The sequence below is a fragment of the Rhinopithecus roxellana genome, chromosome 13 (genome assembly GCF_007565055.1).
Source record: "Rhinopithecus roxellana isolate Shanxi Qingling chromosome 13, ASM756505v1, whole genome shotgun sequence".
Lineage (NCBI taxonomy): Eukaryota > Metazoa > Chordata > Mammalia > Primates > Cercopithecidae > Rhinopithecus > Rhinopithecus roxellana.
Window position 1 is genome coordinate 32,861,189 of NC_044561.1, and position 72,089 is coordinate 32,933,277.

At 36.4% G+C, this 72,089-nt stretch overlaps 1 long non-coding RNA gene across 1 annotated transcript; it reads right to left on the reverse strand.

Moving 5' to 3' along the window:
• Nucleotides 1-19,480: 19,480 nt before the first annotated feature.
• LOC104669099 lies at nucleotides 19,481-50,145 on the reverse strand. Its single transcript, XR_748932.2, has 4 exons — nucleotides 50,111-50,145; nucleotides 27,711-27,822; nucleotides 24,730-24,944; nucleotides 19,481-19,645 (listed from the first exon to the last, which is right to left on the reverse strand). It is a non-coding gene; the product is annotated as an uncharacterized LOC104669099 (long non-coding RNA).
• Nucleotides 50,146-72,089: the final 21,944 nt, after the last annotated feature.

A 72,089-nucleotide genomic window follows, 5' to 3' on the forward strand; every position in this document is an offset into this window, starting at 1 on the left:
GGCCGTGTCCAGTGTTAATGAAATACCTCAGCTGTTGATTGTCTGAGAATATCTTTATTTATCCTTTATGTTTAAAGGGTATTTTCACTGGTTGTACTATTCAAAGATAAAAGTTTTTCCCTTCAGCACTTTAAATATATCAAGCCATAAGTTTCCACTGAAAAGCCTGCTGCCAAGTGGACTTTGGACCACCATTGTATGTTATTTGTTTCTTTTCTCTTGCTGCTTTTATGGTCTTTTCTTTATCTTTGAGGTTTGGGAGTCTGATTATTAAATGCCTTGAAGTAGTCTTCTTTGGGTTAAATCTGCTTGGTATCTTATACATCAACATTGATATCTTTCTCTAGGTTTGGGAAGTTAATCTGATATTATCCCTTTTAATAAGCTTTCTACCTGCATCTCTTTTTCTACCTCCTCTTTAAGACCAGTCATTCTTAGGTTTGCCCTTTTAAGGCTATTTTTTAGATATTGTATGTGTACTTTATGGTTTTTCATTTTTTTCTTTTGTCTTTTCTCACTGTATTTTCAAATAGCCTGTTTTCAAGATCACTAATTCTTTCTTCAGCTTCATCAGTTCTGCTATTACGTGACTCTGATGCATTCTTCATTATGTACCTCCAGAGCCCCAGAGCTCACTAGCCAATCAATGATGGTGAGGCTTGCTGGAACTCAAATTCTGACCTCTGAGATCGGCACCTACCCTCTGCCCAGAGCTATTCCAAATGTTTCCCCTGTGTGTGCATGTCAGCTTAGTACAGCCCGGTTCTGCTTTCTGCTATGACAGGGTAGCACTGAGTTCGATGCAAAGCCTCACAATCACTGCATTCTCTCTGTCCCAAGTGCACAGATTGTCTGTGCTCCGATGCTGCTGAGAATCTGGGGATGGAGTGGCATGGCACTGGCACTTCAAGACTATCTTTCCTGCCCTCCTCATGTCTCTTTCAGTGAAGTTAAAACCAGGTCCTGTGATTGCTCACCTGATTTTTGGTTCTTGTGACGGTGCTTTTGTGCAGTTAGTTGTAACAATTTGATATTCTTGTAGGGGTGACAATGATAATAAGCTTCTATTCAGCCATCTTGCGCCACCCTCCCTAGTTTGTCATGAGTGAAAGCAGCCTGAGTCTCTCAACAGATAGATTACCAATGTTTCAGCCAGCAGAATTATGAGCCATGTTCTCTGAAGGACTTATTTTAACATTTCTTGAAATATAAATTACCCAGTTTCAGATATTTCCTTAGAGCAACACTATACATAGTACATATAGATACAATATATACATATATACACACACACTATACACAGAATATATATGCACTATATCTAGATACTATGCATATACATACTATCCCCAAAACTTAGCTCTTCATAGCCTACAACGCATATATATACTATAGTGTGTATACATATGTGCGTGTATATATATTTTATATTATATATATGTGTGTATATATATACACACACATATGTACACACACTATGAGAATCTTATGAGGGAATTCCAGCTGATCACTCTCTCTCTCCAGTGAAGTAAGAAGTAAAAATGAACATCAGAATCACAGGGCCCAGTACCTCAAGAATAGTAGTAGATTACATACCTAGTATGTATGGACATTAGTGAATGATTATATTTCAGATTATTATAACATGTATATTATCTTGTAATTATTATATAATCCACTAATGTCCTCTATCATTACCTCTTCTTTCTCCTTTTGTATCAATCTGGTTTTGCTTTATAATTAGGTTAAAAATGCTACTCAAATTTCGCGTCAGGTGACAGCTTTCGAAACAGAATTTGAACCCTGCCACTTGATAATTTGGTTTCAAAGCATATGGCTCTGATCTCAACTAATGACAAAGAATTAAGCAATGGCGTAGAATGACACAAACACTTGTCATTAAATAAAACCTTGAACTGTTTGTTTTAAAATTTTAAGAAAGAAAGTAAAATTCTTCACTGATTTGAATGCAAACATTTTTACCCTTGTATTAAAATAACTAAACATTGCTATCACTTTAATCTTGCCTCCCTGTAACTGGCTTTACTAAGTTACATGCACATATTATGTTCTGTTGTATTGCAATCTGTCCTTTTTAGTATTTTTAATAACTAAAAAAAATAGCAAAATCGACTGATATAGAATTCTGTCAGAAAAGATAAAAGACTTTTTTTTAAGGAAGATGCTATTTCACAGAAACAATTTTAGAGGAAACACAGGAGCTAAAAGCATTTTAAAAGATGAGATAGTGCCTCCTTAAACACAGAGTCAAGGAAATACTAAAGGTACATGAGGAAAGCGGTAAAATATCCTTGAAATTTGAAACAATGAAGAACAGGCTAGCTATAATGAACAGTATGTGAATCATTTAGATTGTAGGATAGAGCATATTAATGAGTAACAGGGGAAGAATAACCATCTAGCTACAGAAACTGGCAAGCATAAAGACCCCCACCCCTATAAAACAGGGGGAATAGAAGAATTGCTTTTTTTCTGGAGAAGAAATAAAATATTGCCTAATATTTGTTGTTCATTAAATTGTTGCTTCTTTAGCCCACACATTCTCAAATCTATATTGAAAATCTATTTTTTATCCCTGTCTGTAAAGAAGTTGAGATTTCTTCTACATCAAAAAACAATAAAACAAGTAAATTATTTTTAAAAAACAGAATTATTTTTCCCTAGCTATGTTTTCTTATAGAATATATCATATTAGTGGTGTATTTCTACTAGTCATTTTGCCAACATCTATTTCCTCTTTAATGCCTTGAAATCTGGTTGCCACTCAAAACATTCAGTGGAAATCACACTAACAAAATTCAACGTGGTTCTTCTCAAATCCTATGGTCTTAAACCTGCTTCAAACTCAGTAGACACAGTTACGGAATTTATCTTTTGTGAGCCCCTTTGGCTCTATGAAATCACACTGTGCTTATCCAACTTCTATAAGCTCACAATTCTGCTGCTTCCAGAGGTTTGCCTAGTCCTTCACTGGTTTACTTTCTATCCCCTAATGAGCTGCACGGCAAAACTACATCTGTTTTCAAGATTTTAAAGGTATATCTCTACTTCCAAACTCACTGAAGCTGCAGCTTTGTAATTGCACTTACCTATGGAATATTCCACTAAAATGTTTCTTTATTAGCATGAGCTCACCAAATCTAAGTTTAATAAATTATATTTATCTTCCAAATGGTTTACCATGTCAAATTTTACCATTTCTGATGATATCACCACTATTCTTCCAGTATTTTCTTTGGTTATGTTATCTCTCTATCATATAATGTCATATATTACAAATGGAAAGGGTATATGGTCTTTATGCCATAATGAATCTGGAAAATATTTACAAATAACCATTCAACTATGTATTTAGCATTAATATTTTACTTTATTTTTATTTATTTGACACAGCCTAACAATTATCTGCTTGCTACAGAGAAGTCAAGATGACATTCAGTTGCAATTTTGAGGTTCTTTTCTGATCTAACATTCCTATGTTTCAGGCCAAGCTCACTATGTGTTGGGACCAATCCAAAATTCTTGGATCATTTCAGCCTCTCATTATACATAAAATTATGGCATTTTGGGGAGTGTGTGGCAACCAGGAGGGAGTTCTTGCTGAGCAAATATTCCCAAGCAATGTCTTAAATGACACAGATTAATTTCCCAATTTAGGAGATGAAAGTTGCCAAGTCAACCTATGGAGCACTCCAAGTTCAGTCTCTGACCCAGTTAACTTGTAAAGGTGTTGCCATTTTTAATTTAACGATTTAGTAGTGAGTATCTTTTACATATTACAGTTTTTGCAATGTGGCAATAATAAAACCAGAATGGATTTTAGATTTCAGGACCTTTTTAACAGAAAAACATAAATAAGAATTTTCTGTCTCTACCACTACAATTGTATCTCTGCTCTCACTGTGGTAAAAAAAAAAAAAAAAAAAAAAAAAAAAAAAAAAAAAAAAATCAGTTCTCTCTTCTGAATATTAATACTATGATTTTTAAAGGGAAATATTTGCTTTGGAGTATTAGATCTGATACTTTTATTATCAAGCTGTTTGGATAACATTTTTTATCAATGTCAATTTGTATTGATTTATTAATAGTATTTATGACTTTGCAATTTAAATTTACCATTTCTTTTTAAATCTTCCTAAACTTTTTCTTCATTAAGCATGTTAAACTTCTCCATAGAAGAAAATGTGATAGGCCAATCTGGTCTAATTTCCTTCATGAGAAGTGATGCCACTATAGTAACTTCCAGCTCAAAGAAAGAGGAGGGTGTCATAGGTAACTTGACCTTTCCACAGAATTAATTTTAGCCTGAATAAAATTATAAATAATGTTCAAGTTTTGTTCTAATTTAGGCAAGGAAATGAGTCAGATGACTAGATAAAGATGGGTTCAAGAAAATTCAGGAAGTGAGAAGCAAATCAATTTCCATTCTTATTGTTACATGAAACAATAAGTTCCTTCCTACCTCGTACTTGTATTATTCTAAAAAAAAAAAACACACACACACACAAAGCTCTTTCATTCTGGAGCTTTTAAGACAAAAACATGGCCTATTTGAAGATTTTCATGAATATGTGTTCTCTTCCATCCCCGAAAACTGGCCCTTTGGAAATAAAAGAGACAAGAATTCATAATTCCAACATTTCCATGGACATTCGGTGTGGCCTTATTTTTACCATCAGTCCTAAAACTGCTTACCTATATCAGATTTGATTTACTTGTGTTTGAATACTGCTTGAGGGTATAAAACTCTAATCACTCAGATTATTATTTTCTAATTGATAAGCCTTCACTTTCTTTTTAATTTCCTTCTGTCAATAAGCATGCTCACACAATGTGGGTTCTAGATGTTTTAAATGTTTTTTATTAATATACAGATGAGAATATTTCTTCAACACCATTTTATCATATGCTGAAATTTTTTCAGAATAATTTAATTTAATATGAGCTCATTCTTCTCTACAATTACAGTTTGTCCCTTACAATAACAATGGTGTCATAGAGATACTTTCATAGGAGAAAACTCCAAAGGAATTTCTTCTTTTGCCCTTCCTTTTGAACCTTGTGCTGTCCTGAGTGGTTCCTGTAGGAAATTATAAAAATAACGCAGATCCTAATGAGAAAATAAATCTCCAAAGCAGGATTCAAAGATTGTCATCCCGTGGGTCAGATTTTTAAGTGACAGAGTTCTATTGTCTCATGTCATTATACATTATCTCAAACTGTCTGTTCTAATTTCCAAGAAATGCTAAGCAAAAGGAGAGCTTGACACTCAGGAAGAAGCTTTTTCTCTTTCAATGAAGATGGAATTGTAGCTGGAAACATGGTCAATTAGGTAAATACTTGTTTACTTGTGAATATCTACAAATGCTACTGGGCATCCTCTCTTACAAAGATGAGAAGGTAAAATTGGGGCAAAGGTTATCCCAAGGAATTCTCCTAAGACCATGAAGCTGATTAGAAAACAGTGTTTTCCTGTTGGTTTCATGTTCGATCTGGTGATTTTAACGTTCTCTTTGCAAAGGAAATATATAAATCTTGGGAAGTGTTGTAGCATTGTATTTTACAATATGCTAAACTGAGACTGAATAAAGATTAAAAAGTTGTGTTGCTATATAAAAATGAAATTATATCTGTATTTTTGATACAGAAATTAAAGAGCATTATAGATTATAAGAATATTACTATTTATAATGTCAATTATTACCAAAAGATTATTTGTGTAATTTCTGCAGATATTAATATCAGACTGTAAAACATTAGAAGTGTGCTTATCAGCATCTTGCTTTTTGGAGGAATTTTAAAGGATAAAAATGCATTTCAGTGATTCCCTCTTCAATTTTATAGCATGTATACAATTTTTCTATTGGTATTTCTAGTTATTGTGGGCTGGCTTATTAATGCAGAAATTGGTTTTATTTACATGCATAGCTTTGAAGGAAAAGGTAAGAAAAGTATCATATTGTTTAGTCATAACAATATGCAAAGCCTTCTGGTGCTGTCTTTTTGCCTATCCTCAACTCTAGCTTGCCAAATTATTTAATGGTCTCCAACATTTAAAGTACTTGATGGAAAGGCGATATAGGTAAACACCATCCTCCCATGTCTACAGGTCTACACCCACCATGAAATGTGCTTTTGCCAATATTGGAGAGGCCCAAATTTATGTTCAAGAGTACTGTAAGACTAGGGCAATTTAGTACCAATAATTGAAACCCAGCTGTTTCAGTAAAAATTTTATCTATATCAACTCTGTGTTCTACACTTCTGGCCACAAAATTCAAAGAAAAGAAAAAGAGAGAGAGAAAAAAAAGTCCATTGCTTTGTATAGGTGTAGTGTAATTATAACTTTTATTTCACTATAAGAAATCAAAAGAAACTTTGTGTTAACTGGAAATTTAGCTTTTCTTCCTGTGCATGAAATGGAAAGTTCTCAGGCTGCCTGAAACTCACCCAGTCCGACTTTTCACTCCCAAGAACCTTTCCCAATTTTGTACCTGGCCTCACAGTCTTGTCTTTGTACTCTCCTTCTACTTTTTCTCAACCTTAAGAAAGTTCCACCAAAGCCAAGTTAAAGTGTCACTTCCTCTGTGTAGCCTTTTCTGGCTCCCAAGGTACTTCCTTCTTTTGTTTTCCATCAACCTTTGCCCCACATTTTATTTTAAGTCTACAGCAATGCATTATGCATATCTCTTTACACATTTGTCTTGCCAACTATTCTGTGGCCTAGTCAAGAGCAGACTATGGCTTATTATTTTTTTTTTTACAACTCCATATAGAAACTATGACAATGCCTAAGGCATAAAGAAGTCATTATAAATGTTTGTGGATTAATATATGAATTAAAGAATTATGAAGTCTTTGCCCATGCCTATGTCCTGAATGGTATTGCCCAGGTTTTCTTCTAGGGTTTTTATGGTTTTAGGTCTTACATTTAAGTCTTTAATCCATCTTGAATTAATTTTTGTATAAGGTGTGAGGAAGGGGTCCAGTTTCAGATTTCTGCATATGGCTAGCCAGTTTTTCCAACACCATTTATTAAATAGGGAATCCTTTCCCCATTGCTTGTTTTGGTCAGGTTAGTCAAAGATCAAATGGTTGCAGATGTGTAGTGTTATTTCTGAGGCCTCTGTTCTGTTCCATTGGTCTGTATATCTGTTTTGGTACCAGTACCATGCTGTTTTGGTTACTGTAACCTTGTAGTACAGTTTGAAGTCAGGTAGCGTGATGCCTCCAGCTTTGTTCCTTTTGTTTAGTATTGTCTTGGCTATACAGACTCTTTTTCGGTTCCATATGAAATTTAAAGTAGTTTTTTCTAATTCTGTGAAGAAAGTCAATGGTAGCTTGATAGGGATAACATTGAATCTATAAATTACTTTGGGCAGTATGGCCATTTTCACGATATTGATTCTTCCTATCCATGAGCATGGAATGTTTTTCTGTTTGTTTGTGTCCTCTCTTATTTCCTTAGGCAGTGGTTTGTAGTTCTCCTTGAAGAGGTCGTCCACATCCCTCATAAGCTGTATTCTCTTTGTAGCAATTGTGAATGGGAGTTCACTCATGATTTGGCTCTCTATTTTTGGTGTATAGGAATGCTTGTAATTTTTGCACATTGATTTTGTATTCTGAGACTTTGCTGAAGTTGCATGACTAAAACACCAAAGCAATGGCAACAGAAGCCAAAATTGACAAATGGGATCTAATTAAACTAAAGAGCTTCTGCATAGCAAAAGAAACTATCATCAGAATGAACAGGCAACCTATAGAATGAGAGAAAATTATTGAAATATATCCATATGTCAAAGGGCTAATGTCCAGAATCTGCGAAGAACTTAAACAGATTTACAGGGAAAAAACCAAACAACCCCATCAGAAAGTAGCCAAAGGATATGAACAGACACTTCTCAAAAGAAGACATTTATGTGGCCAAAAAACATATGGAAAAAGTTCATCATCACTAGTCATTAGAGAAATTGAAACCAAAACCACAATGAGATACCATCTCACTCCAGTTAGAATGGTGATCATTAAAAAGTCAGGAAGCAACAGATGCTAGAGAGGATGTGGAGAAATAGGAATGCTTTTACACTATTGGTGGGACTGTAAATTAGTTCAATCATTTTGGAATACAGACTGGTGATTCCTCTAGGATGTAGGACCAGAAATACCATTTGACCCAGCAATCCCATTACTGGTTATATACCCAAAGGACTATAAAATTATTCTACTATAAAGACACGTGCACACGTATGTTTATTGCAGCTCTGTCACAATAGCAAAGACTTGGAACTAACCCAAATGCCTATCAGTGATCGACTGGATGAAGAAAATGTGGCACATATATACCATGGAATACCATGAAGCCGTAAAAAGATGAGTTCATGTCCTTTGCAGGAACATGGATGATGCTGGGAACCGTCATTCTCAGCAAACTAACACAGGAACAGAAAACCAAACACCGCGTGTTCTCACTCATAAGTGAGAGGTGAACAACGAGAACACATGAACACAGGGAGGGGAATACACACTAGGGCCTGTCTGGGGGTAGGGGCCTAGGGGATGGATAGCATTTATAGAAATACCTAATGTAGATGATAAGTTGATGGGTGCAGCAAACCACCATTGCACGTGTATACCTATGTAACAGTTCTGCACGTTCTACACATGTATCCCAGAACTTAAAATATAATAAATAAATTTTTAAAAAGAAGTATTAATATAATCTTCTCATCTCTAACAAAATACATGGCTTCTACCTAGGGGGATGTTTACATTTTCTACTAGGTATTGTACCAATAATACATGAGAAAAGCATTCTTAGTAATTAATAATGTTAACAAAGTTTATGTGGGCTGCAATTAATTGAAGTAACTGGAAGATCTTTTAAAATACTGCATAGACAGACCTAGTCATGAACATCTTCAATAGTAGCCTGGTGCTGCGATAACTCATTGCTACTTAAATCGACATAAACAGATGTCGGGTTCTTGAGGTGGTTAATGTTACATGTCAGCTAGAGAACTGGTAAAGTATTGTTTCTGTGAGGGTGTTCCTAGGAGACTGGCATGTGAGGGAGTGGACTGAGTGGGAAAGACCTACCCTCAATGTGGACAGCAACATCCAAAATGTTGAGGGCCTACAAAAAAGGAAGAAGGATGATTGTTTTTCTCCTGGAGCTGGGAGACTTCTTCTCCTGCCTGTACATCAGAACTCCAGCTCCTGTAGCCTTTGGGCCTTAGGAGTTACTCCAGTGGCCCCCTGAATTCTTAGGCCTTCAACCTCTAATGGGGAATTATACCACCAGCTCCTCTGGATCTGAGGCTTTCAGACATGAACTGAGTCATACTACTAGCATCCCAAAACCTTCAGCTTGCAAATGTCCTGTCATGGGACTTCTCAGCCTCCATAATCATGTAAGCAAATTCCTCTCAAAATGCATTTTTTGGGTGCAACTATCTATATCTATATCTGTATCTATATCTATATCTATATCTATCTGTATCTATATATATCTCTCTCTATCATCTGCTAATTTTACTTGTCCTGCCTTTGTGGAGAACCTTGATGAATAGAGCACTCAAATATTTGAAATAATGAATTGTTGCAATAGTGGTGAACATGGAGTTTACTTTGTTAATCTTAATGATAGTAGAGCAATTCTGGATTGTATATCATTTACGAATAATGGTTCTAGAAGTTCATTCGAGACACTATCCTGCTACCTCCATTTCTACCACTGACTTGGTGACTCATGATTCATCAGCTTCTATTGAGTCCAGGAACAATCAAATTTAGTAAAACTGATGCTAGATTATCATGTGCAATACAACGGATCTTCTGCATCATGGCAAAGTTCCCTTCTCTTGGCAAGGGGCATCTACTGATTACCCTTGTGAAAACTTGCTAGATTTTTTTCATCCGTTTCAGAAACTGATTCTGTTTTACTCCTAGGCCTTTGCTGCAGCTCTTTTGCCTTCTGTGTAGACTCCATGGCTCCAGTAGTTGTTGAATTGACATTATACTTCCCTTTCTCAATGATAATTGTCTCATTAACTATCCTTCTTGTAAATACTTTGCTCACTAAAATTATAATTTCCAAATTATTTCATAATAGAGAAGACATTCTCTCTCAATTTCTAATGTTAAAATGTAAAGCTCTCCTAACTTGTCCTGTCCATTTTCACAGTTTCACATGCACTACTATATATTTTTGTTTCTAATATTTGTCTGCATATAAAAAACTAACAGGAACCCCAAAATGATCTAGAATTCTTTATCCTCCCATATCCTGTGGACTTAGTAGTCTTTTTAATTTCAGTAACACCAGCTATTAGCACTCTGTCTGGCATATATCCATTGTTATAGGTTTAATGTTTTTGTCCCTCCCCTGCAAATTCATATGTTTAGATCATAACCTCAATGTGATGCTATTACGATGTGAGGCTTTGAGGAGGTCATCAGGTCATAAGAGTGGAGCCTTCATTAATGGTATCAATGCCTTTATAAAAGTGATCCCAGAGACCTTTCTTCTTCTCTTTTTCTGCCATGCGAAGATACATTTGAAGATGGCAATCTGCAGCCTAGAAGAGACTCTTAACCACGGAAGAGAACATGGCCATGCTGGCAACCTGATCTTGGACTTCCATGCTCCAGACCTATGAGAAATAAAAGTCTACTGTTTATAGGCCTCACCCAGTCTATGGCTTCTGTTATAGAGGCCTGAACTGACTAAGATATTCAGTGCTCAATAGGAGACTCCAAAGCAAGTATTTACTCTGCAGTATCAGTCTGATTTCGTTTGAGCTCCCTAGTTCTTTTTGACCATTTTTATCTCTAATACCTATGTGATTCCACTCAGTCTTCTACTTTCCTCCACTCCAATCAAGGCCTGACATTTTCTCCCTTTACCACATAACGTCAGTGTCCTTGACCAGGTGGACCAAGGAATAACAAAGCTTTGAGAGTGGCACCTGCTTTGTGGAAATGATACGTACAATTTTAATTTTCTTTATCTCACTGTTTTAGTATTTCCTAACCAGTTTATAGAAGCTGACATTAAATAAAGTTAAAATGAAGAGCTGGCCTATCAGTCACTGTGTGTGTATGTGTGTGTGTGTTGTGTTGCACATACCAGATGTATATACAAAGGAGTGTTTAAATTTTTTAAATCTTGGGTTTTATATTGAAGGTTGTAATGACCCGGATTATCCAAATGTTTACATTTAGAAATGTGGCCAGGAGACTTTAAGCAATGACAGTACCTAATGCAAATGTGCAATGAAAACAAAATCATGACATTGTTGTCTTAGCGATTCAACAAAGCACAACCATTGTCTCATTGATAGATGATGTACATTGGATCAATGCTAGCGCCTTGACTTTCACCTCACATATTTATCCATCATAAAACATGAAGGGAGTTAAGCTTTCACTGCTTGATGTAGAGATAGTCCAGGAACAACCTGGGATTAAGCTAGCGGATGAAGACACCTAAGATGTGGTAATTTGGAATGCATAAATTTTCATCTTGACTGGATGATCTGAAACCAGTCACCCATCTCCTAAGGTCCCAGTACTTTTATTGCTAAAATGTGAAGTTTGGATTGAAACATCTATAAAGCCACATACCTATCACTAAATTTGTGTTTTAAAAAATCTTTAAATTGTAGTTAAAAACACATAATATTTTATTCATTTTAATCATTTTAAGTGTGCAATTCAGTAATTTTAAGTACATTCAGATTGTTGTAATACATATATCTAGAACTTTTTCACCTCAGTCCCCAGTAATCACCATTTTACATAAGTTGAATAATATAGTATTTATCTTACTGTGACTGACTTATTTATTTAGCGTATCATTCAGGCTTATCCCTGCTGTAGCATGTCACAAGATTTCCTTTTTAGGGGTGAATAATATTCCATTGTATGTATATACTACATTTTCTTCATTCATTTGTCAATGGACATTTGGGCTGCTTCTATTTGTTGGTGTTTAAAATAGTGCTTTTATAAACATGAGTGCGCAAATATCTCTTTGAGACTCTTCTTTCAATACTTTTGATTAAATACCCAGATGTGGAATTGCTGGGTAATATGGTAGTTCTATTTTTAAATTTGATAGTTTTCCATAGTGGTTGTGCCATTTTATAATCCCATGAACAGTGTGCTAGGGTTCCAATTTCTCTGCATTCTCACTAATATTTGTTATTTTCTGTTTCGTTTCATTTTTTTGATAGCGGTCATACTAGTGAGTGTGAGATGATATCTTGTGATTTTAACTTGCATATCCCTAATTATTTATGATGTCAAATATTTGTTCTATATGACTGTGGGCCATTTGTATATTATTTTTGCAGAAATATCTATTCAAGTCCTTAACCCATTTAAAAAAATAAGTTATTTGATTTTTGTTATTGAGTTATAGAAGTTCTTTTAATTTTCTGTATATCAATTTACTATCATTATATATATATATATATATATATGTATGTATATATACGATTTGCAAAAATTTTCTCCTACTCCATAGGTTGCCTTTTCAGTCTGTTAGGTGTGTTCTTCAATGCACAAAAGTTTTGGAGTTTGATATAGTCCTTTTTCTATTTTTGCTTTCTTTCCCTGTGCTTTGGTGTCATATGTAAGAACACATTGTCATGTCCTAAGTCATGAAGCTTTTCTTCTATGCTTTTTGTTCCAGGAGTTTTAAGTTTTTGATTTTTTAAACTCTGTTTTAAAAAAATCAGAATTTCTTACTTAGTGTGAGTCATGAAACTAAATCATTATGTTACTTGACAATATTTAAATTGCTTTGCATGTGTGCCTCAGTAAACACAGCTGCAACAAATTAATTCATTCATTTTGTTGTGCAAATGATTGATTTAAATAGGTTTGCATAATTATAAACCTATTATAGGAAGTGTTAATAATAATTTGTTTCAGAAGTAGAAAATGCTTCCGCTAAATTTTATATTCCAAGTTGTAATCACATAAGACTATTTGTTATTTTTATAACTCTTGTGTATTTCTACCTGTGTACTTTTCTTAAGCCTTCTCATAGCCCTCTCTGCTTAAGTGTTTTTTTAAAGACCCAGATAACCCTATCTTGCCTCCCCCACACACTCACACGAAGCCTTCTCTGTTTTGCCATTCCATGTGCATTCCTTTTCTAAGTCAATGCATATGATTAATTGTATTCTTTAATTCTCTGTATACTATTATTATTAGAGTTTTGTTTGTAAATGAAGATAATTCAATATAGTGGAAGTTTTTTCTGTGTGGTTGAAGGGGATCAACTCTTATCTTAGTCCATTTGCATAGCTGTAAAGGAATACTATGAGGCTGGGGAATTTATAAAGAAAAGAGGTTTATTTGGCTTACACTTCTGCAGGCTGTGCAAGCATGGTGCCAGCATCTGCTTCTGATGAGGCCTTCAGAAAGTTTTCACTCGTGGCAGAAGGGAAAGCAGAGAAAGCATCACATGGTGAGAGAGAAGGAAAAAGTGAGTAAAGGGAGACTCCAGACTCTTTTCAACAACCAGATCTTGCAGGAACTAGGAGTGCCGCAAGACGCAAACGCCTTTCACTAAGCCCCACCTCCAACACTGGGGATCAAATTTCAAGACGAGATTTGAAGGGAACAGATATCCAAACAATATCAACTTTATTTCTTCCCTGAAATTTCTGGATTCATTATTAAATATAAGAATCAAATACCAAACTATTTATAATATCTTAAGATTTCATTACCATGTAGTGACAACATCATTGATAGAAGAAGGTCATAATTTTAGGGAAGTTACAACTATAGCTTGACATATCAGCTGGGATATCCTTTAGGGCACACTAAAATAGTAACCATGGATGAAGAGGAGCATCTTTTGTGATAGGGATAGGAAAAGAAACAAATCCAAGACTAATGTAATTTTACAAAGACAAAGAGAAAATGAGCCAAAATGTTAGCATAATTTTCACTAAATTATATGTTTATCCATGACTTTAAATTTTTCATATGGATCTTTATTTTTTAAGCATTCTACTAAGCCTATATTATTTTAATGGACAGGGAAAATTTTATTACAAAGGGGGAAGTGAGTGAAGGAATTATAATAGCTAACAGATTTTATAAAAGAGAACTTAGAATCATTTTATTTTGCTACGCTGCAGGAAATAAATTTTTTGTTGAAAAGCAGCATGGAAATGTGTGTGTGCATGCTGGAGAATGAGGAATGGAATGTTGGGACTAGAGATCACTAAAACGAAAACTAGAAACTTCATTAATTAGAGGTCATTACAATAATATGTATGTATGAGGAAATAAAGCCATGTTCTTATGATAGTAGCAGAAGTGGAATGGAAAAGCAAACTATAGAGACTGTTATTAATGTAGACATTATAAAGCTAAAACTTCAATATTTAAATGCAGGATATTTATGGACTTCAGTTTGGACTAGATTACCTCTATGATCCACCAACTTTATAAAATTCTATGGCGATCAAAGATGAGGGAGAATTTAAGCACCTAAAATTTCAAATGTTGAGAAAAAAATATGCAGCTGGAGGAAGAAAAGGAGTAGAAACGTAGAGGACAGTTTTGAATGTGAGTCTATTTTCTAACTTATGTTGGACATGCAAGTAGGAAAGTCTGATAGGGAGTTGTTGTTACAGGATTGGTCTTTCGCAAAATATTAGTCTTGGAGATATGCTGCTTAGTATTTTTCTCAAGTTGTTTCTAAATTATGGGGTTCTTTATAATAAAAGTAAAGGCCAATGAGCATAGATACTATTAGTTGTTATATAAAACAAATACCACATGAAGCAATGCTGTTAGTTAAAATGAATAGCAAAGGGCTGATCTGGACTCAGTCAAAGAATGTTTGGGTTCACCAACTGGTGTGACTAATAATTAGACTTATTTCACTTGAAATTTGATTTATTACTAAACCAGGAAACAAGAATTGCATAGAATACATATGTAAAAAGAGAATATGAGTAAAGAAAAACAATAGAGTTGCACAGCTCATCTATGTTGCCCTAGTTCCTCACAGGGGCATGGCAGAACCACAGGGCCCATGAAGTAGAGTAATAGTAGTTAAGACACAAGGCTAATAATATGAATGGAGAGTGCATTAGTTCATTGTCACACTGCTATAAAGAACTGCCCAAGACTGGGTAATTCAGAAAGGAAAGAGGTTTAATTGACTCACAGTTCTGCAGGGCTGGAGAGGCCTCAGGAAACTTACCATCATGGTGGAAAGGGAAGCAAACACATCATGCTTCACATGGAGGCAGGAAGGAGAAGTGTCAAACCAAAGGAGGAAAAGCCTCTTATAAAATCATCAGGTCTTGTGAGAACTCACTCACTATCATGAGAACAGTATGAGGGTAGTAACCAGCCCCCATGATTAAATTACCTCCCACTGGGTCCCTCCCACAACACTTGAGGATTTTAAGAATTACAATTCATGATGAGATTTGGGTGGGGACACAGAGCCAAACCATATCAGGGAGGCTATACTTTTATCAAATAAAACAGATTTTAAGCTAAAAACAGTACAAATAAACAAAAAGGTTATTATATAATGATAAAGGGATTCATTCCACAAGGGGCTATAACAGTCCTAAACATATATGCACCCGGCACTGAAGCACTCAGGTAAATAAAGCAAATATTCCTATCTAAAGGGAGAGCTAGAGTCTGATACAATAATCATTGGGAACTTCAATACCAGACTCCCAGCATTAAACAAATAACTTAGACAAAAATTAACAAGAAAACATCAGACTTAAACACTACAATAGACCAAATAGACCTAACAGACATTTAAAAAACATTTTAGCCAATAACCACAGAATACACATTCCTCTCATCAGCATATGGAATATTCTCCAGAATAAACCATATGTTAGGCCACATAAAAGTATCAACAAATTCTAAAAAATCAAAATCATATCAAGTATTTTCTTAGACCACAATGGAATAAAACTAGAAATCAATGCCAAGAGGAACATTAAAAACTATACCGACTCATGGAAACTAAGCATGTTTTAAACAACCATTGGGTCAAAGAAGAAATTAAGATGAAATTTTTTTAAAAAATTCTTAAAGCAAATAAAAAATGGAAACACAGTATGCCAAAACCTACAGCATACAGCAAAAACAGTTCTAAGAGTGAAGTTTATAACAATAAATGCCTACATCGAAAAGTTGGAAGATTTCAAATAAACAATCTAACAATGCACCTCAAGAAACTAAAAAAGGAAGAAAAAACCAAAATCACAATTGCTAGAAGGAAGGACATAATAAAGATCAGAGCAGAATTAAATGAAATAAAGACTAAAAAAACCAATCCAAAGATCAATAAAATAAAAAGTTGACTTTTAAAAAAGATAAAATCAATGAACTGCTAGCTAGTTTAACCAATCAAAAAGGATATAGGATCCAAATAAACAAAATCAGAAATGCTAACAGGGACATTACAACTGATACCACAGAAATGCAAAAGATCATTGGAGTCTCTTATAAATAACTATGTGCTAAAAAACTGAACAACCTAGAGCAAATGAATGAATTCCAGGACGTACACAACCTACCCAGATTGATTCAATAAGAAATAGAAAACCTGAACAGACCATAACAAGTAGTAAGATTGAATCAGTAATAAAGCATCTCCCAAGAAAGAAAAGCCCCAACCAGATGGCTTCACTGTCAAACTCTAACAAATGTATAAAAATCCACACCAATTATACTTAAACTATTACAAAAAACTGAAGAGGAGAAAATTATTTGTAGGTTTTTCTCCAAGGTCAGCATTATCCTGATACCAAAACCAGACAAGTACACACAGACAAGTAAATACCCTGACTATAGTTTATACATGAACAGTGAATTTTATGTTTCAAAATACCAAGAGGAGGAAACTTGAAATCTTTCAAAACATAGCAATTGTAAATACTAAGACTGATGAATACCCTAAATATCCTGACTTGGTCATTACGTATTCTACACATGAAACAAAATTTCATATGTACCCCATAAATGTATGCAAGTCTAATGTATCAAAATAATAAAATAAATAATAAAAGTAGCTATAAATCAAGAGTAATTTAATTGCAAAATTAATTGCACAATCTGAAATTTGTAAATTGTAGTTGGGAACAAAACTGTTTATTCAAAAATTTATTTTAATCAATATAAATGATTAAGGGTTGTGCAGAATACAATGATTCGTTATATTTTTGAAGTGTTTGCATACCAATAGCTGCAGAATGTATACACAAAAATGTATAAGTTGATGGAGAGCATGGTATATGCCTCTGATAGGTGTATGATAATGTAAAAGGTGTGTTGAAATGGTTAAGACATGTAAACCCTGTTCCAATTTAGAAGAAAAAGGATACCGCTATTTGGATTTGGCTTTGAAAATCAAATAGAACAGAAAGAACGGAAAGAAGAAACATCCAAAACATATGTAAGCCATATAAATAGGGAAAATAGAAATATCATGGAGAACCATAGAGGAAGAGAAAAGAAGGCAAAAGGAGAATGTAAAAGACTGATGCACGAAAAATGAAGAAATGAGAAGAACAGCAGGGAGGAAGGAGGGAAGAAATATCAGAATATTAAAGTAGTCTTCTCAGTTGCTATATCATCATTATTTTGTATGTTATAAGCTTCTCGTATTATTGCCCCTTGAAGAGATCATTACTTAATGAAATACTACTCTACAGCTTCCATGAGATCTTAAAATTCTACAGTTCCTCCTTGAATAGCGTTAACCACTATAGTTTTCTCAAGAAAATATGTTTATTGACTATAAGAATATTGGCCAGAATAATGGTGAGCCTTTGTGGTTTTCATATTCCCATCGTCCACATAATAAATAAATATTTATTTTGATTTCCAAAATTGATGCTAATTAATATATGTGAATATATTAAGAAGAAGCCAGAAGGCAAGTGATCAGCTCTACTTAGAGAAAAAATATGTGTATTTAGCATCTTCATGCAACTTACAGTTGAAGATTTTATTCATTATATCGATGCTATACCATTCATACAATCTTTGGTCACTTTAATTTATTGTTAAAGTTGAGAAAGTAATTCTTATGCGAAGACAGTTTTATCCTGAATTATATTCATTTCAGAAATCAAGGATGCAATGTAAAATGTTTCAAATTTCATTTTTAAGATCATATTCTGAAGTCGAGGCAAATATCTGCTATTTCTTAATAATGATTTTCTAAGTTTAACACAGTTATGTAGTACATTGCACAAGCAAACTTTTTCTTGATAAATTTAATTTTTATGTGCCTTTTCACTGACTAGGCTCAATGTTGATTCTGATCCTAGTTGCAACATAGTTTGCTTATTAGTTAGGTCTAGCTATAATGAATTGCTTTTAAAATAAAAGATGCAACAAATAAATGCTTTTATAGCTGTTGATTTTCATTCTATAAGCATTGATATAAACTTAGTGAATTCTTATTCCTCCAAAATTTTTAGATTGATTTAAATGCATTTGTCAATTATTTTCCTATCATCCTTATATAAAAGAACTCTGATTATGGGATAATGTATTCTAAGCATTGTGATGGAGGCAATCACCCAGTGCCTAGTGTTGTATGTACGGATTTGATAAAATAAAAATTCATTCTTCTTTCTGAAATATTTTATAAAATTCTCTGAAGTACAGCTAGAGTAGCCAGGCTTATGAAATCAAAATACATAGTTTTTTTTTATATTTTATCAGGCAAATCTAAGTACAGAAACTTTAATCAATTTAACCTTTGTCATTAGTCAGTGTAACCTAGCAAATTCCTTTATATTTCAAGGTTAAAATGCATTAATTCAAATGGGAAGATAAGTATATTACCGCTTGTTAAATGTTAGATGCCAGGTATTATTGTATGTGGAACTTTTAGACCATAATACTTCCATCCTGATCACAATCCTAAGTGATGAGTACTGGTATAAGAAAATCTACTCAAACATTTATGTGAATTATTCAAAGTTATACAGTAAGAAAGCAGTGTGCTCACATTTGCACTCAACTCTATTGGATTCCAAAGTCTTCATTGCTTCATAAGAAATTAGCCATTGCCTTTCAAATGCCACTTGTTCTCTTTTTCTTTCACAAACTGACTTCATGAAAGTAAATCAGTGCAAATATTTTCTCCCATTCTGTAGGTTGTCTGTTCACTCTGCAGACAGTTTCTTTTGCTGTGCAGAGTTCTTCAGTTTAATTAGGACCCATTTGTAATTTTTTTGTGTTCTTGCAGTTGCCTTTGGCATTTTTCTCATGAAATCTTCGTCCATGCCTATGTCCTGAATGGTATTGCCTCAGTCGTCTTCCACGGTTTTCTTAGTTTGGGGTTTTATATTTACGTTTTTAATCCCTCTTGAGTTAATTTTTGTATATGGTGTAAGGAAGGGGTCCAGTTTCAGTTTTCTACATATGGCCAGCCAGTTCTCCCAACACCATTTATTGAAAAGGGATTCCTTTCCCCATTGCTTGTTTTTGTCAGGTTTGTCGAAGATCAGATGGTTGAAGGTGTGTGATCTTATCTCTGGGTTCTCTATTCTGTTCTACTGGTCTATGTGTCTGATAAAAGTCTAACATCCAGCACCTATAAGGAATTTAAACCAATTTACAAGAAAAAAAACCAATTCCATTAAAATGAGAGCAAGCAACATAAACAGATATTTCTCAAAAAAAGACATACATGCGGCAAACAATCATATGAATAAAGCTCAACATAACTGATCGTTAGAGAAATGTAAATCAAAATCACAATGAGATACTGTCTCACAACAGAATGGCTCTTATTAAAAAGTAAAAAAATAACAGATGGTGGTTAGGTTGTGGAGCAAAGGGAATTGTTTTACACTGTTGGTGGAATTGTTTTACACTGTTGGTGTAAATTAGTACAATCATGTGGAAGAGAGTGTGGTGATTCCTCAAAGACTTAAAGACAGAACTGCCATTCAACCCAACAATCCCATTACTGCATAGATACCCAAAGGAATATAAATTGTTCTATTATAAAGACTCATGCATGCATATGTTTACTGTAGCATTATTCACAATAACAAAGACATCAACAAACCCAAATAACCATTAATGATAGACTGGATAAAGAAAATGTGGTACCATGGAATACTATGCAGCCATAAAAAATAATAAGATAATGTCCTTTACAGGAACATGGATGGAGCTGGAGGCTATTATCCTTAGCAAACTAACGCAGAAACAGAATACCAGATACCGCAGGTTCTCACTTATAAGTGGGAGCTAAATGATGAGAACACATGGACATATAGAGGGAAATAACACACACTGGGGCCTATCGGAGGGCAGAGGGTGGGAAGAGGGAGAGAGGTGGGAAAAATTACTAAAGGATACTACGTGTAATGCCTGGGTGATGAAATAATCTCTACAACCAACCCCATGACACAGGTTTACCAATGTAAAAAAGCTACACATCCTGCATAGGTAACCCTGAACTTAAAATAAAAGTAAAACAATTTACAGAACATGGGAGACATCTGTATTTTGAACTTTGCATAGAACTGACATTTCTTTATAATTAAATTTAGTTTATAATTTACTTTGTGGGGGGAGCAATATCACAGCAGTGATGTTGTGTTTTTCTGTGTAAATTAGCACATGATAAAGATTTGTCCTAGTACAGTTGATGTTAAATTTACTCAGCCATAGAGATTTGACAGATTTTTCTATTATAGAGCTAATTATTTTTCTCTTCTTTATTAAGTATCTTAGGGAGATTTACCAGATAATGTGCATAAACCGTCACATTTAATCTGGAAGCTTCCCTTCCTTCTTAAATTTTTTTTGCATATATCTCTCTTTGGAAATTAAGGCTCTCATCTTTGTTTACAGGTCAGAAAAACTGGGAAAAACTCAGGCTCTTCCACTTATTTGATGTTTGGCACAATATTCTTCTTGAGCCCAAAACATTGGTATTACTGGTAAGCTTGCTAGAAATTTAGAAACTCAGACTTTTATTCCAGATATCCTGAAAAAAATTTCTGCAGGACAAATTACCCAGTTTACTGTTCACATTAAAATTTAAGAAATAGCTTCTAACTCACCATGACTTTTCTATCTGAGAAATATACACAACTTATTATGTATGATGTAAATATAGTGCTCAAAAATGGAAAAAAAAAAAAAAAAAAAAGTAAGTCAGTCGCTCTCTTGCTCTCTGGCATCTGGTTGGGTTCAGCCAGTGAGAGTTACCAGCAGGTGATTTCAGCGGTTAATTGCAAGTCTTAACAGTTTACCATGGAGGGTCATGTGAAAGACAGGAAAACCTGCAGGGATATAAGTAGATAGTAGAGGGAAGGAAGGAATTTGGGTACTTTTATCTTTAGGTTGACTCTGGCTGAGGAATATGTATTATTATATCTAAAGTATGCTCAGATATTCTACTGTTTAAGACATTGGTGTATAATTATATGCTGATATTATTCATGATAGAGTGATTATGTGATTAACAAATGTACTTGCTCTACCAATGGACTTGCTTTCATGAGGTTTTTGGTCTACTGTGGAAGATGTATAACAATGTTTTAAAACACAAGAAAGTATTATTGCAAATTATAATGAGAATATTGACTAAAACTATTTTTTAATAAAATGAGAAATTAAAACAAGAAGATATGATCTAAGAGGAGGGGTTCAAAACAGTTGTTCCTATTCTGTGAGGGAGAGTATTCACGAGAGACGATCAAGAAACAATACAGAGGCCAGGCACGTGGCTCATGCCTGTAAACCCACCACTTTGGGAGGCCAAGGCAAGTGGATTACCTGAGGTCAGGAATTAGAGATCAGCCTGGCCAACACAGTGAAACCCCATCTCTGCTAGAAATATGAAAAAAAAAAAAAAAAAATAGCCAGGCATACTGGCGGGCTCCTGTAATTCCAGCTACTCAGGAGGCGGAGGCAGGAGAATCGCTTGAACCTGGGAGGTGGAGGTCGCAATGAGCTGAGATCGCACCATTGCACACCAGCCTGGGCAACAAGAACAAAACTCTCTCTCGAAAATAATAATAATAATAATAATAATAATAATAAAATAAAGAAACAATAGAGATGAAGAGAATAGTGTAGTAGGATATAGGTTAAAGACAAATAGAGAAAGAGGTCATGTAGATTTATTTTGTTGGGTGAAAATGGGAAAAATAGGAGTTCAGTTTTATTTGACAAAGATTAGAGACACAGGCTTGGAGTTTTAACGAACAGGTGATATGAAGATATAAATTATAAATAATAATTATACTGAGCAGTAGACCAAAAACAAGTATGTATATCCTCAGTTTTAGCACAAAATCTTTGACAAACATTTGTGAAACTTTCAGAAGTGTAATGTTTATTCTTCTAGCATTCCCAGAGTAAGATCTCAAGCAGGACCATACTGAGCCTGAAATATTTGATCATGTCACTCACAATGGGCAATAGAAGCAATATTGACCAGTCTCCACTCTGTCATGAGGGATGAGCTATAACTTATGGAACAAATCAGATATTTTGGTCTCTTTGATCCTGCCATTCTTTCCAAAGTGAAGCCCACAAGATGCTATGCAACCCTTTAGTGTGGGTTCAGAATACTTTGGCACCTTTCTGCACAGTAGTAAATTAACGTTTGAGGAAATAAATAATCGCATGAATGGCCCAATCTGCACACTCAAACTATAATTAGTATTCCCATAGTTCTTTGAAGGCCTGACATTAATAACATAAACAAACAAGGGAAGACAACAGTGATTGCAACCAATAAGATATAATTTAATTTAAAAATTAACCAAAGAAAGTTAAGCTGTTTCAAGTGAGCATGCAATTAAAATAAATATATGAAGATAAGTGAGCAAAAGCAACAAAATTAATGTCTCTTGCATAATGGTTTATTATCAAATATAGTAAACACATACACATATGCTCATAGATATACACACATTAATATGCACACATACACACACATACAATATTTTTACCTGAGACCAGGCACAATCCCGCATATGGTCCTAGCAAGAAGAGGAGAACTGAGTAAAATGGTGGGTGAAAATGTTCAGAATTAGATAGGACCTGGGATTAGGGAAAGGCCTGAAGGACAAGAGCCTGATGTAGTTTATTAGTTAGAGATTTAAGACCACAAGTAGCTCTCAGGGTAGCTGACTTTAGTAGTCATAAGTAAGGTCCAATTTAGGGAAAGCCTAGTCTGATGAACCATGACAACTTTAAGCTGGGTTTTGACATAGGCAGGTCATAGCAGAGATGATTAGCATAGGGTATCACGGTCCTAGCCATCAGATGGAAGTATAGGATTAGGGAAATAGTACTAAGAGGAACCCAGAAATAGTAAGATGTCACCTCATGTTTAGAATAAAATAAAAAGCAGGGAGGTTATAAACCAGGACTGAGACTCAAAGTGTAAAACAGAATACCAGTCAGCTGAAGTGAGGTGTGAAGTCCAGCCCATATTTCTAGGAATAGGCATTAGTGCAGAATTAGAATATAGCACAAAGTGAAGGCAACATTATTATAAATATCAAGGGGTAAATTTGAGTTCCTTATCTTACTCCTGAATGACCAGAGCATTTGTCATAAGGATGAAAGAGAACTAAGCCTATAAATGAGAGTCCAGTGGTTCAGCTGAGGATAAAGAAGTCTGCAGAGGTTAGGAATCAGATTGAGTTTAATGAGTAGATTGTTAGGATGATCAGAGACTAAAATAAAAGGATATGATCACTTTATTCATTTATCTTCATAGGTAGATAGATAGATGGATAGAGATATAATTATGTATATGAATATAAATGTACAGATATATTATTTTGCATCTTAAGCAATTTGATTGAATGTAAAGAATTTAGCACAGCCTCTTAAATATTAACTACTATTTTATTGCAACTAATATTCAAAATGTCTCTAATACTAATTTCCATAAGTCACGTTGAAACCTATCCAAATGTCCCATAGAACTGATGTTTATGGTTTCTTTTGAATAAACATAGACATTTACTGTTCCATCTTGAAACCTGAGAAAGTTACATTTGTCTTATGTGAGTTTCTTTCTCAGGAAACCAGCCACCAAACCTCCCAGATAGCATCAAGGAATTGAAACTTACCAGATCAACACATCTGGACAATGAGATGCTAGATCCCTCACCTGCCATTATTAACTAGCCAACCATCTGCTTCCTATTGATGAACTCTGCTTCATTACCCCTTCCTAATTCCCGTTTTCCCATACATGGTTATATTTCTTCCCTGTTACATAAATCCCTAATTTTAGTTGACCAGGGAGATGCATTGGAGACTGATCTCCTATCTCCCAGGTCGCAGCACCCAAGTAAAGGCTTCTTCCCTGGCAATACTCACTGTCTCGGTGATTGGCTTATTGTTCAGTGAACAGCAGGATCTGGAACAAGCTCTTTGCATTTAAATAACAATGTTTTCCATGACATCATTCCTGATAGCTGGGTTTTATTAAATTTGGGCACACAAAACAATTAATGTTTCCGTTAAGGTCACTAAGTAGCAAGTGGCTCTTTGAACAAGGATGTGCTTGAGCAGATTTTGCAGACAAAAAATTAAATGCATTGACACTAACCTAAAGTTATATACTGAATAGATTCAAATTTATTTCTGTAGAAAATCATCAAATTTTAGTAAAAATTCATCACCTACTTATTTGTATCTTCATTTTTGTGGCTACAAATGCATGTTCATTAAATCGCTCCAGATATTTAATTTAATTCTCCAGTTGGGTGGGTTGTGTGATTTAGTAGTGACCACTGAGTGGCCAAGGAATGGCTTGAAATTAAGTATGCTGATTACAAGCCCATACAATATTCCAAAGTATGTAGCATTGTGTTTTCCCACCTTCCATCTGAATAAAAGGACTACACAGACAAAGAACAAGTCAGCCAAAGGATCAAAGAGGCTCAAACCCTAAATTGCCACTGGGAGAAAAGATGCCCAGGAAAGCTATCTAATCCCAATAATCGGATCTGTGTTTGACTATTGCTCCAACAAAAAATAACCATTTGTCTTGTGAAGCCATTGAAATTTTTGGGTTGCTTAACCAAACCTTACTTCTAAAAGTTTAAATTTTATAATCATCTAAAGTGAAGAAGGTAAAGGATTTCAAATACTGTTAAAAACTTTAATGACTCTAGAGCACATAAAAGCAAGTGACTTTTATAGCACTTGAATAGCATATATTTATATGTATAAAAAAACTGAGCTTTGTGTAGAGAACACAAGTAAAACATCACATGAGGCATTGAATCCACAATCATTATTGCATTTGACTTCTCAGTGAATATAACATTTATAAATTATTTCAATGAGAATAGTTTTATTCCTTTGTATTTGAAGTGGCTTTAGAATAAAAACCTTATTTAATACAAAAAAAGTACCCAGTTATAACAAATAAACACTAGCTATAAACTCTAGTTGACAAAGTAAAATATGTTATAAAGTCACAAATTTAAGAAAAACATTACAATATGCAAAAATTAGTTAACTAATACAATTTCAATTGAAAACCTAAGCAACAGAAAAAATTTACAACACACGAAAGACAAAGAATCAATATCAACAGAGACTTTCTATAATTAAGAGATACAGGCCAGGCACGGTGGCTCACACCTGTAATCCCAGCACTTTGGGAGGCCAAGGCAGGTGGATCATGAGGTCAGGAGATCGAGACCATCCTGGCTAACACGGTGAAATCCCGTCTCTATTAAAAATACAGAAAATTAGCCGGGCGTGGTGGTGGGTGCCCGTAGTCCCAGCTACTCGGAGGCTGAGGCAGGAGAATGGCATGAACCCAGGAGGCGGAGCTTGCAGTGAGCTGGGATCGCGCCACTGCACCCCAGCCTAGGCAACAAAGCGAGACTTCGTCTCAAAAAAAAAAAAAAAAAAAAAAAAAAAAAAAAAAAAAAAATTGTATGGCGGATGCCTGTAGTCCCAGCTACTCAGGAGGCTGAGGCAGGAGAATGCTGTGAACCCAGGAGGCAGAGCTTGCAGTGAGCCGAGACCACACCACTGCACTCCAGCTTGGGTGACAAAGCAAGACCGTCTCAAATAAATAAATAAATAAATAAATAAATAAATAGATATAAATAATGAATAGAAAAGTCTTAAAATATTTTTATCCTACAAAACAAATAAAAGGCAACAAACCCCAAATATATGAAAATATACGATTTCAAAAGTAGTCCAAGAATCAAGTGGAAAAGGGCATAATTGTAACCCATTAACAGAGACAGGAGGCAGCCAAATGCCTAGGAAGATAGAGGAGAGTACACAGTAACAGCCCACCTCCAAGTCAAAAATGGTTTAAAGCCTGAAAGCCAAGCTACAAGTTTAATCCTCAGACCAGATTTAGAAATTGTCCTCCCATTCGGTGTGCTTTTCTCTGATTGATTCCCACCCTTTACCTATTTTACATATACCTACACTTTCCTAATTGGTTTTCTACACTGTTATGCCCACCTTTGAGTGGTGTCTTCACTTTAACCTTTTTTGCGTACTCACAAACCAATCAGCACGCACTCCTCAGCTTGTGCCTATAAAGACCCCAGACTCAGTTGGTAGATGGGGAGACAACTCGACTCCAGGGAAGAGACAGCTTAACTTCGGGGAAGATGACCTGCCCTTCCAGTCTCCTCTCCAGGTCCCCTCTCTGTTGAGAGCCATTTTAATTTTTCAGTAAGATTCTCCACCTTCACCATCCTTCAACCGTCCCTGTGACCTCAGTTCTTCTTGATGCCAGACAAGAGCTCAGAACTCACATGGCACAGGTACTGAGAAATACTGTGACACCAGCCCTTAGCTTTTGCCAGCAGAGGGCAGTCACCCCATGCGACGAGGCAAGGGGTCAACTGAGCTGCTAACACACCACTATCCACGAACAGTGGAACTAATAGAGACCACTGTAACACCCCCTCTAGGGCTAGAGTGCTCTTGTGTCAGTGCCTGGAATAGCTGGCTGGATCCCACACTTACTTGCTCACTTGCTCCCTCTTGCAAAGTGTTGAGTGCAGCAATCCGAGTAGGGGCCACTTACCATGAGCAAGCATAATAAAAACCTCTAAATTAACCTTTTGTAAATATGAATACAAAGAAAGTGGTTGAAATATTACAAAATTATGGAAGTGCTATAAAAGAGTGAAAGGAAATATGTAATTGTGTCCCAAAGATTTTTCATAGGAAATGTTTAGATTTAGGAAATGATTATCATCTATTTTTACTTAGATAAAAGAATATATTATAACTATAACAAGTAAAGACAAGAAATCAGTGGAAATAAATGGTAGTGACAGTACAGAAAAGTGAATAGGTTAAAATGTTGCAAGTTTTAAATGAATAAAATCTAATTCAAAGTAATTGACCTTATGAAGAAAACACTTTGTCTGACTGGAAATTTCCGTTAAGTTATACTCAAAGGAAGACTTGATCAGGGTTTCCGTTTAGTTTCCCATTTTCTCTCTCAGTATTTCTCACCTTGTCAAGTAGAAGTTGTTCTCTGCTTAAGTTTTCTCAAAGTAAAATAGCTGAAGTAGTTACACAGTTTACATCAAAAAAATATTTAACATAAATATTAAAAAAATATTTAACAGTGCCTAGAAGAGGAAAGAGTTTTCCATTTCAGTACTTACCATGAATCTGATTGAAGCAGCTAAGATTGGTTGTCCAGTCCTAAACAAGCTATTCTAAGATGGGTAAAATGTATGAATTGTCTTAGAGATCTCTTGGGTTCCATGCCTAGAACTAAGAGAAGAATCAATCAAATACACAAACCTTATAGCTACTACGTAATGGGGAGTAGTGGAATAGATGCCAGGAAGTCAACCAAGCATGCCCAATAAAATCACATTCAGAAGCAATAAATAGTGCAAATACCATTGCGAAAAACACAAATTGAATAGAAGAAAGACTGGACACATCCTATCACAGAGCCGAAGAAAATAATTGAAACAAAGGAGACCATTTGCTATATAGAAAAATATATCACAAAGAAATAATCTGCAAACAATACGCAATTTAAAAGATAGAAACAGAATGCACGTCAAAAATGATAATCAATAGCATAATAGAAGAAAGAATTCCACACTATGAACGGAACTTGGATTGGAAATCTAAAACAAACACAAGAATTATCATGCTGAATGGGGAATAACTGAAATTCTTTCCTCTAGGATCTGGAACGACTACAACTGATAAACTTAGTAAAGTTGCAGGATAAAAAATTCAACATACAAAAATCAGTAGCATTTCTATATGACAACAGTGAACAATATGAAAAAGAAATGTAAAAGTAATCTCATTTAAAATAGCTGAAACAAATTTAAACACCTAGGAATTAGCTTAACTAAACAAGTGTAAGATCTCTACAGTGAAAGCAATGAAATAGTGAGGAAAGAAATTGAAGAGGACACACAAAAAGTGGAGAGAGATTTCATGTTCATGGGTTGGAAGAATCCATACTGTTAAAATACGCATACTACCTATAGCAATCTATACATTCAATGCAGCCCCCTCAAAACACCAATGATGTTCTGCATAAATTGTTTTAAAAATTCTGAAATTTATATGGAATCATGAGAGACCCAGAATAGTCAAAGTTATCCCGAGTGAAAAGAACAAAACTGGAGGAATCACATTACCTGACTTCAAATTCTGCTACAGAGCTATCGTAACGAAAGCAGCATGGTACTGGCATAAAACAGACGCATAAACCACTTGGAACACAACAGGGAACTGAGAAACAAATCCACACACCTATAGTAAACTCATTTGTGACAAAGGCGCCAAGAACATATATTGGGAAAAAGACAGCCTCTTCAACAAATGGTGCAGAGAAAACTGAATATCCATATGCAGAAGAATGAAACTTGATTTTTATCTCTTGCCTTATTCAAACATCAAATATAAGTGCAGTAAAGATTTAAATCCAAGACCTCAAACTATGAAACTACTACCAAAAAATGAAGAAACTCTCCAACACACTGCCCTGGGCCAAAATTTCTTGAGCAATACCCTACAAGCACAGGCAATCAGAGCCAAAATGGACAAATGGGATCACTTCAAGTTAAAAAGTTTCGGCACTGCAAAGGAAACAATCAACAAAGTGAAGAGAAAATTCACAGAACTGGAGAAAACATTTGCACATTACCCACTTGGCAAGCGATTGATAACCAGAATATATAAGGAGCTCAAACTACTCTATAGAAATATAAAGCTAATAATTTGATTAAACAATGGGGAAAATGTTTGAATAGACATTTCTCAAAAGAAGACCTACAAATGGAAAACAGGCATATAAAAAATGTTCAGCATCATTGATCATCAGAGAAATGCAGATCAAAACTACAATGGGATATCAGCTCACCATAGTTAAAATGGCTCTTATATGTAAGTCAGGCAATAACAAATGCAGGTAAGGATATGAGGGAAAGGAAACCCTTATACCCTGCTGGTGGAAATATAACAACCACTATGGAGAAGAGTTTGGAGGTTCCTCAACAAACCTAAAAGTAGAGCTAACATATGATCCAGCGGTCCCACTGCTGGGGATGTACCCACAAGAAAGAAAATGATTATATCGAAGAGATACCTGCACTCCCATGTTTGTTGAGGTATTGTTCACGATAGCCAAGATTTGGAAGCAACCTAAGTGTCCATCAACAGATGAATGGATAAAGAAAATGTGGTACATAGACACAATGGAGTACCATTTATCCTTAAAAAGGAATGAGATTCTGTCATTTGTTGCAACAGGGATGGAACTCCAGATCGTTGTGTTAGGTGAAATAAGACAGACACAGAAAGACAAACATCTCATGTTATCAGTTATTTGTGCGTGCTAAATATCAAAACAATTGAATTCATGGAGATAGATTATAGAAAAATGTTTACCAGGAGCTAGTTAAGGTAATGCAGAAGTTTGGGGAGATGGAATGGTTAATGGGTACAAACAGTAGTTAGAAAGAATGAGTAAGACCTGGTATTTCATAGTACAATAGTGGACTATAGTCAATAATCATTTAAATGTACATTTAAAAATGACTAAAAGAGTATAACTGAATTGTTTGTAACACAAAGGATAAATGCCTGAGGGGATGAATATCCAATTTTCCATGATATGATTACTATGCATTTCATGCCCGACCAAAATATCTCATGAACTCCATAAATATGTAGACCTTATATGTACTCACAAAAATTTAAAAAATACTAATACATGGTAAATATGGCAAAATTGTCAAATTTTAATGAGAAAGAAAGAAATTATCAAATATCTCAAGAAGAATTATTTTTCCCAAATGAGTGGAAATTAGGCATTGCACTTTATATTTTCCATATGCCATCTTACTTAGTTTTAATCCTCCCTACTATAAAATGGTAAGATAAATCCTAGTATCTTCACCTGGTACTTGAGGAAATTGAAACTGCAAAACTTTTAAGCAACGCAAGTGATAGAGTTAGCAAGTTCACATTTTAACCTAGGCCCACCCAAAAACAAAATCAGCATGTCTTCAATGTGCCATTTAAGAAAGCAAAATGAAAGGACAGCTGCCAGAAGGTGGGATACAAAGTAGAACTCTAGTGCAACACAATTGTTATTGACGTGAACTGACAATGACCACGGAAACTAAATACTCATTACACAGACAAGGAAATAGGACCACTCTTCTCTCCCTCTTACCGCTGAGTGACTTTCCACTAAGGTGAGCGAAACTTGGGTTTTAACCAACCCACTCTCAGCAAATGAACAGCGCCCTAAAGTTAAAGAATCTCTCCTCTGTGTTCCCTGTAATAGATGCACCTAACCGACAGGTAAATATTCACAGGCTGCTCTACAACTAATGAAAGGATATATTCAGCCTATTAAAACAAGTTAAAACATGACGGTGGAAATATATTTTACCAAAACTATTTCTAAACTATTTTAAACTGCCAAACCACTAGCTTCCTTTAATTTGGGCTTTCCCATGTTAATGTACAACATTCTTAGTTGTGGAAAACCTTCAGAGAAAGAACGAGAGAGAGAGAGAGAGAAGAAAAAAAAAAAACAGAAAGCATGTTCTAATGTCAAAGAGCATGAAAAATATAGAATAAAACAAGCAAAAATATGAATATGCTTTGGTACAAAAGAGGATGACATATTTTATCCCTTCTGTCTCCCAAATCCACCAGACACAAGATATTGGCTTGAGGAGAAAACTCTTAGCATAGGATGCAAAACAGAGTATGCTAGTTATGTTGTGCTACCTATTGCTAACAGTGACATTGAGAGAGGCCTTTTTCCTGAGTTACTAGATTGAAATAAACATTCATTGTACAGAGGCCATTAATTTTAAAAAATCAGAATCCAATATATGTGCTGGGGGTTGAATCGTATCCCCCTTAAAGTTTGTATGTTGAAGTCCTAACTCCCATTACTTCAGAATGTGACCTTATTTGAAAATAGTCATTGCAGATGCAATTAGTTAAGATAAAATCATGATGTAGTAGGGTGGGTCTCTAGTCCAACATAACTGATGTCCTAAAAAAGGGAGACTTGGACACAAGCACATAAACACAGGGAGAACACCATGTGAAGGTGAAGGCAGATCTGGGTGATACAGCAAAAACCAAAATGCTAAAGATTGCCAGCAACCTACTGGAAGCTAAGCTGGGGAGAAGCATGGAAAAGATTCTCACAGCCCTCAGAAGGAACCAGCTCTTCAGACATATTGATTTCAGACTTTTAGCCAACAGAAATGTGAGATAATACATTTCTATTGTTTTGGTCACATCGTTTGTGATATTTTGTTACAGCAGCCCTGGAATATTAACACAGTATGTAATACACTATCTTTTGGGGAGAGATGGTTATACAAGATGATTATACATTTAAACTATAATACAGGCATAACTAATTTATCTGTTCTCTGGGTGGGAAAAAGACAAAATGAAGAGAAAAACCAGCAGCCATGTGTGCTGGGAAGCATTCTCAGGGGCTAGGCATTTCAAACCACTTCTAAAATCAGGCTGTTTTGGTTGGCACCATAACCTTAGTGAACAGCTCCATAATGCTTTTCAGGAGCCTACAGAAATATGTGAGATGATCAAAAACAAAACAAAACAAGCCCCAATTGATTACACAGCATCACAAAATTGAAATGAATATGATTTTAATAAAATATCTATATTTATAGCATAAGAAATTGGTTAATTATGAAGCTAAAAGTGAAAATGGATTTATAGTATTCAAAAGTGAGATTGCATTTGATTCTACATGAATTCTCAAGATTATATGATAATTTTGGGGAAGTAAATGCCAAACAAATTAAATGCAACTCACTCATAGTTCAAATAGTAATTTCAGAAGTAAAAAAAATAACATTCTGTCAAAATTTTAGAGCATATAATTTAATATATGATTATATTTACATATGTATGTATAAGATTTTATGAAGGATCTTCCAAAGTGATATAGTTTGGATGTTTGTCCCCACCAAATATGTTGAAATGTGAACCCGAGTGTTGAAAGTGGGACCCAGTGGGAGGTGTTTGGGTTATTGGGACAGGTCACTCATGAAGGGCTTGGTGCCATCCTTTTGGCAATGAGTGAGTTCTCACTCTGTTAGCTCACACAAGAGCTGGTTGTTAAAGAGAGACTGGTGACTCCTTTTCTCTTGCTGTCTCTCAGTGTGACACATTGGTTCCCCCTTCACCTTCTGCCATGAGTAAAAGCTGTCTGAGGTTTCACCAGAATAGGTACAGATGCTGGCACCATGCATGTATAGCCTGCAGAATCCTGAGCCAAAATAAATCTCTTTTATTTATAAAGTATTCATTCAGTCTCAGATATTCCTTTAAAGCAACCCAAAATGGACTAACACAAAATGTATATAGCACAAAAGGCTATTAAAATGTAGCACATAAGAGCATTCAGCAACAAAACTGTTACTGACCTGAAAGATTTGCAGGAAACTAATTTAAATCACTAACAATGTTGTTTTAATTTAAATCACTAACACTTATGTTTCATAAGGCAAATAAATTAAGTTGGTCTTCTCCATTCTCAGTTTCAATTAAAAAAATTTCATTTTCTAGAGTTTCAGTGATTGAAAATATGTCATGAATTACTGCATTTTTCATCTGCAGTTGGTTGAATCCTTGGAGGCAGAAACTGCAGATAACAAGGGCCAATTAAGGGACTTGAGCATCCACAAATCTGGGAATCTTCAGTGGTCCTGGAACAAATCTTTACATATATGTAGGGCTGACTACATTGGAAAACCAGAAAAATTTCCTTTCATTCATATAACATGGTTTGGCTCTGTGTCCCCACCCAATTCTCACCTTGAATGTAATAATCCCCATGTGTCATTGGAGGGACCCAGTGAGACATAATAGAATCATGGGGGCAGGTTTTTGCCATGCTGCTCTCCTGATAGCGAATACGTCTCACGAGATTCAATGTTTTTGTAAAGGGAAGTTCCCCTGCATATGCCCTCTTGTCTGCCACGTAAGGCATGCCTTTGCTCTTCCTTCACTTTCCACCATTTTTGTGAGGCCTCCCCAGCCATATGGAACTGTGATTCTTTTAAACCTCTTTCTTTCATACATTACCCAGTCTTGGGTATGTTTTTATTAGCAGCATGAGAACAGACTAATACATCATATAAGTGTTTTAATATTTTCAAGTAATAAATAAATACATGACAAAACATAGACAATTGTGATAAAGTTTAAAGGGAAAAAATTTCCATGGAATACATTTTTTTAGTTTATTTAAAAAAAGACAACTTCTCAATAATCTTTATAGATTTTGGATCAATATGACAGGTAACTTAATAAGAAACTGAGATTTGTTCCTAGAGTTATTTTTTATAAAAAAATCAGTCTTTCGAAAGCTAGTAGAAAAGCCAAAAGACATTGTAAACTATTTCAGTTGAGTGAACTTCACATTCTTTGAATGTTTCTTGTCACTAGTATTTTCATTAAATCAAATATTTTGATTTGAAGAATGTTGTTTTGTGTCTTTTTGTTCTGAAGTGTTTTCTTTGATTAAAACAATGCTGATATGAATGTTTTGATTATTTGGTTTGTTGTTGATATTTGGATTGGCCCTCAACCTTCACTGCATCTTTCATTTGGAGAAGTTAGAAAAGTAAAACTGTTTCTGAGGCTTCTTTGAAACTTGGGCACTAGGAGTGAATTAGTTACCTAATCAATCAGAGGATTTCACTCAAGATTGGAAGGCAGATATGATGCACAATCTCTTTGAAACTTTTTAACATTACTGCTGGTTAGGAAGGTCCGGGAGGTAACAGGGTCCTTTAGAATCATGGATGTCAAGAAAAACACGCCATTGACCGGATTCCCCTACTTTTAAAACGAGGGCTTAGAATTCCATTTTTTCAAGTTCCCGGTGTTAAGTCCAGCATGACTTCAGTGGTGACCACAAAGAAATAGTGCTCAGTTTTAGAACTTGCACCAATACCTTCAGTCACTTTAGTACCTAAGTTATACCTAGTTGTAGTGAAAACTCATAATATTATGTTGCCTCAGCATCTGTTTTAAATGCAAGTTTATTTAGCTTTCTTGTAACAGAGACAGGACTCAGTCAACCTTGGCAAAGTTTTCAGCTCTACACTACACTCAAATCGCTTGAGCAGGTTGCCAGAGATAGGAACTTAGAGGCATCTCTCCTGCTGGTGGACTGGGCTTCCTGATTTCCCACCACTTCCTTTTAATAGACCATTCAGACCATGTATTCAAACATAAGGCGACCTACACCCCATTCCCCAATCTAGACTGCTAATTGCCCCCTACTCTCTCTCCTTTTGCCTGTGCTCCCTGACCTTTGTGTATGTGGTTTTTAGGCATGAAGTGTACCCTCTAAGGTCCACAGGTACTGAAAACTCTTAATGTTACATTGAACCTCAGATACTTAGGTTCAATACTTTAATTTGACCCAGAATTAAAACTATATGATCCTCTCTTAACATTTGCAACTCAGTACAATATCTGAGGTTCAAAAATGATGACTCACGTATTTCAGTGAGATGTGCTAAACCAGAAAATTTAGCTGCTGATAGCTGACTATAAAGATCACCTTATTCAAGACACTTATTTAGGAATGGAAGCATAGATAGTACAAGATTCTTGGTTCAAAGTTAAAAATATATTTATTCTTCAAAACCAAACTAGAATCTGATTTCATTACATTTGTTCTACAACTCATATTGTCTCTTATGGTCAGTGATCTCTGTTCAATTATTCAGGAAAATCTGTTCATGGATGGACCTTGGCAATTAGGTGCATATAATACTATTTGACAGCACAATCCCGTTTCTAGAATCAGGAGTGTAATTCAGTAAATATGAACCTATGAAAACAGAACTACCACATAGACAACTTGGAACAAGGGCAAATTATGTCCTCCCTGTACTACATAGGCCCTTCTATGACCCAGTTTGGGCTCTCTTTATTACAAAGCCATCTTATTGTTCCCCAGGGCATATTTTTGAGTATCTCTCACCTGAAACTCAGTACCTGAACTCCCCAGGGGGAAGAGAAAATTGTACACCTCTCTTGTCAAGTCTAAGTTCCTCCCTAGTGTTCATTTCCTCCCCAGGACAGTATGCTTTCCTAGACGACTGGACTTGAGAGTTCCAACACACTTTATGGAACCATGTTCTCTGCATACAGAGGCTGAATCTGCCTTAGGCTTAATAAGCATAATGTGTCTGAACATATGAATTCTATGTCACTACATTTGTCCATGTGTGAGTTATTCCATATAAAAATAACAGCAGGCATGAGTCTTAAATTGTAGATTATGGAATAGAATTCAGAAATCCCAGTTGGTTCTTCTTTATGGTCTCAGACAGCATGAATCCACATATAACACAGCATCTTTGCTCTTAATATCCTTTGATCAAATGCTTGAACCAGACCACAAACAAAATGTATTTGCCAAGAAGCAATAAATGTAATCAGAAAGAGTGCAGACTAAATCCATATTTACAAAAGAAACATTTCTAAGTGGGATCTTGATATACAGACATAATGAATGAAGAGTCTCTTATATCATTTGGTAGCATAGTTTTGTTCATCGGAGTCAGGGTGTCTGGAGAGTCAACATCCCAGATTGGGAACTTCGCTTGAACATTTCATAATTGAAAGTCCATTAAAGTGATTATCTGAACACCATAAACTTGCCTGCTCTGGAGGTAAATTCAAGCCTCAAACTCAAAAATCTCAAGCCAAGTTTATAAGCTTGGAATGGTAAGGCACTCTGGATTTTTAATCATCAAGACGTTAAAAACCCTTGGTGTCCAGAATCAGCTGTTGCGTATTCAAGCCTTGAACTTTTGAAGAAGGAGAGACATTGCCAAAGGACAATCAGGCCAAACGGAAAAGAAGCAGTCACAAGACTGAGAAAGAAAAAAGAAAAAAGTCTTGAAAAATTGGTAACGGTGAAGTCCTCCCAGTTTTGTGAATGATAGTTCTGCTTTCATATAGACGTTATAGTTTGCATTATTAGCAAATTCCAGTCATTCTTATCTTCTGGCTTAGTGACTATGTTCTATGTGACTCTGCCAAGGTTGCCATAGCAAAGTACCAAAGATTGAGGGACATAAACAACAGAAGTTTATTTTCTCAAGTTCTGGTGGCTACAGGTCTGAGCTCAAGGTGTTAGCAGGGTTATTCCCTTCTGAAGTCTCCCCTTGGCTTGTAAATGGCCTTCTCCCTGTGTTTTCACAGTCTTTCCTCTCTAATATGTGTCTCTGTCCTAATTTTCTCCCTTCATAAAAACATCAGTCACACGGAGTAGGGCCCACCTTCATGACCTCATTGTTAATATAACTTTACCTCTTTGAAGACCCTATCTCCAAAGACAGTCACTTTCTGAAGTACTGAGGGTTAGGACTACAAAACATAAATTTGGGGAAATACAATAAAATCCCTAACATGTTACTTATTCTAGCTGTACCTTTCTCTTTGTAATATCCCTGGGAATTTTCGCCCTCTCTTAGGGCAAATATATTGAAATTAAAAATAATACTTACATTGAAATTAGTATTTTGGTGTATCTTCTCCTGGTTTTGGCAATATAAAAAATTAAAACTCTTTATAATATTATGTAAGCTCTACTATGTCCCATAATTTTCCCACCAAAAATGAATTATGAGATTATTAAATGTATGAAATATTACTCAGGAAAGTAGAGTATAATGAATATGTACAATCCACTGCATGAAATAAATGAATAGCATTTTAATTATCCCTTATTTTGACCATTCAGAAGATGCACAGTATTTTCTGCCTTTACAAATAATAACATAATGAAGACACCTAGAAAGAAGTATTTGTGGATACATTTCATCAGCCCATAGAATAAACTCACAGAACTTAAAGTATAATAAATTCCAGAACCTAAAATATAATAAATAAATTATTTATTATATTTTGATATGAAAGGATCCTTCTAAAATTACAGCTTTCAAAGTAAAAGGCAAATTACTGTTTCTAAGTCTATGAATATTTCAGAGGTATTTAAGTCTGCCAAATTACTGTTCAGAAGGAAGTTATTCATTACAGAACACACTACAGTAAATCATCAGTAACAAAAAATGAATTGCCTAATTTTTTCATTATATGCAAATTTAATGCTTGTTGTCATTCAAACTGACTTCAAGTTGATCAAATAATTTATTGCATTTATTTATTTTTATCTCTTTAAACTTTTAATCAATTTTTCTGTTGACATATTTGTGCATATCTAATTGTTCTGAGCAAATGTACCATAAAGATCAACTTAAAATGGATTATGGTGGCTTGTCCACACTACCATTTTAGTAAAGAAAATTTGCCTGTTTGAGTTACCCATATTTTATCTTCCAGTAAAGCACATCATTGAATGTTTGGAACAAGTTCTATAATGAAAATTTTAAATTTGATTTTGTAATTTATTTATTATACTTTAAGTTCTGGAATACACGTGCAGAACATGCAGGTTTGTTATATAAGTATACACATGCCATGGTGGTTTGCTGCACCCATCAACCCATCCTCTACATTAAGTATTTCTCTAATGCTATCCCTCCCCTAGCCACCTATCCCTCAAAAGGCCCTGGTGTGTGATGCTCCCCTCCCTGTGTCCATGTGTTCTCATTGTTCAACTCTCACTTATGAGTGAGAACATGTGCTGTTTGGTTTTCCGTTCTTGTGATAGTTTGCTGAGAATGATGGTTTCCAACTTCATCCATGTTCCTGCAAGGAACATGAACTCATCCTTTTTTATGGCTGCATAGTATTCCATGGTGTATATGTGCCATGTTTTCTTTATCTAGTCTATAATTTGTCAAATTTCCTAAATGTACAATGTATTTATTTATTTTTTTGTATCTGTGTACATAAAAAGAACACAAAGTTTGAGACAGTTCAGTCAAGTCATTGTCTCCCTGATTTGCTTTATGTATTTTAGCAGAAAAAGAAATATAATTTGGTCATTTAATTTCTTGTTTTATATCAGGAGACTATTTAGAAATACAAAGAAATGAAGTTACTTTTCTTGGCATTCTGTTAATTGATTGTAGGACCATGATACAATTGGCACAGAAAAAGTCTTTTATGAGATAATCATGATGGCATATCATCAGGGCAAGGGAAACGGTATATTCAGATAGCTAAAAGAACTACGAACACACTATATACTGAAGGAAAAAAATAAATGTTGTGTTTCATGAACAGGTGGCTGTAATACGTGTGTGAAAGTGTTGGTGAACTCAAGGCAGTTATGGAGAGAGATGATGGTTTTTAATGTGGACGAGCTGTCACTTAGAATGAAGAAGCTTATGCTAAAGGGCTGCGTAACTGCCGTCAATAGTACTGCTAGCAATCAGTTAAAATGAAAAGGAAGGTAGAAATTTGTTCTTTATAAAAGGATTCTTCTAAAATTAGAGCTTTCAAAAGAACAGTGTAAAGAATTCTTCATGATTTAATGTAACACCTTTCATTGGAAGAATTCAAATTGTAGCTACAGCATAGTCTTTCAGAAATGTAGTACATCTTACTGTATACAGTAACAGTCCATAGAATTAACTAAAATCAGCACATGTGGCTATTAATATCTCCTGAAGTTCATTGATTCTCAGTTCATAGTCATAATTTGATTGTGTTTTATCCTGATTTTATGGAAAATAACACAAATATGTTATTTATTATAGCATATTAAAAATAGAAATCATGCCAAAGGAAAATTTATAATATTATTACATGCATACCACTTTTTGTAATTACTAAAATCTTAAGGACATGTTCTGACAACTTTTTATTAAATCTGAGGATATTGACTTAACTGGAGATAAGGCAATTATGTTAACTTCAAAGGAAGCATATAAAACTAGCTTTTGTAAAATAAACGTTTGAAGCATGTTTTTAATCATGATATATTATTATAAATCACACACATAGAGCTGAGATCATGCCACTGCACTTCTTCGTGGGTGACGCAGCCAGACTCTCTCTCAAAAAAAATAAAATAAAATAAAATAAAATAAAATTATGTACATAAGTAATAAGATAAAAAAGGATAATATTGAATCTGACTCCAAAATAACTATTGCAAAAATAATGTGCTGTAAATATTAAATTATTTCATGTGTCCTCTCCTAGTCCATGTTCCCTTGAGCATTTCACTTGCAAAACTGAGCCATGAGTCTAAATATTTCATTGTAAGAGGGAGAAAATAATGGACCCCTTTGGCAAACATACTACTGAAAAAAAAACACTCAATCTAAAAATACGCACATGTGGTAGATAGAAGGCTTTCTAAATTTCTTTGAAATCTCACAAATCAAGCTTGGAAGTTACATGTCATGTCTGTATAGCTATATTCCTTAGTATGGATAAGGTGACACTTCTACAATGACATTAAAAATAGTTTTGCAGGCGGGGCACAGTGGCTCATACCTGTAATCCTAGCACTTTGGGAGGCTGAGAATGGTGAATCACTTGAGGTCAGGAGTTCAAGACCAGTCTGGCCAACATGGTGAAACCCCGTCTCTACTAAAAATACAAAAATTAACCGTGCATGGTGGCGGGTGCCTGTAATCCCAGCTACTCGGGAAGCTAAGGCATGAGAATTTCTTGAACTTGGAAGGCAGAAGTTGCAGTAAGACAAGATGGCACCACCACATTCCAGCCTGGGCGAGAGAGTGAGACTCAGTCTCAAAAAATAATAATAAATAAATAAATAAATAATAAAATACAAATAATTTTGCAGAATGAACTTTCTATTGATGGAAAATTATAGAGTTGACAGCTATATTGTAACAGAAATCTAACAAGTCACTTTAATCTTTTGATTAATATTACGAGATACCTTTCTTAAACATAGCTATTACAATCTATAGTAAAGATCTTATTCAGTTAAGTAAATGTTTAAAACAGTTAGTTAATATTGATGAGTTTATTGTAGTACTACTATTTAAATTTTGTTTTTTAAATTAAATGTTCCTTACTTATTGTGGCAGAGGGAGGCAATAATTTGGTAAAGATAAAAAGCCAAAAATTTCATTTGAGCATGGGGGCAATTACTACTCAATTATTCTTTTAATATCAATTGCAAAGCCTTTCTAAGCCAACCATGTGTTTTGAGCTTTATCCTAGTATCCTTTTCACTTAAAATTTCATGGAAACACTATAATCATGGAAATTTGTAGCTAAGCAGAAACCATTCAGATAAGAAATAAAAGTCCTGAAAGAGAAAAGAACTTGTTCAAATAAAAGAAGAGAAAGAAGGTAAATTTGTTTGCTCTCAAGAAATTAGTTTCATTAGTCAGTTCAGGATTTAACACAAATTGCAAGGGTCATGGTGGAAACTGAGTTTAATGTTGAATGAAATGATAGAAATCGAATCATAATTTAGGGAAGTAAAAATGTAAATTGGATTGAGTTTTTAAAAATTGAATTTTCTTTTTCTGCATTGTTAACTCCTTCTACTCCTCCATCACCTTTTCCTCTTCCTTCTCCTCTTCTTTTTCTTGCTCCTGCTTTTTATGATAAGAGCAACCAGATAATGTTTTAGGTTTTGCTTAGTACTAGTATTATTTAATACTCATATATTTTATATACTTCATCAATGTATTGTCTTGCATTTTTTCTTTGGACAAAGGCTTTTTAATAACAATTTCAGTTTAGTTAATAGGTACAGAGCTATTCAGACATTCTATTTTTTTTTTTTTTTTTTTTTTTTGAGGCGGAGTCTCGCTCTGTCGCCCAGGCTGGAGTGCAGTGGCCAGATCTCAGCTCACTGCAAGCTCCGCCTCCCGGGTTTACGCCATTCTCCTGCCTCAGCCTCCGGAGTAGCTGGGACTACAGGCGCCCGCCACCTCGCCCGGCTAGTTTTTGTATTTTAGTAGAGACGGGGTTTCACCGTGTTAGCCAGGATGGTCTCGATCTCCTGACCTCGTGATCCGCCCGTCTCGGCCTCCCAAAGTGCTGGGATTACAGGCTTGAGCCACCGCGCCCGGCCAGACATTCTATTTTTTATGTCAGTTTTACTATGTTGTATTTTCCAAAAAAAATTGTCCATATCAAAATCTTTAAGTTTGTTGGAATAGAGTTTTCCATAAATATTTGCATATTGTAATACCTTTTATTATTCCTGATAATAAATAAGCATTTTTTTCTTAATCAGTCTTGCTAGAGGATTATCAATTTATTAATCTAAACATTTTTATCTATTCTGTACTTATTTAATTTCTCATATCTTTATAATTTATTTCCTTCTATTTACTCTGTATATAAATTGCCTATCTTTTTCTAGTTGCTTAAGATGGAAAATTATATCACTGATGTTAACCTTTCTTATTTTCTTAAAATATTTACAGCTATACATTTCCCTTTAAACACAATGTTACCTGCGTTTCACAAATGTTGATAAGTGTTGTTATCATTATAACGAGATTCTAAATGGTTTTCTTGTGATTTCTTTTTTTATTCTATTAATTATTTTTTCCAAACATTTGAACTATTCTGTCTAGTTTATTGTTATAGTATCAAATTTAATTTTATGGTTGTGAATAAATGTTCTTATCTGACTTCGATTTTTGACATTTCTTGATATTTATTTTGGGCCTGCATATATTCTGTCTTGGTGAATGTTTAATGTGCAACTGAAAATAATGCATTTTCTGAAGTTTCGTAACTGGGACATATTATTCAGTGTTCTACAAATGTCAATTAGGAAAAGGTCATTGATAGTGTCTTTTAGATCCTATGTATCTTTACTGGTCTTGTGTCTAACTAATCTATCAGTCAGTGATAATGCAATATTAAAACCTGTAATTGTCCATTTTTCCTTTACTTTTTCTGTTTTTGTTTTATATACTGTCATGCATCAGTTAACCACAGAAATACAGTATGAGCAATGTGTTGTTAGGTGATTTTGTCATTCTGTGAACATCATAGAGTGCACTTACACAAGTCTATAGCCTACTACACACTTAGCCTAGATGGTATGCCTTTTGTTCCTTGGCTACAAATCTCAGCGGGCTTCTGTTCTGAATACCGTAGGCAATTATAACACAACGTTAAAAATCTGTACATCTAAACATAAGTAAACAGAGGTATGGTAAAAATAACGTATAAAAGATAACAAACTGGTACACTTGTATAAGGCACTTACCTTGAATGGAGCTTGCACGACTGGAAGTTGCTCTGGGTGAGTCAATGAAGCACTAGCGAGTGAATATGAAGGCCGAACACATCACTGCAGTCTACTGTAGACTAGATAAACATTGTACACTTCAGCTACATGAAACTTATCAAAAATATTTTTCTTTCTTCAATCATGAATTCAACTTAGTTACTACAACATTTTTACTTCATTTGCTGTGGGACCAGCATTATATATGCAAAACAGAAACAACATTATGCAGCAGATGGCTGTATTTTGAAGCTCTGTTAATTAAGTATGCAAACATTTATGATTGTTATGTCTTAATGAAATGTTGCACTTTATTTCAGGTGATGTTTATTGTCTTGGAGCACACTTTGATATTACAGTATTCACACAATTTACATTTTAGAGAGTATATCGGCCGGGCGCGGTGGCTCAAACCTGTAATCCCAGCACTTTGGGAGGCCGAGACGGGCGGATCACGGGGTCAGGAGATCGAGACCATCCTGACTAACCCGGTGAAACCCCGTCTCTACTAAAAAATTAAAAAAAAAATTAGCCGGGCGAGGTGGCGGGCGCCTGTAGTCCCAGCTACTCGGGAGGCTGAGGCAGGAGAATGGCGTAAACCCGGGAGGCGGAGCTTACACTGAGCCGAGATCTGGCCACTGCACTCCAGCCTGGGCGACAGAGCGAGACTCCGTCTCAAAAAAAAAAAAAAAAAGAGAGTATATCTTTTTCCATCTTTTATGTTTTAGTCTATTTGTGCCCTATATTAAATATACATATCTTTAAATAGGATATTTGATGCAAATATCCTGAACCTAAAACAAAGTTAAAAAAAAAAAAGAGGTGTTTGGGTCTTGCTTGTTTTAGGCTACCTGTTTCTTTATGTTAAATACACATATCTTTTAAAGAGGATGTTTGGATCTTGATTATTTTATTAAATCTGATGATATAACCACAGCTAATGTAATAATCGGTATAGTTGGGGTTACATTTGTAAATTTTCTAATATCCATTAGCTAATTTTCTGTAATTTTGTTTTAATTTCTTCTGATTTTGCTTTGCTGTTCTTCCTTTTCTGCCTTCTTCTGGGTTATGTTAATTTTTCAGTGTTACATTTTCCTTCTACCATTGAAATTTTGGCTATGGCATTTTGTGAATAATAGTGCTTACTATAAGGATTACAATAGGCATCTTTCACTTACTGCAAGCTACTTAGGGTTAATATGGCACCATTTTATTTGAAGTGTGAGAAGCTTGAAATGATATTGTATGTAAGATGTATATATAAGATCATGTATCTATACTGTGTATTGCTCTTACAGTGGGTAGTTAGATATGAGCAGGGTAGGAAAGCCTCTTCCCCTGTGCCAAACAGGAATGTCAGGGGACCATCAAATGAAGGTCAGGGAGTTGTTACACTGTTTCTCTAAAATGATAATTGGTTATAGCCAGTGCCAGGGAAAGGCAGTCTCCCAATAAACAGAAACACCTGAGACTGGTGATCAGAAACTTCCCGATAAGATCCCAGAAGCTGGGTGACAGGGCTCAAACATGCACACTAAGAGCCAAAATAGTGGAGTTTAACTGATATATGTCTTTCTAGGGATATTTGGCTGGTAAGGGAAGGACACCTCAAGTGAGCATGCATGCAACTCCAATAAACATGCTGTGTGTGCCTGCTCACCTCCCAAATGCTGGCAGGCCCCTGCACATGAGGACAGCCCACCGCTAGGGAAGAATCAAGGGAGAAGGGACTCAAGAACCAGGAAGCATGTCAACATATCAAACTCAAGTCAACAGGACAAACCACATACTTGATCCCTCCAGTCGCCCACTTGGCCCTCTTCCAAGGGTGCTTTACTTTCTTTCCTTCCCGTTCTAAAGCTTTCTAATGAACTTTCACTCCTGCTCGAAAACGTGTCTGTATCTCTCCTTCTGTCTTATACCTCCTTGGTTGAATTCTTTCTTCTGAGGAGGCAAGAATTGGGGTTGCTGTAGACCCATATGGATTTACTGCTGGTGACATACTTTGGTGCCATGACATAGATATGTTTTGCTGGGAACGTGTTTTGGTCCCATGTGACTCAGATACCTTCCACTGCTAACATACTTTGGTGCTGTGTGTCTCAAATTCATTTGGCCATCAACATATTTTGTTTCTGTGACTTTGACACAATCTTCAATGGTAAGAGATCTTTATTCCTCAGTTGCTTCGGCGGAAGGCATTCAACACTCACACATAGTTTTCTTCTCCCCTTCTTTCTCCTGCTTACTAACAAACCCTCAGAACAATTCCTCTTGACCATAAGCGACTCTGCTCACACTCACCCACCAGGCTGATCTCTCAGCTCACCCTGACTGGCAGCTTGCAGAGGTGGGAATAACCTTGGGGTCTACACTGAGTAGATCTGAGACAGACCCTCCTGGACAGGAGGCTTATGAGAGTGGTAGGGCTAAAGCCTAAAACCGTGCAATGTCTTGGGTTTCCTCTGCTTTTTCAACTAAAATCAGCTCTTTCCAAAAACCCAAACAGCATATTCTCCTGTTTTCTCTGCGTATATTCTGAAATGACCTTGCACACCCACAGAACTATCTGCCTTGGAGGCAAGTCTGCCTCTTTGCTTTAACTTCACATGCCACATGAATTCTTAAACACACACTCCCTGTTATTTGTGCACCCATGGCTCTTGCTGCATTTGTTTGGCAGCAAAGACACAGGCTGCCTTGCAGAAATCCCCTGAGATTTATACTCGTGTTTACCCTACCAGCTCAGATGACCACAAACCCTTCCCTTGTCTGCTGACACATTTCCAGGACAGCCACTACTTGGAACTCCAGCTCTGCCAGCTCCTTATGACTTACCATATACTTTCTGTTCCTATTATACCTCAGAGTCGAGTTTTCAGTGGCTTTTGAAGCAGTTTGTCTAACTGCATAGGGCCTCACTCTGATCCTTTAAAGATCCAACTTACTTACTTTTTTTGAGTTAGCACCCATTTGGAAGGAGGGAGAATTCTTCTTTTGCCAATTGCAAGTTCTTCCCCCAAGCTCTAAGTCTTCCAGAGGTTCTTCATTTATATCAAGAGGGAAAACAAACATTGCCCTCTTGAATTCAAGGGCTGCTATATATTCAAGGATATTAAGGCTTTCCATGATTATTCCTCTTGCTTCCGACCACTTCCTTCTGTATCCTCCATTTCTCTAATTACTTCTGCATTCTTCACAACATGCATCAAGACCCTCAAGGTCATATTTGAAGGGAAAGTGGAGGAAAGTCCAGTCCCCTTTGGGCAGTTAGGTGAAAAACAGGCTTCTCCTCTACTTAAAGAACATGGAAAATGGAAATCTGAGAAAAGAGAGTATCTTATTTTTTTCTAGAATATTCCAAGCAAGTGTCACTACAAGGTCATGGAAATAAGGATATAGGCTGGCCCAAGGCCACAGGTACAAGAGATCCACAGGACAGAGATGAACTGTGGTCCCAGGCTAACAGATTACCTTTAGAACAGAGATAAATGAAAGGTTAGGGGTACACATTCTTAAGTGGTTAATTGTGATGACGTGGGACCAAAAGTACACAGTTTTACCAGTTCATCCCTAAGGATATTGGGGGATGCCCCGTTCAAGATAATAGAAAAGTAGAGGGAAGACATTGCTATTCCTTTTTTTTTCTCTCTTTTCTGTTCTCTCTTCACAGATGGGTAATTATGTCTTCATACTATAGGACATGCCCCACGGATGCATCCCCCAAAGGTGGGAAAAGTTTGATTTCCCCAAACCTTAAAACAAAAAACTAGGTTTCCTTTGTAATATTGTTTGGCCTAAGTGTTACCTGGGAGGAAATTACAAAAGTCAGTCATGGAACCCAGTGACCCTGTGTGCAGGAGGTCCTCAGATTAGCCTTCTCAGTCTTATATAACCAAGAGTAGAATAAGGAGAACAGGGTTAAGAAAAAGGAAAAATGCAGGAACAAAAGGCAGGATCAAGTATTGGCTACTTTACAAGCTCTCAAGCTCTCTCCAGGTTGTCCTAAGGACACTCTCCCAGGTAATTGCCATTGGTGCTGGAAGCCAGGCCACTGGAAGGTAAACTACTCCAATGAGATAAATAGGAAAAAGACCCACATGGCTTGTTCTCTCTGCCACAAGCTCAACCACTGAAATGGAACTTCCCTGAGGGCTTAAGGGCCCCAGGACAGAATCCCAACCCCTGGTGACCTTGATCTGAAAAGGCTGTCTGCTTTAGCAAGCTCCCAGTTCAGACACCGTCATCAACAGAACAAGGACAACTATGGAGGCAGAAAGTAAAATTATAATTTTCCCTTTTGGCTTCAAGGGATGACTACTCTGTGCTAATCTTTGAGCAACTCTCCTCCAAATTCTGTCAGGTAATGAGGCAAATTGCACCTCCTCCCTCCAAAAGAAAAAATTCACACCTCTTCGGGGCAAAAATGTATTTACCAAGATAGGTACCTGCTTAATGTTTACTCAACTTCTGAATTCATCTTTCCCTATAGTAGCTCTATTTCTCTTGTGAAAGCTACCTAAATCTTCAGCCAATAACTTCAGTCTGGACTGTCCCACCTCAGGGGTTTAGAAATAGCCCATACTTATTCAGACAAATCTTAGTAAAAATTTAACTGAGCAATCTGTTGAGGGTGGATGACTTCTATAGTATGTAAGTAACCTCCTCATTTGCTCCTCCTTTACAGAAATCACCCAGTAACAAGCAGTACAAAGCTTGACTTTCTAGCAGAAAGAAAATGACTTGTCTCATTCAAACTTTATAAAAGTAAAGAGGTATTTCTGGTAAGGAAGGTTATAAAGAAAATAGATTTTATATAAGAAAGAATCTTGTATGGTAAAATCTTGTCCTAAAGTAAAATGACTGGTTGTTTAAACAGAGGAATGTCTAGGACAAGTCAGAAAGTCCAAGCGTGTTGTACATGGTCTATGCAATTCATGAAAAGATTTATAAGAAGGAATTTATGAAATAATATACAATTCTAAAGGATATTAGGCCTACTTAATGCTTCCTAAACTGCTCCTATGACTCTAAACTGTACAATATCTCTGCTTTAAAGCTGGGCAAGTCCAGGAGATATAATATACAGTGTTAGCCATGACCCCTAGCTATGCTGGAAAGAGTCAGGCCTTATCTTCATTTCTGTCTGATGTCCTATGCTCCAAACCTCATACATAGTTAGAATCACTTACGAAGTTTTTTAATAAAAGTAAAAGTTGCTAACAATTAAGACTACTTAACTATTTAGTACTTGAGACTTGAGACTACTAGAAAAATAGTTTTACTGTTTTTCATGTACTTGAGACTACTGAAAAAAGAGTTTTACATGCAAGACAGGTAAGGAAAGTAGAATATGCTTTTAGTAAAAGATTATAAGAAAGCATGGGAATGTAGTTTATTGCCTATTTTAGAGGGTTAAGTTGTTGTTTAAAGTTAGATTAGATAAAGCTAGAAGTTTAAGTTGTGGAATGTTTGTGAAAAATTAATCATGTAAAAGAAATTGTGTGAGTGAACATATTAGCTAAAATTAAAAGGATATTATTCAGTTTGTCTGAAATTAAACATTGGAATAAAAGCACAGCACAGTTTTCTTAGAGTATTGTTCTGCTCTTTAACAGAAAATTGTAAAGGGTTATAAAATGTTCATGAGAATCTTACCTTATGGTCAGACTGATTAAAATGGAACAGATTTGCCTATTAAGGTTTTATTGAGTTGGGTTTGACATCAATAGCACACTGATGCAAAGGTAACATTTGGATTTCTTTGGACTATATTTTTATAAATGTGTTATTGGTACATGTGTTCCAAAATTATGCAAAACTCCTGTAACTCTGACATAAGTTAATATATGTTATCAGGAATAATCATAATTACTATGTTAAATTATTGTGTACCACCAAGGTAACAAATTTCCTTGTCAATTATGACTTTGACTGTGTCTGCCCTAAGACGTTTTGTCATCCATGAACATTAGTTGTCTTGTTTTGATTATTTTTAGAAGGTGGTTTTATAAATAGCTATAGTACTCTAACAGGTATTATAAAACACAGGTTCTCGTAACTTCAAGATTGTGTCATTAGAATAGAGATATGGAGAGCTAAAATGTTCATAAGTATCAAGCAGAACATGGACTAAATGAATAGAAGACTAAAATAATTCTTTAATGAATTTTTGCTTAAAATGTTGTTAATCCTTCATTTGTTTTTAAAAGACAAGAAAACTTATCTTTTGAGCTATTTACAGCTTTTAAAAATTGAGTAAATAAATTATACTACTATCAATATAATTTGGAGCATAGTTTTTTTTTCTCCCTACCTGATTTCTCCTGAATTTGAAAACTATTTGTGAATATTCTTAACTCATGGCAATACAGTTATTTGCATAAATGCAATATGAATCTGTTTCCTTTTGCAACAGGACACAATTAGAGACACTGCTTGTTTTATCAAGGCTTTGACTGAAATAATGTGCTTTTTTAAAGGAATCAAATTTGACTTACAGAGACAATAAAACCCCTTGGGAAAACTGGCCTCATACCTTGTCTACACAGTCCCTGTACAGGGTTCCTGACATCTGGTAAGTAAAAAATGTCACTTTCTGGAAAATGATTAATCTTGGTGTGTTTCATGTAAATAATCTGGCCAAGTGTAATAAGACTAGAACTTATTTTGCAAACAAATCAGTCCTATCATGATTTATTTTTCATAAAAATAAGATCTAGAGAGAGGAAAATTATGTTTTAAGAACTATGGTACACTGTTCTTAAGTTCTAGTCTCATCAGTTGTTTTTGAGTTTTTGTCTGCAATTTAGACTAACCCTACCTATTCCAGTGAACCAACTAGTGATCTCCGGCTGCAGCTCAGAAGAAAGAAAAGGGATGGGTAATGAAAAAATCTGGATCAGTATTGCAATTCTTGGCACATACTGGAATTGGCTAGCACCCCCACACACCCAATTCTTAGCAGTTATGACTATAGCCACCAGCTACCTGGGTGTGTCACCTGTCATCACCCCCTTATTTCACTTTAACATTCTGCTAAATCTAATAACCTGATTTGTCTTCTCTTGCCTTCAGGCCATCAAGCTCTAGATGATCATTAGTGAGGGATACCATCCTCTCAATATTTAAGAGTCACCCTCCTGCAGGAGACCCCTAGACTGCCCATTAGTGAGACATGACAGAGGTGAAATCCTGCCCATGTCTCCCTTGGACCTGGCTGGATACTGCTTTCACCATCCCACAGAGCAAACCCTTCCCTGACAACTAGCAAGAGGCCAAGACCCACAGAACCACCCTTGCCCCTCTGTGAGAGGGAAGCAGTTACAGAAGACTGACCTTCATCCATTTTTCTCCAAAGAATTGTGGTCTTGGACTATTGAGGGGGAAATTGTTACAGTAGGTAGCTAGTCACACACAAGCAAGGTAGGAGAGCACTCCCTCTCTAGGAATGTTAGACATCCATCAGATGATGGTCAGGTGGTTAGTAAACCGTCTCTCTAAATAACAATGGTCACATCCAGTGCCAGGTAAAGGCAGTCTCCCAAGAAACAGCTGAAACTGGTGATAAGCAGCTTCCCAGTAAGATCTCAGGAGTTGAGTGAGTTGGCTTGAGCATGTGCACTAAGCGGTAAAATGGTAGAGTTTAACTGGTATATTACCACCAATGGACATTCGGCTGGTAAGGGGAGAGCACCTCAACTGAGCAAGTGTACAGATCCAGTAAACACGCTGTGCATGCTCCCCTCCCAAGTGCTGGCAGTTCACTGCACGTGACAGGCCACCCCAAGGGAAGAATCAGGAGAGAAGGGATGCAAGATCCTGGAAGTATGCTAAGTCCAAAGGTCAAACTGTGCACCTTATCTCTCACGTCACCCACTTGTCCCTCTTCCAAGTGTACTTTACTTCCTTACATTCCTGTTCTAAAGACTTCTAGTAAACTTTCACTCTTGCTCTAAAAATTCCTCTGGTATCTCCTGCCTCTTCAGTCAATTTGTTTTTCCTGAAGAGGAAAAAACTAAGGTTGCTGCGTACCCATATGAATTCAGTAACATTATTGGTGCCATACACTTTAAATCCACTTATAAATTTTATAATTCAACCTTATATTTTTTGCATTAAATTGTCAATTTTCTTTTAAAGAAATTAAAAGAAAAAATACAGTTCCTTCATTTAACCTAGAGCTCTTATTTCTGGTCATCTTTATTCCTCCCTGTGAATCTCTGTCTCTATCTATAGTCATTTCACTTCATTCTGAAGAACTTCTTTTAGCACTTCTTATAGTACAGAACTTGAGAAATGTATCTTTTCAGCTTTCATTTACGTAAAATATATATTTATTTAACCAAGTAAGTTACTTTGACTCGATGCAGCATGCTGATTTAAAATTTTTGCTTTTGTCTTAAGGAATTTAAAGATAAGATTCATTTTCTTCTTATTTTCATGTTTTTTATTGTGACATTAGCAATTATTTATATCTTCGTTCCTTTGTAAATTTTATATATTCTCCCATTTACTGTTTCCAATACTTTTTGTCTTTTTTCCCCATAAGAGGGAAAAGGTATACAAATGAGGTCTCATCCTTGCCATTCTCCTTTTCAAGGGCCAAACTCCAGCCAGGATTTGCTCATTTTTGTCTGGTCTCCAGTATCTTCAAACTTTTTTCAGGTCTATTTGTTCAAAGCTTATTTGTTATTTTTTAAAATTTATCTACTTACTTGTGTATTGGAGATGGGTTTTAACTCTGCTGCCAAAGCTGGAATTCAGTTTAGTTTATTTATTATCTTTCTAATGGATAGTCTGATACAAGTTACTCTATAATTTCTGGAATCAGAACTACTATTATGTGGTTGCCTTTGCAATGATGTTCAGAAATATCTTCTAGAAAATCTGGGATGCATAGTGAAAATGTGGACAAAGTCTTTATTCATAGAGGTTTTTAGTAACTATGTTAGTCTGTTTTCATCCCTATAAAGGAATGCCTGAGACTGGGTAATTTATAAAGAAAAGAGGTTTAATTGGCTCATGATTCTGCAGGTTGTACATGAAACATAGTGCCAATATCTGCTTCTGGTGAGGGCCTCAGGAAGCTTACAACTGATGGAAGGCAAATGAGGAGCAGGTATATCACATGATGAGAGAGAGGAAGAGAGAGGAGGAGAAGAAGGAGCCAGGCTCCTTATACAAGCAGATCTCACTTGAACTCAAAGTGAGAGCTTACATATTACTTCAAGGATGGCACCAAGGCATTCACGAGGGATTTGTCCCCATGACCCAAACACCTTCCACAGGCCCCACCACTGACTTTGGAGGTTACATTTCAACATGAGATTTAGAGAGGACAAAATATACTAGCCATATGATTCCACCTCTGGGACCCCAAATGTCATGTTCATCTCACATTGTAAAATACAATCATCCCTTCCCAAGAGTCTTTAGAAGCCTCAACTCATTCCAGCATCACCCAAAAGTTCAAAATTCAAAGTCTCATTGGGGACTCAAGGCAAGTTTCTTTCACCTGTGAGGCTGTAAAATAAAAAATAAAAAAAGAAATGAAGTATTTACCTCTGAGAGGCAATGGTGGTGCAGGAATTGAGTAAGCATCATCACACCAAAAGGGAGAAGTCAGCCAAAAGAAAAGGGCAACAGGCCCCACACATTTCTGAAACCCAGCAGAGCAGTCATTAAATCTTTAAAGCTCCAAAATTATCTTCCTTAACTCTGTGTCCCCCATCCTGGGTGCATTGTTGTAAGGGATGGACTCCCAAGGCATTAGGCATTTTTGCCCCTGTGGCTTTGCAGGGTGAAGCACCTGTAGTTGCTCTCACAGGTTGGAGTCCAGTGCCTGTGGCTTCTCTAGGCACAAATGAAAGTTTCCAGTGGCTCTATTATTCTTAGGTCTATGTGACAGCAGCCCCCATCCCATTGTTCCACTAGGCAGTGCCTTGGTAGAGACTTTGCATGGGCTCCAATTCCACCTTTAACCTTGGGATTTCCCTAGTACAGACTTTCTACAGGACTGTTGCCTCTGTGGCAAGTTTCTGTCTTGGCACCCAGGCTTTTCAATACATCCTCTGAATTCTAGGTGGAACCTTCCAGGCCTCCTTCATTCTTGCATTCTGTTGTGCCTGCAGACTCAACACCACGTGGAAGCCACCAAGGCTTATGGTTTGCACCCTCTAGGGCATTGGCTCAGCCTTTTGAGTCAGGCAGGAGCTGAAGCAGCAGGGATACAGAGAACCGTGTTCCAAAGTTGTGAAGGTTAGCAAGTCCCTGGCCCTGGCCCAGGAAGCCATTCTGTCCTGCTAGGCCTTAGGGCCTGTAATGGGAGGAGGCTGACCCAGAGACTTCTGAAATGCCTTTGAGGTCTTTTTCCTATTGTCTTGACTATTAGCAATTGACTCCCATTTAGTCACACAAACCTCTCTAGCAAGTGGTTGCTCCATGCCCTTCTTGTATTCCTCTCCTGAAAATGTTTTGCCCCTTTCTACCATATGGCCAAGCCAGGCTGCAGATTTTCCAAGCTATTAATGCTCTGCTTCCCTTTAAATTACAAGTTCCAATTTTAAGGTATCTCCTTGCTCCTGTATTTGATCATAGGCTGTTAGAAGCAGCTACAGCACACCTTGAATGATTTGCTGTTCATAAACTTTTCCACCTTTTACCCTAGGTCATCACCTTAAGTTTACCTTCCTACAAACCCCTAAGCCATGGACACAATGCAGCCAAGTTCTTGCTAGGGCATAACATGGGTGATCTTTACTCCAGTTCCTAATGACTTCTTCATTTTCATCTGAAACCTTTTGAGCCTGGCCTTTACTGTCCATATTTCTAGTAACATTTTGGTCACTATTATTCAGTCTCTGAGAAGTTCTAAACTTTCTCTCATCTTCCTGCTTTCCTCTGAGCCCGCCAATATTCCAACCTCTGCATGTCACCCAGTTTTAAAGCTGTTTCTGCAACTTCAGGAATCTTTATAGCAATGTCTCACTCTTCAGTACCAATTTTCTGTGTTCATTTATTTGCATTGCTCTAAAGTAATACCTGAGACTCGGTAATTAATTCATTAAAAAAAGAGGTTTAATTGGCTCATGATTCTGCAGGCTGTACATTAAGCATAGTGCCAGCATCTGCCTCTGGTGAGCTTGCAATCATGATGGAAGGCAAAGGGGAAGCAGGTGTATCACATGGCAAGAGAGTGGGCAAGAGGAAAGAGGTGGAGCTACCAGTCTCTATTAAACAACCATGTCTCAAATGCACTCACAGAATGAGAACTCACTCACTGCTGTGACGACAGCACCAAGCCTTCCATGAGGGATCCATCCCCATGATGCAAACACCCAAACATCTCCACCTTCAGCATGAGAGGTCACATTTCAACAAAAGATTTGGAGTGGGGGGACTGTCATGCGCGTCTGTGTGAAGAGACGACCAAACAAGCTTTGTGTGAGCAACATGGCTGTTTATTTCACCTGGGTGCAGGCGGGCTGAGTCCGAAAAGAGAGTCAAGGAAGGGAGATAAGGGTGGGGCCGTTTTATAGGATTTGGGTAGGTAAAGGAAAACTACAGTCAAAGTGGGGTTGTTCTCTGGTGGGCAGGAGTGGGGGTCACAAGGTGCTCAGTGGGGGAGCTTTTTGAGCCAGGATGGGCCAGGAAAAGGAATTTCACAAGGTAATGTCATCACTTAAGGCAAGGACCGGCCATTTTCACTTCTTTTGTGGTGGAATATCATCAGTTAAGGCGGGGCAGGGCATTTGCACTTCTTTTGTGATTCTTCAGTTACTTCAGGCCACCTGGCCTTATACATGCAAGTCACAGGGGATGCGATGACTTGGCTTGGGCTCAGAGGCCTGACAGGGACAAAAGATCCAAACCACATCAGTTACAAATGCATAGTTTCTGCAGGGGAATAAAATGGTGTGGGTCAAGGCTTTTAAAGCATGTTTTGTGAGAGAACATGAGAGATGTTTCTGATTAGGTTTGGTAGCTCTACTACTGGGCTCATCCTTTGCCTCAAAATATAAAATGTCTTTCTGTTTTAATTAAAAGTTACCAGTATTGCTATCCTTGGCTGATGTAAGGACATCAGTATTTATTTATTTATTTATTTATTTATTTATTTATTTATTTGAGATTGAGTGTCACGCTGTCGCCCAGGCTGGAGTGCAGTGGCATGATCTTGGCTCACTGCAAGCTCCGCCTCCCAGGTTGATGCCATTCTCCTGCCTCAGCCTCCTGAGTAGCTGGGACTATGGGCGCCTGCCACCATGCCCAGCTAATCATTTTGTGTGTGTGTGTTTTTAGTGGAGATGGGGTTTCACCGTGTTAGCCAGGATAGTCTTGATCTCCTGACCTCGTGATACACCAACCTTGGCCTCCCAAAGTGCTGGAATTACAGGCGTGAGCCACTATACCCAGATTCCTGGCCAGGATATCAGTATTTAAATGCTACAGGTTCAGGAAGGAACAACTTGGTATATTGCAGGGACTCTGACTTAATCAGAAACTTAGAGTTTGAATAAGAAATCTGTTCACTGGGCCAGGCAAGGTGGCACACACCTGTAATCCCAGTACTTTGAGAGGCTGAGATGAGTGGATCATGAAGTCAAGAGATCAAGACCATCTTGGCCAACATGGTGAAACCCTGTCTCTACTAAAAATACAAAAATTAGCTGGGCATGGTGGTGCACGCCTGTGGTACCAGCTACTCAGTACCACAGGAGTACTCAGGAGGCTGAGGCAGAAGAATCACTTGAACCTGGGAGGCAGAGTTTGCAGTGAGCCAAGATAGCGCTACTGCACTTCAGCTTGGTGACAGAGAGTGACTCTGTGAAGAAGAAGAAGGTGAAGAAGGAGAAGGAGGAGGAGGAGGAGGAGGAGGAGGAGGAGGAGGAGGAGGAGAAGGAGAAGAAGAAGAAGAAGAAGAAGAAGAAGAAGAAGAGGAGGAGGAGGAGGAGGAGGAAGAGGAAGGAGAGGAAGAAGAAGAGGGAGGAAAGAAAGAAATCTCTTCATTGCTAGCTCTATAACCTCATAAAACTTTTAAAATCTTTTCAAGCCTTTCATGTATCACCTATAAAGAGGAAAAGTAATATTCATGGTATAATTTTGAAAGGAAGAGTCAATACCAAAATATAATTGGCATTTTATAATTGCACATGCTCCTATTGCCAGCATATACCATGATATCTTCTGAGCCCACCTTAAGACATGTAAAAAATTTAAAGTTTTAGCCTGGTGCAGTGGCTCACACCTGTCATCCCAGCACTTTGGGAGGCCCAGGTGGGTGGAGCACAAGGTCAGGAGTTTGAGACTAGCCTGGCCAATATGGTGTAACTCTGTTTCTCCTAAAAATACAAAAATTAGCCAGGCGTGGTGGTGTGTGCCTGTAGTCCCAGCTACTTGGGAGGCTGAGGCAGGAGAATTGTTTGAACCCAGGAGGCAGCGGTTGCAGTGAGCCGAGATCATGCCACTGCACTCCAGCCTGGGCAACACAGGGAGACTCCATCTCAAAAATAAATAAATAAATACATAAAATAAAAAATTTAAAGTTTTTAAAAGTAATATGATAAATTCCAAAGTGGTTTGACAAGCAGTGCACTGTTTGTTGTCTTCCTGGTGAATGCTTTATCAGCTGGGTGGGCTTACTCCTAGCCAGTTGCTGAGGAAGCAGAAAACAAAGTCCAACTCCCAGATTTGGAAATTGTCAAGTGCCAGGCAGGGTGTCAATGTCTATGGCTTGGAGAGATGGGTAATGAGGGATAATTTGAAAAAAGAAAAGCCTAGGCTGAAAATGGTTATTGAAAATAATTCAAAATGTAGTAAACATATAGCTTGATGACAAGTATTTGTTCAATATGATTTTCGATACTCTTAAACAATGTAATTTTAAATCAAAGAAAAAAGTTAGCAGAGAAAATACTTTCAAAATTAGATTTCATATGTTATTAATTGGTACCAGAATCAGTGGGGATATATCCTAAAATAACCCCATTATTTTTCTTTGGTGAAAAGTAAAATCTAATGAATTAGCAAAAAAAAAAAAAAAAAAAAAAAAAAAGAAAAAAAATCTGGATATGAGATATGCTTAGGATGTGACACAGCTGTGGAACACAAATGAAAGCTGAATTTTCAAAAAAATTATAAAATGAAGCAACGATGATTCAGATCTACATATAATTATTTGGTAAACTTGCTAGAAAAAAAATGCATTAACATATTAGTGTTCCACACTAGTTTATATATGTTAAATGCTCACTGAACCAAAAAAAAGCACAAAAAAGAGCACAACAATGAGACTTATGTATCTTGTGTTTTGTTGTTGTTGTTAATGTTATAATTATTTGAATGTACCATATATAAAGATTTTATGTAATCTGAAAAGAAATTTAGCTTAAACTTACTAGTTTAAAATAGTCAAAAGTCAGGAAAAGTCTGATACTCTTCATTTGAAAACGTTTTTAATATAATTGGAAGATGTTTAATTGAAAACAAAGGAAATCTATAAAAATCAGTGTCTCAATAAATTATAACTATATGAGGATGACATACATTCCTGTAGTGATTACAGTGCAATATTCAAGCTTTACAAGACAACTTCAAATACAGAAGAAGGTCTTGGAGCATTTGACAAATGAAAAAATATACGAATGAGTGAAGTATATATGGTTTCTTTGTGGTAGGATTGTAAGTGCTTTATTATTGGAAAATTATTTTTTATCTATTTCTCTGTATTGTATTTCTACTTTTTCACTTTTGGCCACAACAAAGAAACTGTAAATGTTGCTCTGAATGTGAAACTTTCAGATATTAAATCCTAAATTGAAGACATACCAATCTGGGTACGAGAGATACAGAGTTGCCTAGTGGTACAAACACATAAGAGGAGAGAAGAGTAGCATGGGGGAGATGACTGAATTGAGAAAGAAAAGAAATAGGAATCAAGTTTTATTCCACAACCCTGGAATAAAATCTGCAGGAATAGAGGGAGGCAAAGAAACGAGACTCTTGGAAAAGCCTGCTCTGTTGTTTGAGGGATGTTAGATTCAAAGTAAGTTCATGCTGGCTGGTTGCGGTGGTTCATGCCTGTAATCCCAGCACTTTGGGAGGCCGAGGAGGGCGGACCACGAGGTCAGGAGTTCGAGACCAGCCTGGCCAACATAATGAAACCCTGTCTCCACTAAAAATACAAAAACTAACTGGGCATGATGGTGCATTTCTATAGTCCCGGCTACTCAGGAGGCTGAGGAAGGAGAACTGCTTGAACCCGGGAGCCAGGGGTTGCAGTGAACCAAGATCAGCCTGGGTGACAGAGCAAGACTCTGTCAAAAAAAAAAAAAAAAAAAAAAGAAAAGAAAAGTAAGTTGATGCCTCACCATTACTTATGCTCATTTGATGCTCATTTTGGGAATTGTTTGGATTAATGGCCTGAGAGGTGTGTTCCACACCAGAAAATATATGGTCGTATACAATCCTCCCTCCCTTCTCACATGGCTTACTGGTAGTGGAGAATCTTCACTTTAATTATGTTGGTAAATTGAGAGAGTAGAAGGACCTGGGAAAAACACAAATTAAACTGAGGTGGAATTGAGAGGCTCTCCAAGGCAGGATGAAAAGGCTTGCAACCAGGAAACAGCGTGGAAACTGCAACAGGAATCAGAAGAGTGGTTGGTTAGAACACCGTAATATCTTTCCTCTGTAATTCTAAAGTGGGATGAAAATGTCTATATTCCTCAGGGAAGAAAATTCTGCTAAGAATACATATAACTTCTTCCTACCTCTCACTTCTCTTTCCCAAGGGCAAAGTGCATCCTAATAGTGTCTTGTAGTGAGATTGGGAGTTAGAAATTGTCTGTGAGCACGGGTCATTCTATCCAAGGTTTCTTCTGTTTTAGAGATGCCTATCTGGTATTTTCTTCCTCATTACAGAAGGGTTACAATTGCTGACTGAATTTCTGGATATGTGTGATGGTTAGTTTCAGTTATCAACTTGATAAATTAAAGGATACCCAAATATTTAATAAAACATTATTTCTGGAGATGCCTGTGAGGGTGTTTCAAGAAACGACTGGTTTGAATTACTGGACCGAGTAAGGAAGATCCATCCTCAATGTAAGCAGGCACTATTCAATTGGCTGAAGTCCGAGATAAAACAAAAAAGCAGACAAAAGGTGAATTTACTTTGTCTCTCTCTTCTATAGTTGAAGAACATCATTCAACTGAGAACAACATTCTGCTACTCTTGAACATCCAAATTCCAGGTGTTCTAGTCTTTGGACTTAGGGCCGTATACCAGCACCTTTCCCTGCACCAAGTTCTCAGGCCTTCAGGCTGATGCTAAAAGTTGAACCTTCAGCGTCCCTGGTTCTGAGGTCTTTGGACTTGGACTGAGCTGTGCTATTGGTTTTCCTGGTTCTCCAACTTACAGATGGGCCATTGTGGGACTCCTCAGCTTCCCTAATCACATGAGCCAATTCATAGAACAAGTTTCCTCTCATCTATCTATCTATCTATCTATCTATCTATCTATCTATCTATCTATCACATCTATCTATCATCTATATATCATATCTATCATATCTATCTATCCTATCTATCATCTATCATATTTATCATCTATATATCATATCTATCATATCTATCTATCCTATCTATCATCTATCATATCTATCGTCTATATATCATATCTATCTATCTATCTATCTATCTATCTATCTATCTATCTATCATATCTATCTGTCATCTATCATATCTATCTATCATCTATATATCATATCTATCTATCATATCTGTCATCTATCTATCTATCATATCTATCATCTATATATCATATCTATCTATCTATCATGTCTATCATATCTATCATCTATCTATCATATCTATCTATCATATCTATCTATCATCTATCTATTGTATCTAACTATCTATCCTATCTATCTATCTATCTATCTATCTATCTATCTATCTATCTATCAATCATCTGTATATCTATTAGTTTTGTCTTTCCGAAGAACCCTGAATAATACAGTGGGTAAGTAACATTCAAGGAGTTGGGTATTTGAAAGTCCAGTTTTGTCTACAGAATCATGTTTATTTTCCCAATCAGTCTTATCTGTAAGAAAACACACACACACACACACACACACACACACACACACACACAGGTGTGTGTATATGTGTGTGTGTATATATATATAAAGATATATAGAGAGATATAAGATATATATATAAATTCAGTCAGATATATATATATATAGAGAGAGAGACAGATGTGTGTGTGTGTGTGTGTGTGTGTGTGTATATATATATATAGAGAGAGAGAGAAAGATGGAGTCTCGCTCCTGTTGCCCAGGCTGGAGTGCAATGGCACGACCTCAGCTCACTGCAACCTCCGACTCTCAGGTTCAAATGATTCTCCTGCCTCAGCTTCCTGAGTAGCTGAGATTATAGGTGCCTGCCACCATGTCTGGCTATTTTTTAAATTTATTTTTAGCAGAGACGGGGTTTCACCATGTTGGCCAGGCTGGTCTCGAACTCCTGACCTCAGATGATCCACCTGCCTTGGCCTCCCAAAGTGCTGGGATACTATATTTTGATCTGCCATCTGTTTGAGTCTTGTTGTCATTAGATTTGAATTTGAAAGTGGACTTGGCAGACAGAGGTTGATTAAATATGACCTTTACATTGTATTGTGTGTCTACTTCTTCACCCCTACGTTTGCCATCTTTCACCAGGTGGTAATGTGTAATTCCCCGTACTATTTCAGTTGGTCTTGGACACGTGATTGTTTTGGAGCTTGACATATGGGAAAAAGCGAGACTAGGCCAGTAAGAACTTATGGGGCACGATTCATTTCTTATTCTCCTCCTGGATTTCTGCCAACCACCATGAGAAGAGCAAACTCCAGTTAGCATCTGGGCCTTGCTCACCCTGTAGTAGACCTGAACTTATCAAGCCTTTCGTAGCTGTGTTGCCCCAGCTAACCTAGCACATTCATGAGGAAAAAAAAGTTTCTGTTTTACATCAATAAGAATATAAAGTTGTTTATGATGCAATTGCAACTTCTACAAAGAACCTGGAACCTCAAAGGCAATGCCGGAGAGTTGCCAGTGAACCAAATGTGTACCAACATGCCAGTTCCAGTTAATGTCACTGCCAAACAGCAAAGGAGAACAAGAAATAGACCCCTCCCTTTCCATCACCAATAGGTGACAACCACCTAGGGTAACTTGTCCTTTCTTTTGGTAGACTAGAGACCTATGAACCTTGAGGGCTAGGTCAGGACTGAGAGGAGGAGTAGGACCGAGTAACATGGAGATGTGAGCCAGGCAGATGCTGACTAATAATTCTGGTTTAATTGCAGGATTCTCAGAAAAGCACAAATGGAAGATTCACAGTGAGTTTAAGGAGTTCATACTAGGAAGGCAGCGGCCTCGTGTCAGAAATTAAATGTACATCTAGAAATAAAGAAAATCTATTATTTTGACACACCCAAATGGTACACTGTGACTCACATGCCTAGCCCATTTTTAAACAAATTATATCATCTCAAGTCCCATAGCTTTTACATGTTCCCGCAAAACTATTTTGTAACATCATTTACAATTAAGGGAAGCTAAGGTCACTTTTAATAACTGTAACTTTTTGGGTATCATTGGCAACTGCATATATTACTCATTTCTATTCCTGCTAGCTTGCTCAGCCATCTTTTTATTCCCTGGTTTACAAACTCACTGCCATCCCCAGCAAGCCACGGCATATTCAACTCTCCTGCACACCACAGATGTTGTCAGAAAACATCTAAGGAACTTGTCCCCATTGATCTAGTCAGTGACCATGTATTTTCTAGGAAATCTATAGCTTTCAGAGTCAAACTTACTTTGGGATTTTTTTCAATTTCCTTTTTCAGCTGTATTACATTTCTGTGAACATTCAGTCAGGCAAACATTCACCTGGTGGTATAGAAGGCAGATTTTCTCCAATACTGACATAGTGACACATTCATATCCATTGAAGCTCATGTCTGTCTGCCTTATCACTGAGATGTAGAGACAGTAACATCAATTATATTTTTAATTCAATAGCCTACTCTTTTCTTCACCTATTTATGCTATACTTGAAAAAGAAAAGTAAGCTCTTCCCTGGATGAATCACATTGAAGCCTCTGACCTTCCAAAGAAAATACAAATAATGATTAATTTACTCTCATGAGGCATAGGGGCTCATTAAGAAAACTAAGAGCATGCACATAAAATAACCTCAACAATGAACATCTGCTATTTTGTTAAAAGTTAGCCTATTTATCATTCTATCAACAGTATAATGTAAAATATTAAACAGATCAGTTTTTAGTTTTATAAGCTAAATCAAAGATAGAATATAAAGTGTTTATTAAAGCATAATAGAGAAATTTCTATTTCCAGGCAAACTTTGATGGTAACGTCACCATGGCCTGAAATGCTTCTGTTGCTGTAACATTCATTTCACTATTTTGTGTCTGAACAACGTTATTGCCAACTATGTCCCTCTAGGAATCCACCTAGGTGTTGGCTCCAGTTACTCCAGAAGAGGGGGGGCTGTCAGCACTGCTGGCTGTATGGACAAGGACAAATAAATATCCATGCTCTGTTCCCTGCATGTGACACTTACGTTGTGAAATCAATGTCCCCTTTTCAAGAACAGCATCACCCAAATTCACCTCTTTTACACTGAAGAGGAAGCCATCTAAAGGTACTCTTTTTCTTGGTGATTTAAGGATTCAAATAAGAGAAAGGAGAATACTGGGGGATTACAGGGTTGTTATTTTCTTATTCACAGCAGAGGTACATGGAGAGCCAAAATGGGAATCTGAAAGTCAGTCATCAAGTGTCCAAATTTAACTTTAGTGTATTAAGAAGGCTTTAGCAGGAAGTAAAATTTTTCTATATATTATTCACTATTTTGTTTTTCATTAAGTTGCCTCAAAATACTTTGCTATATCCTTGAAACATTAAAGAGAAATACTTTCCCAGACAAACAAAAGCTGAGGGATTTCATCAACACCATACCTGTCTTACAAGAAATGCTGAAGAGAGTACTTTTATCAGAAAGAAAAAAATGGTAATGAGATGTGAGAAATCACTTGAAGGTACGAAACTCACTGATAATAGTAAGTACACAAAAAAACACAGACTATGACACCACTGTAAATATAGTGTGTAAACTACTCTTATCCTAAGCAGAAAGACCAAATTATGAGCCAATCAAAACTAATAAGTACAACAACCTTTCCAGACATACATAGAAAGATAAGCTATAAATAGAAACCGGAAAATGTTTAAAAGCCTGGAGACAAAATTAACGTGTCGTATTTTTATTAGTTTTCTTTTTGTTTATCTGTTTATGCAAACAGTGTTAAATTGTTATCAAGTTAAAATAACGGGTTATAAGATAGTATTTGCAAGCCTCATGGTAACCTCAAATCAAAAAATCATACAATGAATATTCAAAAATTGAAAAGCAAGGAACCAAATATCACTGGAAAAAATCACCTTCACTCTAGAAAGATAGGCAGGAAAGAAAGAAGGAAGAGAAAACCACAAAACAACCTGAAAACAAATAACAAAACAGCAAGAGTAAGTCCTTACTTATCAATAATTACATTGAATATAAATGGACAAAACACTCCAATCAAGACATAGACTGGCTGAATGTATGAATAACAAGCCCCACAAATCTGATACCTACAAGAAACATATTTCACTTATAAAGATACACATAGACTGAAAACGCAGGGATGAAAAGAGATATCCCATGACAATGGAAACCAAAAAGGGGAGGAGTCATTATACTTATATCAGACAAATAGATTTTAAGACAAAAACTATAACAAGAAACAAACGAGTTCATTACATAATGATAAAGAGGTCAATTCATCAAGGAGATAGAACAATTTTAAATATATATGCACCCAACACTGGAACATCCTGATATAATATAAAAGCAAATATTATTAGAGGTAAAGAGAAAGATAGGCCTCAATATAATAATAACTGGAGACTTTAACACCCTACTTTCAGCATTGAACAGATCTTCCAGATAGAAAATCAACAAAGAAATGTAGAACTGAATCTGCACTATAGGCCAAATGGATCTAGTAGATATTTACAGAACATCTCATCCAATAGTTGCAGAATACACATTCTTTTCCTCAGCACATGGATTATTCTCAAGGATAGACTATATGTAAGGTCACATAATAAGTCTAAAACATGCAAAAAAATGAAATAATATCAAGCGACTTCTCTAATGACAAGGGAACAAAACTAGAAATTAAAGCAGGAGGAATTTTGAAAACTCTACAAATACATGGAAATTAAACAATATGCTCCTGAATGACCAGTGGGTCAATAAAGAAATTAAGAAAGAAATTGAAAAAAAAATCTTGAAACAAATGAATATGGAAAAATAACATACCAAAACCTATTGGATACAGCAAAAGCAGCACTCAGATGGAAGTTTATAGCAATAAGTGCCTACATCAAAAAAGGAAAATAACTTCAAATAAAGAATCCTACAATGCACCCTGAAGAACTAGGAAAGCAAGAGCAAACCAAACAAAAAATTAAGAGAAAAACAGAAATAATAAAGATTAGAGCAAAAATAAATGATATTAAAATAAAAAATACAAAGTATCCATGAAACAAAAAGTTGGGTGTTTTCAGATGTTAAACAAACTTGACATATCTTTAACCAGGCTAAGAAAAAAAGACAGCTAACAAGGGATGTGAAGGACCTCTTCAAGGAGAACTACAAACCACAGCATCACACTACCTGACTTTATACTACAAGGCTACAGTAACCAAAGCAGCATGGTGCTGGTACCAAAACAAACATATAGAACAAACAAATGAACAGAACAGAGACCTCAGAAATAACACCACACATCTACAACCATTTGATCTTTGACAAACCTGACAAAAACAAGCAATGAGGAAAGGATTCCCTATTTAATACATGGTGGTGGGAAAACTGGCTATGCAGAAAACTGAAACTGGACCCCTTCCTTAAATGTTATACAAAAATTAACTCAAGATGGATTAAAGACTTAAATGTAAAACCCCAAACCCTAAAAACCCTAGAAGAAATCCTAGGCAATACCATTCAGGACATAGGCAAGGGCAAAGATTTCATGACGAAAATGCCAAAAGCAATTGCAACAAAAGCCCAAATTGACAAATGGGATCTAACCAAAGAGCTTCTTCACAGCGAAAGAAACTCTTAAAATTAACATGTAACCTACAGAATGAGAGAAAAAATTTGCAATCTGCTCATCTGACAAAGGTCTAATATTCAGAAACTACAAGGAACTTAAATAAATTTACAACAAAAAACAACCCCATCAAAAAGTGGGCAAAGGATATGAACAGAAACTTCTCAAAAGAAGACATTTATGCATCCACCAAACATATTTTTAAAAGCTCAACATAACTGATCATTAGAGAAATGCCAATCAAAACCTCAAGATACCATCCTATGCCAGTCAGAATGGTGATTTTTAAAAGTCAAGAAACAATAGATGCCAGTGAGGCTGTGGAGAAATAGGAACACTTTTCTACTGTTGAAGGAAACAGTTCAACCATTGTGGAAGACAGTATAGTGATTCCTTAAGAATCTATAGCCAGAAATACCATTTGACCCAGCAATCCCATTACTAGGTATATACCCAAAGGAATGTAAATCATTCTACTATAAGGACACATGCACACATAAGTTTATTACAGCACTGTTTACAATAGCAAAGACTTGGAACCAAACAAAATGTCCATCAATGATAGAGTGAATAAAGAAAATGTGGCACATATACACTACGGAATAGTATGCAGCCATAAAGAGGAATGAGATCATGTCCTTTGCAGGGACATGGATGAAGCTGGAAGCCATCATCCTCAGCAAACTAACACAGAAACAGAAAACCAAACACTGCATGTTCTCACTGACAAGTGGGAGTTGAACAATGAGAACATAATGGACACAGGGAGAAGAACAACACACACCAGGGTCAGTCAGGGCTGGGGAGAGAGAAGGGAGAGCATTAGGACAAATAGCTAATGCATGCAGGGCTTAAAATCTAGATGAAGCCATGAAGAAAAATGTACAAGGAGACATGAAGAAATGTACAACGAGGCATGAAAAATGTACAAGAAGACATGAAGAAATGTACAACGAGGCATGAAGAAAAAGTACAAGAAGGCATGAGATAAAAGAAGTACTCAAAGAATGAAGGGGACGTGTTATGAAGACAGAGCCCAGCTTGAAGGGGCTCCCACTGGCCAGATCTGGGGAATTTCATGGTATCTTAACTACACCCTCTTGAATGAAATAGGAATCTACAATACGCTCTGAAATAAATTAATAAATGTATAAACGGGGACTTTCCATTCCTTTTCGAGGATGAGTAATATTCCTCTCTCTCTCTCTCTCTCTCTCCCTCTCCCTCTCTCTCTCTCTCTGTGTGTGTGTGTGTGTGTGTGTGTGTGTGTGTATGTGTGTGTGTGTGGTGTGTTTTCAATTCTTTGGGGCACATACTTAGAAGTAGAATTGCTGGATCATATGGTAATTCTCTGTTTAATTGACTGAGAGAGCATCATACTGTTTCTTACAGTGGTTGCATCATTTTACATTCCCATCACCAATGAACAAGGGTTCCGATTTCTCCATGTACTTGCCAACACATTTTTCTTTCTTGTCTGAAATAGCCACACTTACTTGCTGAATCTTTTATAATCCCTAAACTTTTATGGAACATTTTTATGGAACAAGATAAATTAAATAGCCTATTTTCTCTGTGATTACTACCTTCTCTTGTTAATCATTTAGCAAGTTACTGAACTCATACCATGAGCCAAGCACTTCTATCAGTTAAGGATATAACTAACAGTTTGTTGGCCTGGAGTCCGTGAGAATCTGAGCCATCACCAATGCCTTTTTTTTTTTTTTTTTACCAGGACCTACATACCTGTGTCAAATATTCACATCTGAATAATAAAAGATAAAACTCTATTTTAATTTATTCAATAAATGTTTCTTGAGTGTGAGACCTCCTGTTTACTGTTTGGTCACAATGGTGTATAAGAAGAAAATAGTCTCTACCTTCATGGTACTTACAGACTAATGGAGACACTAATTAAACAAATAAACATGTAAATAAGCTATAATAGGTGCTAGGGAGAGTAGTTACCCAATAGTTTATAACTTTGTCTGATGAGTCTAACAAAGCTTTCCTAAAAATATGACATTAGAAAGAGAACTAAAGTAGGAATTTACCTTGCAGAAAAGAGAATGGGAGATAAAGAAAAGAGGTTTTTAGCAAATGGAAACAGATAGCAAAGTTCTTCTGAATGAAAGAAATATGGTAAAAGAAAGCTAATTGAAGTGGGGCATGGAGTAATCCTAGGGCATAGTGAGTCCTCTGAGGTTGGGGGGCCAAATTATGCACGGCCTTGCAGGCCATATGGAAAGGTTCTGTTCCTTAACCATAAAACAATGTGAATCTATTAACGGATTTTACGTGAAAGATAGCTATTAAAAGTGGAGATGTCAACTGAGCAGTTTGAGTAACATGCCTGGTGCTCAGAGGAGAGGTCTGAGAAGTGGATGTGAACTTGGAAATTACTAGTATGTGGTTTGTAATAAAAGCCATGTGTACAATTGAGCTTGCCAGACAGACAACTTAGAATAAGAAGCAAAGGGAGCCCAGGGCCAAGCCTTGAAGAATGCTAGCTGTTAATGTTCTATGTTAGAAGGAGAATGAGATGGAAAATGTGTAGCCAGTAAGACAAATAACAAACAAACCAACAAAACAAAAGCAAAAAACAAAGACAAACCCAGAAAAAGACGGAGAGGCTGTTAGTAAAAGGATGAGTGCTTTGAACAGGGCACAGCTAATAGTCTAATAATGTTGGATATTGATGATATGTCAAGGGAGAGAACAACCGAAACCCTTCTTCCGGATTCAGTAGCTCACCAGTCATTGGTGAGCTCTAGGGAGAAGCCATGAGGAATGATACATATTTTATTATAATGAGGCAGGTGGAAGGTGAAACCATCAAGGCTAGCACATGGGACATTTTTTTTCAAGATATTTGGCAGCAAAGAGGTCAGGAAGGTAGGACAGTGCCTGGAAGAGAGTGTGTGTGTGTTGGATGGAGAGACCATTTCATTTTTGTTTTAGATAAAGAGACTTGGATATATTCGAATGCTGATGGAAAAGAATCTTGTCCAAGGTAAAAGAGGGGAAAAAATATCAAGATACATACGACCTAGAGAAAGGATAGGTTCAGTGTACATACAGAGGAAGGAGATGAGAACAGAATGGGTGCAGATGAAGGAGGGTTTACATCTGAACGTTCATTTCATTTTTGTCTCTGTGTCTGTCTACATGACTGGAAATTGCCCACATTTTGACGGCCTATTTCCTTAAAAGTAAATTAAAGAATGAGGGCTGGAAAACTTATATTCCTTTTAATCCTAACAGTCATTGAATTGCTTCTTATTTTCAATGCTGTCAATGTCAAAATCCGTTTATATCCTACATACCACTTGATTTTACATAAGCTGTTGGTTTGGTCTATTTTTAGCATAATGTGTAGTTTATAAAGATCCTATATGTGAACTGTAGTAACAAATAAGATATATTTTGTTGATCTCACTAATAAGGCTCCTGGATATAAGCAGTATATGCCATTTTAATTTTTTTTTTTTTTTTTTTTTTTTTTTTTTTTTGAGACAGGTCTCACTCTGGTGGCCCCAGACTTGGAGTGCAATGGTGCGATCTCGGCTCACTGCAGCCTGGACCTCCCAGGCTGAAGTGATCCTCCAACCTCAGCCTCCTGAGTAGTTGGGACCACAGACGTGCACCACTGTACCTGACTAATTTTTTTTTTCCTATTTTTTGTAGAGACAAGATTTCACCATGCTCTCCAGGCTAGTCTCAAACTACTGGGCTGAAGTGATTCGCCCACCTTGACCTGCCAAAATGTGGCATTTCAGCAACGACAAGTACTAAAATTCTCAAGACAATAAGGAAAATTTTCATGGAGGTTTTCTTATGATTCTAATTCTGGTTTTCTGATGTTCTAACTTCAGATCTTGCTGCTCCAAATTTTTGATATATTATGAACACACAGGCTTTCTATTAAAGACTTTTAAGGGTCCCAAATCAAATCTTTTTTTTTTTTTTTTTTTGAGACGGAGTCTTGCTCTTTTGCCGGGGCTGGAGTGCAGTGGCCGGATCTCAGCTCACTGCAAGCTCCGCCTCCCGGGTTCACGCCATTCTCCTGCCTCAGCCTCCGGAGTAGCTGGGACTACAGGTGCCACCTCGCCCAGCTAGTTTTTTGTATTTTTTAGTAGAGACGGGGTTTCACCGTGTTAGCCAGGATGGTCTCGATCTCCTGACCTCGTGATCTGCCCGTCTCAGCCTCCCAAAGTGCTGGGATTACAGGCTTGAGCCACCGAGCCCGGCCCCAAATCAAATCTTAATGGTTAAGTTAACTGACTCACCTGACCTCAAGTTTCCTATGGCAATTTTTTAAAAAGTAATACTAATAGTGGTTGAATAATTTTGTAATGTAATTTAAGACTCTGGTTTCAATGTCTAAGAAAAAGGTAAAATTATATCAAGAATGTTGACATTCATACATACATTTAAAGCCACTATAAAAGACAGACAATGATGTCAATGTGGACCAGATATTCTTATTTTCATCCCCTTAGGGTGGTGGTGTTGAGTGCAATTTTGAACCACCTAAATGGAGGCCCTGGAAGTGCCACATTTTACCAAATGGCCTTATGGCTTCATTATGATGCCAGGATCAGTACTGCCTTTTACAGAGGGAGAAAAGTGCGGTCTTGTTTTAACAAAATAACAGGTAGCATTGGTGACCGTACTTTCCCCACAGAAAGGGACTGATGACTGTGTCACTGCTTTCTGGCAAAGCTGCTCTTACTCTGGAAGCTCTCTTCATGCTTCCTCTTTGAATTCCCCTTCTAAATATTATTTCTCTCAGAATTAGAGCCAAAAAAGTCTAGATTAATGTTAGAAATAGACTGACACTTTATATATTTCACTTAGTGTTCATGACCCGTTCGATTTTAACATGGATGCTTAAATACAATTTTCTTAGCACCTGGTGAAAAAATTCCATCAGATTATTTCCTATTAGAGATCCTCCTTCAAATTGGCCAAATCTGTGTTATTTTTTTCCCTTTAAGAAAGAGCAGACGAGTGTGTTGAGAATTAACCCTGTCGTTTCAGTTTGCACATTCCTGTTATACCTCGCTATTGTGTTTTAATTTTTATTTTTATTTCCATGGTTTTGTGGGGTAAGGTGGTTTTTGGTTACATGGTGGTAATTTCTGAGATTTTGGTGCACCTGTTACCCAAGCAGTGTACACTCTACCCAATGTGCAGTCTTTTATCCCTCACCCCCCTGCCACTCTTGTTCCCTGAGTCCCCAAAGACCGTTATATCATTCTTATGCTTCTCCATCAGTGTCTGTCTCAACATCATGGTGTGCACGTCAAGATAGTACGAAAATAACTTTTTTATTTTATAACTTTTTAATACTATCTTTCCCGCACGTGATGATGTTGAGACACTAATGGAGATGCCTGGGGCATTACAGGGAATGTACCTCCAGTAACGCCACGTTTTCATTTCGAGGTTACTTCTGAGCATCTTTAACGAGGGCGCCGCCTGCCTCACAGTCTGCAGCCTCATGGTGACCAGTTGACCACCAGGGGGCAGGCTTGGATCACAAAAGTATGTCACCGCTCATTTTTCTTAAAGAGAAAGAAGCTTATTTCTTAAAGAGAAAGAAGCTCTCTCTATGAAACTGTGGTGCAATTAATTTTTTACAAACCAGATCGTCGATAAAAATAAGTCATTTTGTATTATAACCACGAACTCAAGATATATCATTCATTTAAAAACTACACTCTATATTTTTGTAAAATAAAAAAATACATTTTCTCAATTCCAATTTTCTGTTTTACTCATTAAACATTGATACAAGTGAAGAAGATTTTTTAACAGATGGTTGTTGCCCTCTACGTATTAACTGTACAAAGCAAAATATTGTTGTAACAAGAGAAGAATAAACAGAAACTACTGACTAGCATATGGCAAAATTTGGGATCTCAGATCTTTTAAAACTTATTTTATGATTACAAAAGTAATATCTACTTTATCGTTGAAAACAGAAATTACTGAGTTACAAAAAGGAAAAAATACTAAGCAGCCTTCATCTCAATATTCGAAGGGAACTACTGTAAGATGTTGGTGCATTTTGTTAAGATGTATTTTAGATCAAGATGCCTTTATTTATCACAGTTTGCCTTTCTCAAACTTAGAATCAGGCGTTGTGTAACCTGCTTCTACTTTTCACTTAGTAACTTATTGTTGACACGTTTCCTATCATTTAATATAATTCTACATTATACCGTGTAGCAGCTTTGTATGATATTGTATCAATATGCATTATTTACATATTCAATACCTTATTTTAAGCTATTTAAATTATTTCTAATGTTTTGAGTAGCTCCTTTTAAATGAAAATGAAACAACTTTTATTTCCAAGACTTATGAAACATAATGCATATAGAGTTAACATTTTTCTTTTTCTTTGTTTTTTTTGAGACGGAGTCTTGCTCTGTGGCCAGGCTGGAGTACAGTGTTGCAATCTTGGCTCACTGCAACCTCTGCCTCCCGAAGTTCAAGTGATGCTTCTGCCTCAGCCTCCCAAGTAGCTGGGACTACAGGCGTGAGACACCAGGCCCAGCTAATCTTTGTATTTTTAGTAGAAATTGGGTTTCACCATGTTGGCCAGGAAGCTCTGGATCTCTTGACCTCTTAATCCATCTGCCTCAGCCTCCCAAAGTGCTGGGATTACAGGCGTGAGCCACTGTGGCTGGCCTAGAGTTAACATTTTTCATATTTAGAACTCTTTTTATACATTGAGGAGAACATTGTGGTTTAAAAGATTAGTAAAGATTAATATTATTTTGGTTACATGGATAAGTTATTTAGTGGTGATTTCTGAGGTTTTGGTACACCTGTTACCCAAGCAGCTGTTACCCAACCTTCAAAGTAAAGATTAATATTAGATAAGGATTCCACAGTAATTTAATTTATAGCCTTTTGAAGAAAGATGAATTACAATTTAGAAATCATTTTCACACTTATTTTTGCTATCAATCATATAATTCTCTTTATTATGTCATTACGTAAAACCGCATTAAATAATCACTTACCAAAAGAAGTCATTTGAAATGTGGTTCCTCA